The sequence below is a fragment of the Ranitomeya imitator genome, chromosome 2 (genome assembly GCF_032444005.1).
Source record: "Ranitomeya imitator isolate aRanImi1 chromosome 2, aRanImi1.pri, whole genome shotgun sequence".
Lineage (NCBI taxonomy): Eukaryota > Metazoa > Chordata > Amphibia > Anura > Dendrobatidae > Ranitomeya > Ranitomeya imitator.
In genome coordinates this window covers 251,156,172-251,218,187 of record NC_091283.1, presented here as the reverse complement: position 1 = coordinate 251,218,187, position 62,016 = coordinate 251,156,172, and the positions used below count along the sequence as shown (strand labels likewise).

General features: G+C 44.3%; 1 protein-coding gene across 1 annotated transcript; it reads left to right on the top strand.

Moving 5' to 3' along the window:
- Positions 1 to 3,972: 3,972 nt before the first annotated feature.
- Positions 3,973 to 33,737, top strand: LOC138662925 (oocyte zinc finger protein XlCOF8.4-like). Its single transcript, XM_069748933.1, has 7 exons — positions 3,973 to 4,016; positions 14,272 to 14,421; positions 14,551 to 14,730; positions 14,813 to 14,936; positions 15,020 to 15,117; positions 15,316 to 15,406; positions 32,912 to 33,737. Exons 1-7 carry the CDS (start codon positions 3,990 to 3,992, stop codon positions 33,682 to 33,684), a joined length of 1,443 nt encoding a protein of 480 aa, XP_069605034.1. The 5' UTR covers positions 3,973 to 3,989; the 3' UTR covers positions 33,685 to 33,737.
- Positions 33,738 to 62,016: the final 28,279 nt, after the last annotated feature.

Here is a 62,016-nt window from a genome sequence, read left to right as displayed (position 1 = left end):
TGGTACAAAATTGAGGCCTCTTGACAAGACATACAATTCATCACTAGTGAGCGTGTGCGATGACAGGTTTACAATTTGTCCCTTTATTAATTGAATCAGGCCCTGAGATGATACCCCACTCCAAAAAAGAGGATGAGGAGGAAGAGGAGGAAGGCTGTGCCACCACCGATGCCGCACTGGGTGTCAAAATGGAAGTTTGTATCCCCATACCACCTAATTGTCTAAGGGGTACTTCTGTCTGTCTGCAACTTCCATAACAGAAATCCTGCATCGCTGGGCCAGGACCAATCAGCGACAGGTTTAGTCTGGCCGCGAATTGGCCCCTCCCTACTCCCCTCCAGTCAGCGCCAGTGTGTCGCCCCATCCTGGACCAACTTTTTACTATTGATGCTGGCTATGCAGCATCAATAGTAAAAAGATATAATGTTAAAAAATCATTATATACTCACCTTCCATCGCCTCCACAGCTTTCCCGCTCCTCGCAATGCAGCCGTCAGCTTCCGTTCCCATGTCACGATATTGTATGAAATATCATATAAGTTTAGTTTCTCTTGTTAGTCAGGCGGTGGGCTAAAAAAAAACCTTCCCTTTAACTCAGGCATGAGCCTGTCTGTTATGAACAGGTAATTCAGAACCACAATGGACCTTGAAGTTCAGAGCACACAAAGTGACCTGACATTTACCAAAAACATGGAACGAGCTCTGAGACGTGGGAACTCTGCTGACCGCAATCCCTAATCCTATCCACCACACTAGAGGTAGCCGTGGATTGCGCCTAACGCTCCCTATGCAACTCGGCACAGCCTGAGAAACTAACTAGCCCTGAAGAAAGAAAAACAAGCCTACCTTGCCTCAGAGAAATTCCCCAAAGGAAAAGGCAGCCCCCCACATATAATGACTGTGAGTAAAGATGAAAATACAAACACAGAGATTAAATAGATTTAGCAAAGTGAGGCCCGACTTACTGAATAGACCGAGGATAGGAAAGATAGCTTTGCGGTCAACACAAAAACCTACAAACAACCACGCAGAGGGGCAAAAAGACCCTCCGCACCGACTAACGGTACGGAGGTGCTCCCTCTGCGTCTCAGAGCTTCCAGCAAGCAAGAAAAACCAATATAGCAAGCTGGACAGAAAATATAGCAAACAAAAGTAACACAAGCAGAACTTAGCTTATGCAGGATTGACAGGCCACAGGAACGATCCAGGAGGAAGCAAGACCAATACTAGAACATTGACTGGAGGCCAGGATCAAAGCACCAGGTGGAGTTAAATAGAGCAGCACCTAACCTCATCACCTGAGGAAGGAAACCCAGAAGCCGCAGTACCACTCTCATCCACCAAAGGAAGCTCATAGACAGAACCAGCCGCAGTACCACTCACGACCACAGGAGGGAGCTTGGCCACAGAATTCACAACACCTGTCTTGTCAATGCATGTGGGGGAGTTTTAATGCCGAAAGGTATTTACGACTAGGCTCAAATCTTCCTCTAGCAGAGAACTGTTTAGAAGTGTCTAGAAGTTTCCAGAAATCCATGAGAGTCCATTGTTCCAATATGATAAGATATTGGGCCAACTACTGGGCGTAAGAGAATATTAATTAGATATTGCTAAAGTCCATCGGAGCCTCTATCCATCACAGTAAACCTGAGCTTCTAACTCCATCAGGTAAAAAAGTAGGGATTTCTCTGTAATGATGCATCACACATATGACATATTTGATCTCATTAGAATGCCAATGTTAATCCGAGATGAATGCTGGGTTTGTTATGATCATGACATGTTCTGTAGCGGAGTTACAAGCATGAGAGAAATTTAGGAAAGTTAGTTTAAACTGAGGAAGTAGGAAGGACGGAGTAAACCGACCCCTTTCTGTGATGCCACAGGCTGCAGCTATAAGGTTTTGGCCAGATCCCAGCAGTGAGTCTGCTGCTGGAAGCCATGTGAATCTGACCTGAAGAGCTGTTCCTAACCAGTCCTAATGCACTGGGACAGATGGAAACCCCCACTAGCCTGGTTGCCTGAACTGATATGAACTAAGAACATAAGAACATGTGAGTTGTACCTTTTCTTATTTAATCCCTGTTTATTTTACAATTACCTTGTACATATTTTCAATTGTCTCATATTGTAACATCTTTATATAACCGTTTATAAACACTGTCTGAAACTTTTGATGGGGTATATTATTTAATACTAGTTCGTTCTTCCTGTTCTAAAACGTACCCTAAGTCTCCTGAAGGGAATTACGCTACTGTTTTGGGTTAGCTTCGGACCCGTTTAATCGAAGCTGGTGGCAGCATACGTTTTGTACTGGGTAGTTGGGTGTCGTTGTAGCGACTGTGGCGTTGATAATTATGGATCCTGCCTGAGTGGGAGTAGTTATCGCGTCGCTGCAGCGTGCCCAATAGCCAGTACATAGCAGGCAGCCTTTCAGGTGACTAATTACCCCAGGTGCAGTACCTAATCTGACCTGAGAGTAAGGGGGCGCCAGAGAGCTGCAAGTCGTAAGTGGAACTGTAAGCGGGATATACATAAATCCCTGCAGTTCATGGTATATTGAAGAGCAGTAGGATACCTAAAATAAGCCCCTGCTGTAAACTGAGAGGTCAATAGCCTTGTGTGTGTTTTTCATCACATTGTGGAGTGGAGGGATAACTAAGATAAGCCCCCCTGCACATGTGATAGTCATCTGTTGGCCTAAAGTCACCCCGACCCGTGACGTAGGGGTGACGGTCACGGTGTGAATCGTGACAACTCACCTTCCATCGCCTCCACAGCTTTCCCGCTCCTCGCGATGCAGCCGTCAGCTTCCGTTCCCAGAGATGCATTGCGAAATTACCCAGATGACGTAGCGGTCTCGCAAGACCACTAAGTCATCTGGGTAATTTCGCAATGCATCACTGGATATGGAGGCTGGCGGCAGCATTGCGCGCAACGGCACAGCTTTGCTGGATGCCGGAGGGTGAGTATATAACTATTTTTTATTTCAATTTTTTTTAACAGGGATATGGTGCCCACACTGCTATATACTACGTGGGCTGTTATATACTGCGTGGGCTGTGTTACATACTGCGTGGCCTGTGTTATATACTGCATGGCCTGTGTTATATACTGCGTGAGCTGTGCTATATACTACGTGGCTGTATTATATACTGCGTGGGCTGTGACATATTATGTGGGCTGTTTTATATAATACATGGCTGCTATATACTACATGGGCTGTGTTATATACTGCGCGGGCAGTGTTATATACTGCGTAGGCTCTGTTATATACTGTGTGGGCTGTGCTATATATTAGGTGGGCTGTGCTATATATATTACGTGGGCTGTGCTATATACTACATGGCTGCTATATACTATGTGGCTGTGTTACGTGGGTTGTGCTATGTGGTGCGATGTGGTCTTCCATCCGTCACCATGGTGATACGTATAAGGTTATATGCCCCTCTCACGGTAAGTCTGTAAAACCATTTATCTCCAGGTAATTGGCTAAACAGGTCAGGTGTAAGGGGTAAAGGATCGGGAAGGTGAGCTGTGATTTTATTATTCTCTCTGAAGTCCAAGCATGGACGCCGCCCTCCATCCTATTAACAAAACCCCACAGCGACTGGAGAGGGGCATGGCCGTATATGACCCTTAGCCGGACACTGGAAGAGGGTAAATAAGCGAGATTTCGGCATTTTAGCTCCCGGTGTGGAGGCGATAGCACAATCATATGCCGCCATATACTAGACGTCCGGTAACCGGTAATAATCCCCTCATGTGTGGGGTCTATTTGTCTCCAGAGAAATCACACGTTACATTCCACACATAACATTGTGTAGAAAAGGCGGCGCGAGGTAATTGTGCCAGTAGTGAGGGCGAATAATGGCGGAAATGTCACTGAGGAGAAGTCTCCATGTAGCGTCTTCACTGCGGATCACGTGACCCCTGACTCCTCCCCCTGTGACCTCATCACAGGTCCTGTGCACACAGAGCAGCCATATATGTGGAGTGCGGCTCTGCAGGTGAAGGTATGTGGAGATTCCCCATTACTGAGCGCGGGGACATTAACCCCTTCTGCACTGAGACTCTTTATAAGAATCATAACGTTGTTGTTCTGTTTCCTGTAATAGATACATACGAGCCAACTATGGAGGACAGGAAGTGAGGGAGCGGATTGTTCTCCTAGTACAGGGCCCCTTTCTTGGCCCCACACAGTGTAATGCCCCCATTATGCCCTGTAAGCAGGGTTCTGCCCCACACCCAGCTGCCTCGGGCACTTTACCATGAGCTGGTACCTCAGAGTCTTTCACGCACCCCTTTCCTTTGTTGGCGCCAAATCTGTTCTGCCTTTGGGGCTCTGGCCTTTATAATATCAGTAACTGCATCATCAAGGTCTCCTGACCAGGTGCACCCTCTAGACTCTTCCCTCCGGAAACCCTCCCTCTTCCCATTGATGTCACATGGTCCCGTCTGGACGGCAGATAGCAGTCTGTACAAATGCAGCACAGCCCTGAGGAGTCTTTTTTATGACACTATCTCCATCTACCCCCCACCCCCTGAAGATGGCTGGACCATCATTGTAAATACACACCTGTACTTTGTATCTCCCCCACCTCATTGTAGATTGTAAGCTCTCACGAGCAGGGGCGGCTTATTTTGCTTTATTACTGTATTGTTAACATTGTTACCTATGACTGTTGTGTTTGAAACTGTTAAACTGTAAAGCGCTGCGGAATATGTTGGCGCTATATAAATAAAGATTATTATTATTATTATGACTCTCCTTTTTACACCCCTTATGGAATATATGATGGCGCTAACACAGTATAATGTTTCCACATTACTGGCATCTCTTGTAAAAAGGTATTTTCACACTACCGCCATACCCCCACACAGTATAATGTTCCTACAGTACCGCCATACCCCCACACTCAGTATAATGTTCTCATTGTACCGCCATACCCCCACACACAGTATAATGTTCCTACAGTACCGCCATACCCCCACACACAGTATAATGTTCTCATAGTACCGCCATACCCCCACACACAGTATAATGTTCCTACAGTACGGCCATACCCCCACTCAGTATAATGTTCCTACAGTACCACCATACCGCCACACACAGTATAATGTTCTCATAGTACCGCCATACCCCCACACACAGTATAATGTTCCTACAGTACTGCCATACCCCCACTCAGTATAATGTTCCTACAGTACCACCATACCGCCACACACAGTATAATGTTCTCATAGTACCGCCATACCCCCACACACAGTATAATGTTCCTACAGTACTGCCATACCCCCACACAGTATAATGTTCCTACAGTACCGCCATACCCCCACACACAGTATAATGTTCTCATAGTACCGCCATACCCCCACACAGTATAATGTTCCTACAGTACCGCTATACCCCCACACACAGCATAATGTTCTCATAGTACCGCCATACCCCCACACACAGTATAATGTTCCTACAGTACTGCCATACCCCCACTCAGTATAATGTTCCTACAGTACCACCATACCCCCACACACAGTATAATGTTCTCATAGTACCGCCATACCCCCACACACAGTATAATGTTCCTACAGTACTGCCATACCCCCACACAGTATAATGTTCCTACAGTACCGCCATACCCCCACACACAGTATAATGTTCTCATAGTACCGCCGTACCCCCACACACAGTATTTTGTTCTCATAGTACCGCCATACCCCCACACACAGTATAATGTTCCTACAGTACCGCCATACCCCCACACAGTATAATGTTCTCATAGTACCGCCATACCCCCACACAGTATAATGTTCTCATAGTACCGCCATACCCCCACACAGTATAATGTTCTCATAGTACCGCCATACCCCCACACAGTATAATGTTCTCATAGTACCGCCATTGTTATGATCTGGTGGCCTTGGAGCAGCATGAAATGACCTTCGCTGGAGCAGTGGTAACTTTACTGACCGCAATCCCTGATCCTATCACTGCAACTAGAAGTAGCCGTGGGATGTGCCTAACCAGACCTAGACACCTCGACACAGCCTAAGGACTAAATATCCCTAAAGATGGAAATAGGAAAACTCTCTTGCCTCAGAGTAGACCCCCAAAGGATAGGTAGCCCCCCACAAATAATGACTGTGAGTAGGAGAGGAAAAGACACACGCAGACAGAAAACAGATAGGAAAGGATAGTACAGGATACTATGCGGTCAGCATAAAACACTACAAAATATCCACAGCAGAAAAATACAAAAACTCCACCACCTAACTAAAGATGTGGATAGTATATCTGCGACTCCAGCGTGTCCAACTAGACTGAGAAAAACATCAGGCACAGTCTAGCAGGAACAAAATAGAAACAAGATCAGCACAGAAAATAAACACACAGCAGTGTGTCTAAAAAAAGAAGCAAACACTTATCTTTGCTGAAATGGCAGCAAGCAGGAGAGGCCAGGCAGAGGACCAACACTTCCAAAGGAACATTGACTACTGGCAAGGACTAATGAGTCCTGCAAAGCTAAATACCCCAGTCCGAATTGCAATTAGCAGAAACACCTGTCCAAGACTTCTGCTCAGGAATAACTGCATTACCATCAACAGCCACAGGAAGGAGCCCAAGAGCAGAATTCACAACACGCCATACCCCCACACACAGTATAATGTTCTCATAGTACTGCCATACCCCACCCACATTATAATGTTCTCACTGTACCGCCATACCCCCACACACAGTATAATGTTCTCACTGTACCGCCATACCCCCCACACACAGTATAATGTTCTCATAGTACTGCCATACCCCCACACACAGTATACTGTTCCTACAGTACCGCCATACCCCACACACAGTATAATGTTCCTACAGTACTGCCATACCCCCACACACAGTATAATGTTCTCATAGTGCCACTATACCCCCACACGCACAGTATATTGTTCTCACAGTACTGCCATACCCTCCACACACAGTATAATGTTCTCATAGTACCTCCATACCCCACACAGTATAATGTTCTCATAGTACCACCATACCACCACACACAGTATAATATTCTCATAGTACCGCCATACCCCCACACACAGTATAATGTTCTCATAGTACCGCCATACTCCCACACACAGTATAATGTTCTCATAGTACCGCCATACCCTCCCACACAGTATAATGTTCTCATAGTACCGCCATACCCCCACACACAGTATAATGTTCTGATAGTACCGCCATACCCCCACACACAGTATAATGTTCTCATAGTACCACCATACCCCCACACAGTATAATGTTCTCATAGTACCGCCATACCCCCACACACAGTATTAAGTTCCCACAGTGCCATCATCCCACCAGACACAGTATTTTGTTCCCACAATAGTGGCTTCCCACAGACACAGGATAATGTTTCCACAGGACTGGCATCCCCCTCACACACGGTATAATGTCCCCACAGTACTGCCATCCCCCCACCTTCTAATGTTCCCACAGTACTGTCCCCTACATGCACAATATGGTACCATCCACCTCACTGACTACCTCCGACCACCGACAGTTAATAAATACTCACTTAGCCTCATTCTTGTTGCAGATACTAATGAACCCAAGATCTATGAGATATTTCCATACGATAGTTGGATAGGCAGGAGTGTGTCAACCATAAAGGTAGCCCACTCGGTTGCTATGATGCCTATGAATTGACAGGGTTCGGTGGGGTGCGGTATTGGTCGCCCTCTCCTTCCCATCATCACAATTTCAGCGATATCCACATTCCCATCACGGTGATACCGCTGAATAGATTAGTGAATCAGGGAGTGGAAAGCTCCTGATCCACCATTCAGCCTTCACTTCTGTGATAGAAATATATACAATGCCTACAAGTAGTATTCAACCCCCTGCAGATTTAACAGGTTTAATAAGATGCAAATAAGTTAGAGCCTTCAAACTTCAAACAAAAGCAGGATTTATTAACAGATGCATAAATCTTACAAACCAAAAAGTTTTGTTGCTCAGTTAAATTTTTATAAATTTTAAACATAAAAGTGTGGGTCAATTATTATTCAACCCCTAGGTTTAATATTTTGTCGAATAACCTTTGTTTGCAATTACAGCTAATAATCGTCTTTTATAAGACCTGATCAGGCCGGCACAGGTCTCTGGAGTTATCTTGGCCCACTCCTCCATGCAGATCTTCTCCAAGTTATCTAGGTTATTTGGGTGTCTCATGTGGACTTTAATCTTGAGCTCCTTCCACAAGTTTTCAATTGGGTTAAGGTCAGGAGACTGACTAGGCCACTGCAACACCTTGATTTTTTGCCTCTTGAACCAGGCCTTGGTTTTCTTGGCTGTGTGCTTTGGGTCGTTGTCTTGTTGGAAGATGAAATGACGACCCATCTTAAGATCCTTGATGGAGGAGCGGAGGTTCTTGGCCAAAATCTCAAGGTAGGCCGTGCTATCCATCTTCCCATGGATGCGGACCAGATGGCCAGGCCCCTTGGCTGAGAAACAGCCCCACAGCATGATGCTGCCACCACCATGCTTGACTGTAGGGATGGTATTCTTGGGGTCGTATGCAGTGCCATCCAGTCTCCAAACGTCACGTGTGTGGTTGGCACCAAAGATCTCGATCTTGGTCTCATCAGACTAGAGAACCTTGAACCAGTCAGTCTCAGAGTCCTCCAAGTGATCATGAGCAAACTGTAGACGAGCCTTGACATGACGCTTTGAAAGTAAAGGTACCTTATGGGCTCGTCTGGAACGGAGACCATTGCGGTGGAGTACGTTACTTATGGTATTGACTGAAACCAATGTCCCCACTGCCATGAGATCTTCCCGGAGCTCCTTCCTTGTTGTCCTTGGGTTAGCCTTGACTCTTCGGACAAGCCTGGCCTCGGCAGGGGAGGAAACTTTCAAAGGCTGTCCAGGCCATGGAAGGCTAACAGTAGTTCCATAAGCCTTCCACTTCCGGATGATGCTCCCAACAGTGGAGACAGGTAGGCCCAACTCCTTGGAAAGGGTTTTGTACCCCTTGCCAGCCTTGTAACCCTCCACGATCTTGTCTCTGATGGCCTTGGAATGCTCCTTTGTCTTTCCCATGTTGACCATGTATGAGTGCTGTTCACAAGTTTGGTGAGGGTCTTAAATAGTCAGAAAAGGCTGGAAAAAGAGATAATTAACCCAAACATGTGAGGCTCATTGTTCTTTGTGCCTGAACTACTTCTTAATACTTTAGGGGAACCAAACAGAATTCTGGTGGTTTGAGTGGTTGAATAATAAATGACCCTCTGAAAAGACTTTTCACAATTTAAAAAAAAAATAAACAAAGAAATAACATTCTTTTTTGCTGCAGTGCATTTCACACTTCCAGGCTGATCTACAGTCCAAATGTCACAATGCCAAGTTAATTCCAAATGTGTAAACCTGCTAAATCTGCATTGGGTTGAATACTACTTGTAGGCAGTGTATATCATATAGATCTCACTTGCATGTATACTCCTTTAATTATATATACTCACATAAAAGCATATATATCTATATACTCAGCTAGTTTATAATCAATTGCTCTGCTTGACCAGATGAGCTAGGCCAGATGGTTCCTTTGTACTTTCCAAACACCATAAAACAGGAACTTAGGTCAGATGTCCTGAACTAATGTCTAGAATCCCGCTAAATCTTGCTGAATAGCAGGATAAGGGTGACAGCTGCTTCTAAGCGTGCTAAATCAGCTTGTTGCTAGGTAGACTTTAGTCAAAATATGCCATGTACTCAGTTAAATATATTATGTACTCAGTCAGCCAATGAAATAATAGCTAAATTGTATGTTAATTTACTAAACACCCCCTTTTTATACACATCTATAAAACTATGTATCAAAGAATAAACCACAGATCTGAATGGAATGTTATCCTGTCACTTTCGTGTCAGAGTCATTCTTTCTTGAGCGCTCAACATATCTGATCTGATAATTGGGAATGGCTGCAGCACACACACGGATAGATTTATCCAAACCAAATCAAATTTCCATAACACTTCTGAGTCTGAGACTCCGTGCACTGCAGGTACAATGACGTCACTATATCACACCTGTAGTACGGAGCCTCAGTACTCACACCGCACAGACCAGAGCAGCGCTCCTCAGGAACCGGGTTGGCTGAGTAGTGTGTGTGTTTTTTTTTCAAATATCAGGAATTGTGGGGGCATCATATTAAGAGAAGAGCTGTTGGGACTCTCATACTGAATGTGTGACTGGTAGGGGCCATTATACTGGGGTTGTGGTGGACTGTAAATGCCTCCATACTGAGTGGGGTTTTATTTTGTGTAGCAGGCTGTGGTGGCCATAATTAGAGATGAGCGAATATGTTCAGAAAACGATCGCCAAACATAAATTCGGCACAAATATGGTTCATTCGGATTCATGATCGGTAACATGAGCATTTTTCTTAAGATCGGAAAAAGTCGGTAACATTCAGTAAAAGTTATAATAGAAGCCGACAATACATGTGCCACGTTTAGTAAAATCACAGCCACCAATGTGGGAGACTGGGGTTCAAATCCTGGCTCTGCCCTGTTGGACATAATATACCAGTAGTGGTCCATAACACTATGGTGCCTACCTCAATAACCATGAGAGTGTCACAAGCAAAGAGAGTAATGCCGGCTCAGACGTCGCCTGGATTAACAAGATCCGCGTCAGATGTCAAGGAACCAGGACAATCTGATGATAAATGGGCTACTGGACCAAACCATACATAGACAAGGCAAGAGGGAATGGGAGCCAGTGAAGAGATTTGCAGAGGGAAGAAGTGAAGGAGTAGCGAGGAGAGAGATGAATTAGTCGGGCAGCAGAGTTAAGGATGGACTGGAGAGGTGCAGGGGTGATAGCAGGGAGGCCACAGAAAAGGATGTTGTAGTAGTCGAAGCGGGAGATCATCACACATCCTGCATCCCATAGTCAAGTGTCCATCATACACATCCTCCATCCCATAGTCCAGTGCCCATATACCCATCACACATCCTCCATCCCATAGCCCAGTGCCCATATACCCATCATAGATATCCTCCATCCCATAGTCCCGTGCCCATAAACCCATCACACATCCTCCATCCCATAGTCCCGTGCCTGTATACCCATAACACATCCCCCATCCCATAGTCCAGTGCCCATATACCCATCACACATCCTCCATCCCATAGTCCAGTGCCCATATACCCATAACACATCCTCCATCCCATAGTCCAGTGCCCATATACCCATAATACATATCCTCCATCCCATAGTCCAGTGCCCATATACCCATCACAAATCCTCCATCCCATAATCCAGTGCCCATATACCCATAATACACATCCTCCGTCCCATAGTCCAGTGCCCATATACTCATCATACACATCCTCCATCCCATAGTCCAGTGCCCATACACCCATCACACATCCTCCATCCCATAGTCCAGTGCCCATATACCCATCATACATCCTCCATCCCATAGCCCAGTGCCCATATACCCATCATAGATATCCTCCATCCCATAGTCCCGTGCCCATATACCCATCACACATCTTCCATCCCATAGTCCAGTGCCCATATACCCATCACACATCCTCCATCCCATAGCCCAGTGCCCATATACCCATCACACATCCTCCATCCCATAGTCCCGTGCCCATATACCCATCATACATCCTCCATCCCATAGCCCAGTGCCCATATACCCATCATAGATATCCTCCATCCCATAGTCCAGTGCCCATATACCCATCATACACATCCTCCATCCCATAGTCCAGTGCCCATATACCCATCATACATCCTCCATCCCATAGTCCAGTGCCCATATACCCATCACACATCCTCCATCCCATAGTCCAGTGCCCATATACCCATCACACATCCTCCATCCCATAGTCCAGTGCCCATATACCCATCACACATCCTCCGTCCCATAGTCCAGTGCCCATACACCCATTACACATCCTCCATCCCATAGTCCAGTGCCCATATACCCATCACACATCCTCCATCCCATAGCACAGTGCCCATATACCCATCATAGATATCCTCCTTCCCATAGTCCCGTGCCCATATACCCATCACACATCCTCCATCCCATAGCCCAGTGCCCATATACCCATCATAGATATCCTCCATCCCATAGTCCCGTGCCCATATACCCATCACACATCCTCCATCCCATAGTCCAGTGCCCATATATCCATCACACATCCTCCATCCCATAGTCCAGTGCCCATATACACATTATACACATCATCCATCGCATAGCCCAGTGCCCATATACCCATCACACATCCTCCATCCCATAGCCTAGTGCCCATATACCCATCACACATCCTCCATCCCATAGTCCAGTGCCCATATACCCATCATACATCCTCCATCCCATAGTCCAGTGCCAATATACCCATCACACATCCTCCATCCCATAGTCCAGTGCCCATATACCCATCATACATCCTCCATCCCATAGTCCAGTGCCCATATACCCATCACACATCCTCCATCCCATAGCCCAGTGCCCATATACCCATCACACATCCTCCATCCCATAGTCCCGCGCCCATATACCCATCATACACATCCTCCATCCCATAGCCCAGTGCCCATATACCCATCACACATCCTGCATCCCATAGTCCAGTGCCCATATACCCATCATGCATCCTCCATCCCATAGCCCAGTGCCCATATACCCATCACACATCCTCCATCCCATAGCCCAGTGCCCATATACCCATCACACATCCTCCATCCCATAGTCCAGTGCCCATATACCCATAACACATCCTCCATCCCATAGCCAAGTGCCCATATACCCATAACACATCCTCCATCCCATAGTCCAGTGCCCATATACCCATCACACATCCTCCATCCCATAGTCCCGTGCCCATATACCCATCACACGTCCTCCATCCCATAGTCCCGTGCCCATATACCCATCATACATTTCCTCCATCCCATAGTCCAGTGCCCATATACCCATCATACATCCTCCATCCCATAGTCCAGTGCCCATATACCCATCACACATCCTCCATCCCATAGTCCAGTGCCCATATACCCATCACACATCCTCCATCCCATAGTCCAGTGCCCATATACTATTATTATTTATATGGCACCATTGATTCCATGGTGCTGTACATGAGGAGGGGTTACATACAGATAACACAGTAAATTAACATTTACAGACTGATACAGAGGGGCGAGGACCCTGCCCTTGTTGGAGTTACATTCTGCAGGATGGTGGGGAAGGAGACAGTAGGTTGGGGGGTTGCAGCAGCTCCGGTGATGGTGAGAAGGAAGCAGAGTCAGTGCAGGCTTTATGATTTCCTGAAGAGATGGGTATTCAGGTTCCGTCTGAAGGATCCGAATGTGGTAAATGGTCGGAGGGAAGAAGATATTCTACCCAGTCACTCACAGGCAACCTGCTATGAGCACAAGGCACTCCAGCAGATCTAGTACGCTTCTGAGCACATCCTGGAGAACACAAAGCGACCCTCACATATGACATCGGTCACTGCCTCACACATTTTAAAAATTATAAAATGTGTCTTCTGCTTTTTCCATGTTTTTTTCTTTTTACAAGAATTGTTGGAGACAATTTTCTTTAGAAACATTTCAATATCTATTTTTTCTGGTGTTTTTCCTGTAATATAGGAAAGCCTAAGTCCAGAAATAAACCCCATAAATCACTGTACATGGAGACTTTGGGATCAGATCATTTCTGTCCGCGTTGATTGTGGAAACAAAAAATCTTTTCTAAAAGCCTCAAACTTCTGTGTGTGAATCAGAGCTGAGATCTAACGTGATAGAATATTACAGTGCGGGGAAGACGGGAAACCTTCATATAGAGGCCGGTGGTGATGGAGTCAGTGACCGACTCTGGACAAATATGTTTCTAGAGCCGTAGTAGAAGATGAAGATGTCGTCCTCATCATGAAGTAGTTATTTCTCACGTCGCGTGTAATGAATATCTCCTGCAGTATTGCTAATGCCGATTCCAGGGTCGGTAAATGAGACGAGAATTAGCGTTATGGAAGATGAGTCTATGAGAAACGTATTCAGCTGCCGACTCCGAGGAGGAAACTGCTTGTTGTCTGTGGCCTAAACATATAGGATTTATTAGTAGATATAAAGAAGGAAACTAAATACTGTAAAATAATAAATCTCCTCATATGTTTCCCTTATTATCTCCTGTAATTGTATTATTACACAGGATTCTTATGATGTTACATCGGCTCATCTTCTCATTCAGGTCTCTACAATATCGGATCCTCTCAGTGAAGATCTTCTACAAAAGAGAATTTTCCTGATTTACCCATCAAAGATGGATATGGACAGAGACAAGATGGCGGAGAGGATATTACACCTCACCCTAGAGATCCTCTTCCGGCTTACTGGAGAGGTGAGAGATTCTGATGACGTCACATTGCATCATTCTTATCTATGGGAATAACAGATGGACAGAACTGGAGAGGTGAGGACTCTGGAAATGTCTGTAGTGAGATTTATTAATGTGTCTCTCCATTACCAGGATTACACAGTGGTGAAGAAGACCTCTAGTGATCGCTGTCAGGACCCTGTGTCTGAGGAATGGGGAAGACCCCTGAGCCCAATCACGGGGCCTCCACCTCACCCGCTGATCCATGAGGACATAAATGACCAGAAGATCCTAGATCTCACCTACAAGATGATTGAGCTGCTGACTGGAGAGGTGACACTGCTGGGAATGCTGGGACATTATACAGTAACACTATGAATGGATCGGGGGATGACGGTATCATTGTATGTGTCAGGTTCCAATAAGGTGTCAGGATGTCGCTGTCTATTTCTCCATGGAGGAGTGGGAGTATTTAGAAGGACACAGAGATCTGTACAAGAACGTCATAATGGAGGTTCCCCAGCCCCTCACATCTCCAGGTAATAGACAGGACTAAATACACACGGCCTATAATTATCTGTATGTAAAGAATGAATTCACTCCCTGTATGTGTTTCCTCCAGATCTATCCTGTAAGAGGACAACACCAGAGAGATGTCCCCGTCCTCTTCTTCCACAGGACTGTAACCAAGAAGATCCCAATGCTCCTCAGGACCATCAGGTAGATGGAGAGAAGGTGTCAGGAGATCTCCCCTATGATGTGTAGACTCCGGTGAAGGTCTTGTGCTCGGTCTTGTTTTATCCACCAGTATTATAGGTTTTATACTTGTGTAATGAGAACGGTGGAGATGGCAGGATTAGAGCTGTTCATAGATGGGACTTCTCCATCTGTCGGTGACTTTTACAATATTTGTTTCAGGGTGAAGATCTGACCCATATTAATACTACAGAGACATATGTGAGGGGGGATGAGCGGTGTAAAGAGGAGATTCCCACATATGGCTACCCAGGTGAGGAGTAACCACTGAATGCAGAGAAGTCACAGATTCTTCTCAGTCACCGGCTGTGGCTGCTTTATCGGTGGTGTAGTCCGGCCATATTTCCATGATCACCATTTTGCCTCTAGACCACAACATTCTCCTCCACCCAAAACTGTTCTAATGACTTTGGGCATTGAAAGCCCTTTTCTATAGAACTTCCAACCTGGTGGATCCACCTACCCCCTGGTATTAGTGTGAGGGTGATCCCTTAAAGCGAGATCTAAATGATTGCTTGCACCTGACCCAATAGAGGCCGTGTGCTCACTTAATGAGTCACACCGAGCACAGAGTTTAGGTATCGTTACACTTAACGACTTACCAACGATCACGACCAGTGATACGACCTGGCCGTGATCGTTGGTAAGTCGTTGTGTGGTCGCTGGGGAGCAGTCACACAGACAGCTCTCTCCAGCGATCAAAGATCAGGGGAACGACTTCGGCATCATTGAAACTGTCTTCAACAATGCCGAAGTCCCCGTGTAAACAGGGTAAACATCGGGTTACCAAGTGCAGGGCCGCGCTTAGTAACCCGATATTTACCCTGGTTACCATTGTAAAAGTAAAAAAAACACTACATACTCACATTCTGATGTCTGTCACGTCCCCCGCCGTCAGCTTCCCGCACTGACTGTGTCAGCGCTGGCCGTAAAGCAGAGCACAGCGGTGACGTCACCGCTGTGCTCTGCTTTACGGCCGGCGCTGACAGTCAGTGCAGGGAAGCTGATGGCGGGGGACGTGACAGACATTGGAATGTGAGTATGTACTGTTTTTTTTTTTTTTAACTTTTACAATGGTAACCAGGGTAAATATCGGGTTACTAAGCGCGGCCCTGCGCTTAGTAACCCGATATTTACCCTGGTTACAAGTGAACACATCACTGGATCGGCGTCACACACGCCGATCCAGCGATGACAGCGGGTGATCAGCGACCAAAAACAGGTCCTGATCATTCCCCAACGACCAACGATCTCCCAGCAGGGGCCTGATCATTGGTCGCTGTCACACATAATGAGATCGTTAGCGGGATCGTTGCTACATCACAAAAAGTGTGACGTTGCAACGATATCGTTAGCGAAATCGTTATGTGTGAAGGTACCTTTAGATGTATACTCCTTTCTCAGCAAAGACTTGCACACAACTGAAGTTTATTCTCAAGACAGAGAGACAGGAAATGGGCGGCATACAATTATCTGAGTGGCCAGTGTCAGTCTATGATGGGTTCATTTCAACTTCACTTCCATATATGGTATCCAGTATCTTAGCTTCTGCATTCCAAGGATTCCTTCCAGGGTGTTGTCTGAAGACACAGACGCCATCTTGGTACACCATATCTGAACTGACTTTTATAAGGTTTAACAATTGATTTCTTCAGCCATTCTCTCCTTCACATTAGAAGGTGCTGACCGTTACCTGCCCAGATCTGTAAACTATAAAGCCAAATGCCAGCGTACGTAGAATGTGCTGACAAGATAGAAAATCACTTGATGAAAAATATTCTGATGGGCCTGTAAGAGAAAGCGGAGGGTAATGGTGCTGTTGGCTTCCTAGAACCCTGAGATCTTATCGGAGGAATCTCCTTTCTCTCCCTTCTGTGCTGCTGAATGTGATCATATGATCCCTACAAGACCAGGTCCAGTCTTTCTGGACAAACTTCACTTTTATGATCGACAACATTAAATGTGCAGTGAGGCCAAGTGTGAATTTCTGGACAATAACAGAGTTTCCCTTTATCAGGACTTTTCAATTTGTAGTAAAACCGACTAACTTCCAGGAGGATTGTGCTAATCTACATAAACCCATCACACCGGTGCCATGATATATCTCTGAGCTGTGCGTGGCTGATGGCTGTAATATACATTTATTCCCGCCTGCAGGAGATGTGTTGGCTCCAGCCCTGGTTTCATGGATTCACTCCACCTCATAAATTACATTGTTTTTGATCCTAAGAAATTCAGATTACTGCACAATCTCTCCTGAAATGGGGAACAATATTATTTCCTCTAATCTTCTGGTCAGGATTCATAGTAGCTCCAATGGTCCACCATAAATGAGTGCAACTCTGGTTTACTGCTGTGTCATCTGTATTTGTAGTTTTCGGTTAATCAGAATCTTGTGGGGCGGGGCTTTATGTGATGCTCTGGGGTGGGGCTGTGGGCGGGGCTTTATGTGGTGCTCTGGGGTTGGACTGTGGGCGGGGCTTTATGTGGTGCTCTGGGGCGGGGCTGTGGGCGGGGCTTTATGTGGTGCGCTGATTACATATTCATCTGTATTGGCTTATGACAGGTTGCTGATCCCTCACTGACCTGCCCCCATTTTCACATAATTCATATAATAGTGTTCATATTATTGTTGATAATGCCTATAATATTGTGGCTATTGGGAGGCTTAAAAACATGGGTATTACATACCTGGTAATGTGTTTTTTCATGAGACATGACGGCACCACGAGAAAGGGGATCCGCCCATCAAGGACAGGAATCCTTCAAGATAAATGGGTGGCTCCTCTCTCCACATCAGTTGTTTTACAGAGTACAAAAGGAACTCCGCCGGTTAGTGTACACATAAATAATACATCCTATATGGTTCTATTCACCGATATCCCAGGGAGTGTATAATACAAATAATGCTAATAATGCACCCAACTAATGACGTGATCAAAAGAGTGGGAATATAAGGGTGCCATCATGTCTCATGAAAAAACACATTACCAGGTATGTAATACCCTTTTTTTTTCCATCATACATGACGGCACCACCAGAGAGTTACAGAGATTTGAATTCTCTTCAGGGAGGGATCACTGATCGTAACACTCTTCTCCCAAATGTGAGATCAGAGGTAGAAGATAGGTCTAGCCTATAATGTGTAAAAAATGTAGACGGAGAGGACCAAGTGGCCGCCTTACAGATTTGGTCGATGGTAGCATCTGCTCTCTCCGCCCACGACGTCGCCATGGCCCTCGTGGAGTGGGCTTTCAGACCCTGTGGAACAACCCTGCCTGCACTACTATACGCTAGAACAATGGCCTCTCTCACCCATCTAGCGATAGTTTGTTTTGAGGCTTTAAGGCCCTTCCTTGACCCTGGAATGAAACAAATAAAGCCCTCTGTCTCCTCCAGGATTTTGTACTTTCTAGATACTGTAGGATATATCTCCTGACGTCTAGGCAATGGAGTCTGTCCTCTTTCTTGTTGCCAGGATTGGGACAGACAGAGGGTAGGGTTACATCCTGAGCCCTATGGAATCTTGACACCACCTTGGGGAGATATGCCGGATCTAATTTTAATACCACTCTATCGTCCATAATTTTTGTGTAGGGGGGTCAGCTGACAACGCGTGTAAATCCCCCACCCTACGGGCCGATGTAAGTGCCACTAACAAAGCTGCCTTTAATGTCAGTACTTTATCTGATGTTGTATTTAATGGCTCAAAGGGGCTTTCTGTCAATACTAAATTTAGATCCCATGGTGGAGGAGTAGGGGATGGAACAGGGTCAGCTCTACTACAGGCTCGGATAAACCTCATCATCACCCATCTATTGCTTGCCAGGTCACAGTTGAATAAGGCTAAGCTGAAATGTGTACTTTGAGGGTACTAACAGCTAATCCCAGATCTAAGCCCTTCTGCAGGAACTTCAGTATTGCCGGGACTTCCCCTTCCCGTATTGGCCCTGAGCTGGACAGGAATTTCTTCCATGTTCTCCCATAGATCTTGGTCATTACTGGTTTTCTGCTTCTAAGTAAGTTGGATATTAAACCAGCTGAGAACCCTTCTTTTTCTAACAACGACCTTTCAAATGCCAGGCTGTCAAATGCAGCCCGGAATTCTGCAGGTGGCTGTTGGGACCTTGTGTTGGAAGGTCCTGGTCTTCTGGGAGTACCCACGGGTCCGTCACTAACATTACTCTCAGCCAGTAAAACCATGGTGTTTTCGGCCAGAAGGGAGCTATTACAATTAGGCCGGCCTCACACTAGCGTGTTTTACGGACGTATGAGAGGTGCTGAAAATACGGATTGCATATGGTACAATGCTTCTCTATGCCCCAGCTCCTATCTGCTGTATTTTACTGATCCGTATTATACGGTCTTCTGCGGCCGTAGAAAATCGCAGCATGCTGCGTTTGTCACCGTATTGCACAAAAAATATGCCAATGAAAGTCTATGGGGGCCAGAAAAATATGTATTACACACGGACCAACAGTGTGACTTGTGAGAAATATGCAGCGGTGTTCTAGCGAAAAGCCGGCAATTCAGTGCGGTGTACAGTAAAATCACACTGACCGGTTAAAATAGAATAGCTAAAATAAATGTCTACACATAGTATAGGGGTATATATATATATATATATATATATATATATATATATGTCAGTAGACACATATATGTATATATATTTATATTTCATACAGCGCTAGATAGCAGAATAGCCGGTAATTCAATTGTCGGCTTTTGCTATCTCCTTCTCAAACCCGACATGATATGAGACATGATTACATACAGTAAACCATCTCATATCCCTTTTTTTTTTGCATATTCCACACTACTAATGTTAGTAGTGTGTATGTGCAAAATTTGGGCACCCTAGCTATTAAATTAAAGGGTTAAATCGCTGAAAAAATTGGTGTGGACTCCCGTGCAATGTTCTCCGCCAGAATGGTAAAGCCAGTGACTGAGGGCAGATATTAATAGACTGGAGAGGGTCCATGGTTATTGCCCCTTCCTGGCTAAAAACATCTGCCCCCAGCCACCCCAGAAAAGGCACATCTGGAAGATGCGCCTATTCTGGCACTTGGCCACTCTCTTCCCATTCCCGTGTAGCGGTGGGATATGGGGTAATGAAGGGTTAATGTCACCTTGCTATTGTAAGGTGACATTAAGCCAGATTAATAATGGAGAGGCATCAATTATGACACCTATCCATTATTAATCCAATAGTAGGAAATGGTTAATAAAACACACACACATTATTACAAAGTCTTTTAATGAAATAAATACACAGGTTGTTGTAATATTTTATTATACTGGTAATCCACCTGAAGACCCTCGTTCTGTAAAAAAGGTAAAATAAAAAAACAACAATATCTCATACCTTCCGATGATCAGTCACGTCCCACGCTGTAAATCCATTTGAAAGGGTTAAATAATTTTACAAACAGAAGCTCTGCTAATGCAGCTGTGCTCCTGCCTGTAATCCCCCGGGGAATGAATGGAATGTAGGTCAATGACCTGTAGTCACCTTCAGTTGCGGTGATGCGCCCTTTGCTGGATGTCCTCATATGAACTCGAGCCTGGGAACTTTTCAGAATATTTTCCCACCTAATGGATAGGTGTCATAATTGATGCCTCTCCATTATTAATCTGGTTTAATGTCACCTTACAATAGCAAGGTGACATTAACCCTTCATTACCCTATATCCCACTGCTACATGGGAGTGGGAAGAGAGTGGCCAAGTGCCAGAATAGGCGCATCTTCCAGATGTGCCTTTTCTGGGGTGGCTGGGGGCAGATATTTTTAGCCAGGGGGGCCAATAACAATGAACTCTCTCCAGGCTATTAATATTTGCCCTCAGTCACTGGCTTTCCCATTCTGGCGGGGAAAATTGAGCGGGAGCCCACGCCAATTTTTTCCACGATTTAACCCTTTAATAGCTAGAGCACCCAAATTTTGCACATACACACTACTAACATTAGTAGTGTGGAATATGCAAAAAAAAGGGATATGAGATGGTTTAATGTATGCAAACCATGTCTCATATCATGTCGGGTTTGTGAAGGAGATAAGAAAAGCCGGCAATTGAATTACCGGCTTTTAAGCTATCTAGCGCTGTATGAAATATTAATATATATATATATATATATATATATATACAGTGCCTACAAGTAGTATTCAACCCCCTGCAGATTTAGCAGGTTTAATAAGATGCAAATAAGTTAGAGCCTTCAAACTTCAAACAAGAGCAGGATTTATTAACAGATGCATATCTTACAAACCAAAAAGTTTTGTTGCTCAGTTAAATTTTTATAAATTTTAAACATAAAAGTGTGGGTCAATTATTATTCAACCCCTAGGTTTAATATTTTGTGGAATAACCTTTGTTTGCAATTACAGCTAATAATCGTCTTTTATAAGACCTGATCAGGCCGGCACAGGTCTCTGGAGTTATCTTGGCCCACTCCTCCATGCAGATCTTCTCCAAGTTATCTAGGTTCTTTGGGTGTCTCATGTGGACTTTAATCTTGAGCTCCTTCCACAAGTTTTCAATTGGGTTAAGGTCAGGAGACTGACTAGGCCACTGCAACACCTTGATTTTTTGCCTCTTGAACCAGGCCTTGGTTTTCTTGGCTGTGTGCTTTGGGTCGTTGTCTTGTTGGAAGATGAAATGATGACCCATCTTAAGATCCTTGATGGAGGAGCGGAGGTTCTTGGCCAAAATCTCAAGGTAGGCCGTGCTATCCATCTTCCCATGGATGCGGACCAGATGGCCAGGCCCCTTGGCTGAGAAACAGCCTCACAGCATGATGCTGCCACCACCATGCTTGACTGTAGGGATGGTATTCTTGGGGTCGTATGCAGTGCCATCCAGTCTCCAAACGTTGGCACCAAAGATCTCGATCTTGGTCTCATCAGAGCAGAGAACCTTGAACCAGTCAGTCTCAGAGTCCTCCAAGTGATCATGAGCAAACTGTAGACGAGCCTTGACATGACGCTTTGAAAGTAAAGGTACCTTATGGGCTCGTCTGGAACGGAGACCATTGCGGTGGAGTACGTTACTTATGGTATTGACTGAAACCAATGTCCCCACTGCCATGAGATCTTCCCGGAGCTCCTTCCTTGTTGTCCTTGGGTTAGCCTTGACTCTTCGGACAAGCCTGGCCTCGGCAGGGGAGGAAACTTTCAAAGGCTGTCCAGGCTGTGCAAGGCTAACAGTAGTTCCATAAGCCTTCCACTTCCGGTTGATGCTCCCAACAGTGAAGACAGGTAGGCCCAACTCCTTGGAAAGGGTTTTGTACCCCTTGCCAGTCTTGTGACCCTCCACGATCTTGTCTCTGATGGCCTTGGAATGCTCCTTTGTCTTTCCCATGTTGACCATCTATGAGTGGTACTTTAGGGGAACCAAACAGAATTCTGGTGGGTTGAGGGGTTGAATAATAAATGACCCTCTGAAAAGACTTTTCACAATTTTAAAAAAAAATAAACAAAGAAATAACATTCTTTTTTGCTGCAGTGCATTTCACACTTCCAGGCTGATCCACAGTCCAAATGTCACAATGCCAAGTTAATTCCAAATGTGTAAACCTGCTAAATCTGCATTGGGTTGAATACTACTTGTAGGCACTGTATATGTGTGTGTCTCACTGACATATATATATATATATATATATATATATATATATATACTGTATATATTGCCATTTATTCAATGGCGCTTTACATGTAAATAGGGGGCAAATATAGACTAGTACATTAAACATGAGCAAAAAACAAGGCACACAGGTACATAAGGAGGGAGGACCCTGCCCGCGAGGGCTGACAGTCTGCAGGTGGCGTATTCCTTAGTTTCAATAATATCCAACCCTTACTTGGGGTTCAGACATCTAAGGATTTGGAATAGGCGTGATCTCCTGGATGAGTAATGTATGTACATCCCAATGCTCTACCATTATCCATGTACTGTTATTGGTTTGATCTACCTTCAGTCCAGGGTCTCTGTCCTGCAGGTTCCTGCTGATCTCTAACCAAGGTTTAACCTGAGCCCAGAAGGACCGATGAAGGAACAGTCCTGTGTTATTAGCACATGCAGCTGATTATTGGTCGGTACAGTCCTCATTGTGTTGTGGCTGTACCTATCACCATACTTTTGCTGGGCAATAAGTTCTTTTATAAACCTATTCTGGGGCTGTGGAGTCCATAAGTATCTATCAAAATAACTGGAATTCACTGCTGTTCATTGTTGGTATTGGGGCTCAGTGTGTGTGTTTCACCCTCTGTTTCTGCTCCATACCTTGTTTACCACATTCAAACTGAAATTATTATTATTTATTATTATAGCGCCATTTATTCCATGGCGCTTTACATGTGAGGAGGGTTACACATAATAAAAACAGGTACAATAATCTTGAACAATACAAGTCACAACTGGTACAGGAGGAGAGAGGACCTTGCCTGTTGTGAATTCTGTGGCAGAGCTCCCTCCTGTGGTCACAAGTGGTACTTCGGCTGATTCTGTCTATGAGCTTCCGTTGGTGGAGGTGAGTGGTACTGCGGCTTCTGAGTTTCCTTCCTCAGGTGATGTGGTGAAGTCGTTAGGTGCTGCTCTATTTAACTCCACCTAGTGCTTTGCTCCTGGCCTCCAGTCAATGTTCTAGTATTGGTCTTGCTTCCTCCTGGATCGTTCCTGTGGCCTGTCTGCTCTGCATAAGCTAAGTTTTGCTTGTGTTATTTTTGTTTGCTATTTTTTCTGTCCAGCTTGCTTAATTGGTTTTTCTGGCTTGCTGGAAGCTCTGGGACGCAGAGGGAGCACCTCCGTACCGTTAGTTGGTGCGGAGGGTCTTTTTGCCCCCTCTGCGTGGTTGTTTGTAGGGTTTTGTGTTGACCGCTAAGTTATCTTTCCTATCTTCGGTATGTTCAGTAAGTTGGGCCTCACTTTGCTAAATCTATTTCATCTCTGCGTTTGTATTTTCATCTCTACTCACAGTCATTATATGTGGGGGGCTGCCTTTTCCTTTGGGGTATTTCTCTGAGGCAAGGTAGGCTTATTTTTCTATCTTAGGCCTAGCTAGTTTCTCAGGCTGTGCCGAGTTGCATAGGGAGCGTTAGGCACAATCCACGGCTGCCTCTAGTGTGGTTGGATAGGATTAGGGATTGCGGTCAGCAGAGTTCCCACGTCTCAGAGCTCGTCCTAAGTCTTTTGGTTATTGTCAGGTCACTTTGTGTGCTCTGAACTTCAAGGTCCATTGTGGTTCTGAATTACCTAATCATAACAGTACTGGAGGCCCAAAGTACTAATGCTTCTCAATAGAGGGAAAAAAGAGGTTCTGAGACCATTTTTTTTTTCTTTGCACTGTGTTTTGCCTTTTTTTTCCCCTAGACATTTGGGTGGTTCAGGACACAGGTGTAGTGATGGACATTAAAGGTCTGTCTTCATGTGTGGATCATCTCACTGCAAGAGTACAAAATATTCAAGACTTTGTGGTTCAGAATTCTATGTTAGAACCAAGAATTCCTATTCCTGATTTGTTTTCTGGAGATAGAGCTAAATTTCTGAGATTCAAAAATAATTGTAAACTGTTTCTGGCTTTGAAACCTCGCTCCTCTGGTGACCCAGTTCAACAAGTTAAGATCATTATTTCTTTTTACATGGCGACCCTCAAGACTGGGCATTTTCCCTTGCGCCAGGAGATCCTGCATTATGTAATATTGATGCGTTTTTCCTGGCGCTCGAATTGCTGTACGATGAACCTAATTCGGTGGATCAGGCAGAGAAAAATTTGCTGGCTCTGTGTCAGGGTCAGGATGAGATAGAGATTTATTGTCAGAAGTTTAGAAAGTGGTCCGTGCTCACTCAATGGAATGAAGGTGCGCTGGCAGCTATTTTCAGAAAGGGTCTCTCTGAAGCCCTTAAGGATGTCATGGTGGGATTTCCCATGCCTGCTGGTCTGAATGAGTCTATGTCTTTGGCCATTCAGATCGGTCGACGCTTGCGTGAGCGTAAATCTGTGCACCATTTGGCGGTATTATCCGAGCATAAACCTGAGCCTATGCAGTACGATAGGACTTTGACCAGAGCTGAAAGGCAAGAACACAGACGTCAGAATGGGCTGTGTTTCTACTGTGGTGATTCCACTCATGCTATCTCCGATTGTCCTAAGCGCACTAAGCGGTTCGCTAGGTCTGCCACCATTGGTACGGTACAGTCAAAATTTCTTTTGTCCGTTACTTTGATCTGCTCTTTGTCATCTTATTCTGTCATGGCATTTGTGGATTCAGGCGCTGCCCTGAATTTGATGGACTTGGAGTATGCTAGGCGTTGTGGGTTTTTCTTGGAGCCCTTGCAGTGTCCTATTCCATTGAGAGGAATTGATGCTACGCCTTTGGCCAAGAATAAGCCTCAGTACTGGACCCAGCTGACCATGTGCATGGCTCCTGCACATCAGGAGGATATTCGCTTTCTGGTGTTGCATAATCTGCATGATGTGGTCGTGTTGGGGTTGCCATGGCTACAAGTCCATAACCCAGTATTAGATTGGAAATCAATGTCTGTGTCCAGCTGGGGTTGTCAGGGGGTACATGGTGATGTTCCATTTCTGTCTATTTCGTCATCCACCCCTTCTGAGGTCCCAGAGTTCTTGTCTGATTACCGGGATGTATTTGATGAGCCCAAGTCCAATGCCCTACCTCCGCATAGGGATTGTGATTGTGCTATCGATTTGATTCCTGGTAGTAAGTTTCCTAAAGGTCGACTGTTTAATTTATCTGTGCCTGAGCACGCCGCTATGCGGAGTTACGTGAAGGAGTCCTTGGAGAAAGGTCATATTCGCCCGTCATCATCGCCATTGGGAGCGGGGTTCTTTTTTGTGGCCAAGAAGGATGGTTCGCTGAGACCTTGTATAGATTACCGCCTTCTAAATAAAATCACGGTCAGATTTCAGTACCCCTTGCCGCTGCTATCTGATTTGTTTGCTCGGATCAAGGGGGCTAGTTGGTTCACCAAGATAGATCTTCGTGGTGCGTATAATCTTGTGCGTATTAAGCGGGGCGATGAATGGAAAACTGCATTTAATACGCCCGAGGGCCATTTTGAGTACCTAGTTATGCCTTTCGGACTTGCCAATGCTCCATCGGTGTTTCAGTCCTTTATGCATGACATCTTCCGAGAGTACCTGGATAAATTCCTGATTGTATACTTGGATGATATTTTGGTCTTCTCGGATGATTGGGAGTCTCATGTGAAGCAGGTCAGAATGGTGTTCCAGGTCCTGCGTGCTAATTCTTTGTTTGTGAAGGGATCAAAGTGTCTCTTTGGTGTTCAGAAGGTTTCATTTTTGGGGTTCATTTTTTCCCCTTCTACTATCGAGATGGACCCTGTTAAGGTCCAGGCCATCTATGATTGGACTCAGCCGACATCTCTGAAGAGTCTGCAAAACTTCCTGGGCTTTGCTAATTTTTATCGTCGCTTCATCTGTAATTTTTTTAGTATTGCTAAGCCATTGACCGATTTGACCAAGAAGGGTGCTGATGTGGTCAATTGGTCTTCTGCTGCTGTGGAAGCTTTTCAAGAGTTAAAGCGTCGTTTTTCTTCTGCCCCTGTGTTGTGTCAACCAGATGTTTTGCTTCCGTTCCAGGTCGAGTTTGATGCTTCTGAAATTGGAGCGGGGGCTGTTTTGTCACAGAGAAGTTCTGATTGCTCGGTGATGAAACCATGCGCCTTCTTTTCCAGGAAGTTTTCGCCTGCTGAGCGAAATTATGATGTTGGCAATCGAGAGTTGCTGGCCATGAAGTGGGCATTCGAGGAGTGGCGTCATTGGCTTGAAGGAGCTAAGCATCGCGTGGTGGTCTTGACTGATCACAAGAACTTGACTTATCTCGAGTCTGCCAAACGGTTGAATCCTAGACAGGCTCGTTGGTCGCTGTTTTTCTCCCGTTTTGACTTTGTGGTTTCGTACCTTCCGGGCTCTAAAAATGTGAAGGCGGATGCCCTGTCTAGGAGTTTTGTGCCCGACTCTCCAGGTTTGTCTGAGCCGGCGGGTATTCTCAAAGAGGGAGTAATTGTGTCTGCCATCTCCCCTGATTTGCGGCGGGTGCTGCAAAAATTTCAGGCTAATAAACCTGATCGTTGCCCAGTGGAGAAACTGTTTGTCCCTGATAGGTGGACGAATAAAGTTATCTCTGAGGTTCATTGTTCGGTGTTGGCTGGTCATCCTGGAATCTTTGGTACCAGAGATTTAGTGGCTAGATCCTTTTGGTGGCCGTCTCTGTCGCGGGATGTGCGTTCTTTTGTGCAGTCCTGTGGGATTTGTGCTCGGGCTAAGCCCTGCTGTTCTCGTGCCAGTGGGTTGCTTTTGCCCTTGCCGGTCCCGAAGAGGCCTTGGACACATATCTCTATGGATTTTATTTCTGATCTCCCCGTCTCTCAAAAAATGTTGGTCATTTGGGTGGTTTGTGATCGCTTCTCTAAGATGATCCATTGGTACCCTTGTCTAAATTACCTTCCTCCTCTGATTTGGTGCCATTGTTCTTCCAGCATGTGGTTCGTTTACATGGCATTCCAGAGAACATCGTTTCTGACAGAGGTTCCCAGTTTGTTTCGAGGTTTTGGCGAGCTTTTTGTGCTAGGATGGGCATTGATTTGTCTTGTTCCTCGGCTTTCCATCCTCAGACTAATGGCCAGACCGAACGAACCAATCAGACCTTGGAAACATATCTGAGATGCTTTGTTTCTGCTGATCAGGATGATTGGGTGTCCTTCTTGCCTTTGGCTGAGTTCGCCCTTAATAATCGGGCCAGCTCGGCTACCTTGGTTTCGCCGTTTTTCTGCAACTCTGGGTTCCATCCTCGTTTCTCTTCAGGGCAGGTTGAGTCTTCGGACTGTCCTGGTGTGGATACGGTGGTGGACAGGTTACAGCAGATTTGGACTCATGTAGTGGACAATTTGACCTTGTCCCAGGAGAAGGCTCAACGTTTCGCTAATCGCAGACGCTGTGTGGGTCCCCGACTTTGTGTTGGGGATTTGGTTTGGTTGTCATCTCGTCATATTCCTATGAAGGTTTCCTCTCCTAAGTATAAGCCTCGTTTCATTGGTCCGTATAGGATTTCTGAGGTTCTTAATCCTGTGTCTTTTCGTTTGACCCTTCCAGATTCTTTTTCCATCCATAACGTATTCCATAGGTCATTGTTGCGGAGATACGTGGCACCTATGGTTCCATCTGTTGATCCTCCTGCCCCGGTTTTGGTGGAGGGGGAGTTGGAGTATATTGTGGAGAAGATTTTGGATTCTCGTGTTTCGAGACGGAAACTCCAGTATCTGGTTAAGTGGAAGGGTTATGGTCAGGAAGATAATTCCTGGGTCTTTGCCTCTGATGTCCATGCTGCCGATCTTGTTCGTGCCTTTCATATGGCTCATCCTGGTCGGCCTGGGGGCTCTGGTGAGGGTTCGGTGACCCCTCCTCAAGGGGGGGGTACTGTTGTGAATTCTGTGGCAGAGCTCCCTCCTGTGGTCACAAGTGGTACTTCAGCTGATTCTGTCTATGAGCTTCCGTTGGTGGAGGTGAGTGGTACTGCGGCTTCTGAGTTTCCTTCCTCAGGTGATGTGGCGAAGTCGTTAGGTGCTGCTCTATTTAACTCCACCTAGTGCTTTGCTCCTGGCCTCCAGTCAATGTTCTAGTATTGGTCTTGCTTCCTCCTGGATCGTTCCTGTGGCCTGTCTGCTCTGCATAAGCTAAGTTTTGCTTGTGTTATTTTTGTTTGCTATTTTTTCTGTCCAGCTTGCTTAATTGGTTTTTCTGGCTTGCTGGAAGCTCTGGGACGCAGAGGGAGCACCTCCGTATCGTTAGTCGGTGCGGAGGGTCTTTTTGCCCCCTCTGCGTGGTTGTTTGTAGGGTTTTGTGTTGACCGCAAAGTTATCTTACCTATCTTCGGTCTGTTCAGTAAGTTGGGCCTCACTTTGCTAAATCTATTTCATCTCTGCGTTTGTATTTTCATCTCTACTCACAGTCATTATATGTGGGGGCTGCCTTTTTCTTTGGGGTATTTCTCTGAGGCAAGGTAGGCTTATTTTTCTACCTTAGGCCTAGCTAGTTTCTCAGGCTGTGCCGAGTTGCATAGGGAGCGTTAGGCGTAATCCACGGCTGCCTCTAGTGTGGTTGGATAGGATTAGGGATTGCGGTCAGCAGAGTTCCCACATCTCAGAGCTCGTCCTATGTCTTTTGGTTATTGTCAGGTCACTTTGTGTGCTCTGAACTTCAAGGTCCATTGTGGTTCTGAATTACCTAATCATAACACTTGCCCGCGAAGGCTCACAATCTACAAGGAATGAGTGAGAATACAGTAGGTGAGGATAGAGCTGGTTCAGCAGTGGTTTGGTCGATCGGTGGTTACTGCAGGTTGTAGGCTTGTCGGAAGAGGTGGGTCTTCAGGTTCTTTTTGAAGATTTCGATGGTAGGTAAGAGTCTGATATGTTGTGGTAGAGAGTTCCAGAGTAGGGGTGATGCGCGAGAGAAATTTTGTATGCGATTGTGGGAAGAGGAGATAAGAGGGGAGTAGAGAAGGAGATCTTGTGAGGATCGGAGGTTGCGTGCAGGTAAGTACCGGGAGACATGGTCACAGATGTATGGAGGAGACAGGTTGTGGATGGCTTTGTATGTCATGGTTAGGGTTTTGTACTGGAGTCTCTGGGCAATGGGGAGCCAGTGAAGGGATTGACAGAGGGGAGAGGCCGGGGAATAGCGAGGGGGGGACAGGTGGATTAATCGGGCAGCAGAGTTTAGAATAGATTGGAGGGGTGCGAGAGTGTTCGAGGGGAGGCCACAGAGCAGGAGGTTAGAGTAGTCGAGGCGGGAGATGATGAGGGCATGGACTAGTGTTTTTGCAGATTCTTGGTTTAGGAATGTACGGATCCGTGAAATATTTTTGAGTTGAATGCAGGAGGAAGTGGAAAGGGCTTGGATTTGCGGTTTGAAGGAGAGATCAGTCTCAAGGATTACCCCGAGACAGCGAGCTTGTGGGACTGGGGAGAGTAGGCAGCCATTTACTGTAATGGATAGATTCATTGGGGGGGTCGCGTGAGATGGGGGAAAGACAATGAATTCTGTTTTGTCCATGTTAAGTTTTAGGAATATAGCGGAGAAGGATGAAATAGCGGATAGACATTGAGGGATTCTGGTTAGTAGGGAGGTAATATCTGTTCCAGAGATGTAGATCTGTGTGTCATCAGCATAGAGATGATACTGAAAACCGTGAGATTCTATGAGCTGTCCCAGGCCAAAAGTGTAAATTGGGAAGAGCATGGGCCCTAGAACTGAACCTTGCGGGACTCTGACAGATAGGGGGCGAGGTGAGGAGGTGGTGTGTGAATGGGAGACGCTGAATGTTTGGTCTGTTAGGTATGACGAGATCCAGGATAGAGCCAAGTCTGTGATGCCAAGGGATGAGAGGGTCTGTAGTAATAGGGAATGGTCCATTGTGTAAAAGGCAGAGGACAGGTCCAGGAGGAGGAGGATAGAGTAGTGTTGCTTGCTATTGGCGGTTAATAGGTCATTGGTGACCTTAGTTAGGGCAGTTTCAGTGGAGTGGTGTGACCGGAAGCCTGATTGTAAGCGGTCGAAGAGGGAGCAGGAAGATAGATGGGAGGACAGTTTAAGATGGACATGTTGTTCCAGTAGTTTTGAGGCACAGGGGAGAAGTGATATAGGGTGATAGCTAGATACAGAGGATGGGTCAAGAGAGGGCTTTTTGAGGATAGGTGTGATTGAGCACGCAGCAGTGGCACAGTGGTTAGCACTGCAGCCTTGCAGCGCTGGGGTCCTGGGTTCTAATCCCACCCAGGACAACATCTGCAAAGAGTTTGTATGTTCTCTCCGTGTTTGCGTGGGTTTCCTCCGGGCACTCCGGTTTCCTCCCACATTCCAAAGACATACTGATAGGGATTCTAGATTGTGAGCCCCTTTGGGGACAGTGATAATAATGTGTGCAAAATTGTAAAGCGCTGCGGAATATGTTAGCGCTATATAAAAATAAAGATTATTTATTTATTTATTTATTATTGAGCCATTATAAATTGGCCATTATAGACATTTATCAGACACTCACTATGGTGATTATCTTTGCGAATTTCTTTAGATAGCTATATTTCTTCTGATCATTCGGATCATTTCTATATTTAGCCTGATTTTTGCCTGGGACTTTGGTCCTTGGGCTTCTGTACCCACCCTGGGACCTTTACTTTGGTATTCTCCATGGTGCTTTCCGGAGGGACGTAATGGAAAAAGGGAATTAGACCTACAGGAAATTCTGTTTCCAGGTCGTCCCTCAGGACAGCACCCTTATTTCCTTCCCTAATGTTTGTCTTTAGGCTTGCACAGGATCAATCTTCCGGCAGATCGTTCTTCCGTTTGGTCGCCATGGCTCGAGATTAAGATTAAGTCGTTAAATGGTTTATTATATACTCATTTGTAAGGCCGCGTTTAGACCATTTCCTTCCATCCTTCTGTGGTACTTTGAAAAACCAATGGAGGGTGGAGGTAGGAGGGGTTTGTAACCTCTCTGTGATCCTGTCCCGCTACAGGTCAAGGAAGGACGTCCTCCAGGGTACTGTCCTGAGGGACTACCTGGAAACAGAATTACCGGTAGGTTTATTTCCCTTTTTATGAGGCAGATCGCCCGGGAAAGTTCGTTGCTACAACAAACTTTCCTAGTGATTTGTCTCATTGGCTGGTGTAATGCTAAAGTCATCAGGACCTGAATCAATCAGGTCTCCCTGAAGTCGAGGGTCACAGGATGCATTGAGCGCTGGAATCCCCTCGTTATAAGGTACGTGGGGGTCCCGATGAGCACAAAACCACCATCCGTAGACAAACATCGGCGCTGCACAAAGCCCTGCTACCGCCGACGTTTATCTACCATTGGCAGTCACAAAGCGCTTAAATTAAGGATACCATCATTTCTGTCCAGGCCTATTTCATGAGTTTCATTTTTTAAATTCTGTGGAAGCATGGTTGAAAAGCAATGTCTGACTTTCATTTGTTTATTTTCATAGATGTTTGATTTATTTTTTCTTTTGTCAGATTCAAGTTATTTCTGTGATCATTGTGGGTTTTTCTGTCATTAAACGAGGGGTACCAACAATTTAAATCACGTGTGTAGGAGGAATGAATATTTTGACTCCACAGCCACTTTCTGGAAATTAACACACAGTGGATGTTGGAGAGTGAACATTACACATTTGCCATTTTATTACCCAGCACATAGTGCCCAGATTGTGCTCCAGGAGACACACCGCAAATTAAGTGGATTCTTCTCACTATAATATTGGTAAATACAGGAATCCTAAATGTTGTTTGAGCACACTGCAAGACTCAGAAGTGAGAGCGGATTTTGCTGGATTGGTTTATAGAAACTCTGTTAATGTTCAACAGCCTTTGAGCCACTAATAGTGTGGGAACCTCTGTTTTTCCATTGACAGATGATGGACCTGAGTGGGGACTTGTTTTTTGTGAGATGAGAATTGGTATTATTTTCACCTACATAACATTGATTGGTTTCTTTTTATTTGATATTTGGGAGGCAGAATGAACAACCAGTTGAACACCACACACTACTGGTTCATCCAACAAGGTTTTCTACTAGACTGTGAACTGTCATTGTCTTGGTAAATAATTAACTTTTTTTTACATAGCTTGCCATTTTTATGGAAAGTTTAAGTAGAAATGTTTAAAAATATAAAACTCAAGAATATTTTATTTAAAAAAATTGTTTTTATCTTAGCAGGTTACTGTACCAGGAGATCAGAGGGACAGCTGACATCTTCAATTTTTAAATCTGATGATCTTGAGATCCTTCTTGATACAACTAAAGTTATTGTTGTTACTTCAGATATACCATCATCAATTCACAGCAAAGATTTATCATCTGATCCTATGAAACAGGTCCCATCTTCTGATTCATTACTGACTGCTAAGGAAAATCAAAGTCACAAAAGAGGCATTCAAAGACAAACTGCTCCTAAAGTAAAGAACTCATTTTCATGTTCAGAATGTGAGAAATGTTTTAACCAGAAATCAGATTTGGTTACACACCAAAGAACTCACACAGGAGTGAAACCTTTTTCCTGTTCAGAATGTGGAAAATGTTTTAGCCAGAAATGGTATCTTGTTAGTCACCAACTAACTCACGCAGGAGAGAAGCCTTTTTCATGTTCAGAATGTGGGAAATGCTTTAGCCAGAAATGGTATCTTGTTAGTCACCAGAGAACTCACACAGGGGAGAAGCCTTTTTCCTGTTCAGAATGTGGGAAATGTTTTATCCAAAAATCAGATTTGGTTAGGCACTATAGAACTCACACAGGAGAGAAGCCTTTTTCCTGTTCAGAATGTGGGAAATGTTTTAACCAGAAATCATATTTGGTTGGTCACCAGAGAACTCACACAGGAGAGAAGCCTTTTTCCTGTTCCGAATGTGGGAAATGTTTTAAATGGAAACCGCTTCTTGTTAGACATCAGTGCAGTCACACAGAGGAGAAGCCTTTTTCATTTTCTTAATGTGGGAGATATTTTACTTGGAAATCAACTGTTAATAAACATCAGAGACGTCACATAGGGAGAAGCCTTTTTATGTTCATAATGTTGGAATAGCTTTAACCAAATTTGAATTTTCTTAAATTGGTTATCTCTTGTCATTCCTCATGTTGTTGAGAAAAGGATAAAACTAAACTTTATTAATTCCAAATGTAAAACTATACCCACAATTCACTCCCTGAAGGTTAGTCAGTAGGTGATTAATAAAAAAATTATGTACCCCACATCTCAGTATATAGGGTGAGGTTTTTTTGTCTTGTCTCGCTTGAATATAGGTCAATATTAAATAGTCTCCTGATGAGTCGCCTTTGGTAAGGACGATGAAACCCGTAGACATGAGAGGCTTGGAGAGCGAGTGTGTATACGTCACCGACCTCACCCTATATACTGAACTGTGGGGTACATGTTTTTTCTATTAGTCACCTACTGACTAACCTTCAGGGAGTGAATTGTGGGTATAGTTTTACATTTGGAATTAATAAAGTTTAGTTCTATCCTTTTGTCAGTGAATTTTATAATCCATGGATCATTTTATATATAATTATATTTTATTAGTATTTTTTCTCAGTGAACTGATTCCTCATGTTTGGCCTCATTAAAATAAAAACACTCATACTCCGCTGGCAGCCGGCTCCACTTCAGCGGTGTCGAGACTCACTGTCCCGGGGCTTATGTGAGGTTGTTACATCACACGAGCCCTGCACCCGATCAGCGGCAGCTTCACTGCTCCTTCCTTCGGACGTATTGACTATGAACATGAAGCCAGGGCCGCGGCTGCTCTCTGACTGCCTCATGGTGCTTGATTTGTCCGAAGGTGAAGACAGTGACGTCAGCGCTGATTGGGGACAGGGCTCACATGATGTAACAACCTCAGAAGAGCCCCAAGAACACAAGCGCCAACACCAGTGAAACGGCGCCACCATGGGAGGTTTGTATGAGGAATTTTTTTATTTTAGCAGGACCAAACATGAGGAATGAGAAGGGCTTGTCCAACTAGTTGTCAACCTTTATAAACAGCAAAAATCTCACAAAGGGAAAAAATCATTATTATACCTAGAGGGTGAGAAATGAATTACAGGAAAATCGTATTTTGTTCACCTTCAAAAATAATTCAGAAGGGGAGAACCTATATATATTATTGACAAATTGTACAAAAACATGATGCGTGCGGCGTGCGATCAAGATGAGAATATTATATGGGAGTTTTATAGGATAAACCAAACACCAACAAAAAATAAATGACCCAAAACAAACATTTATCAGTAAAAATAACTCCTCTTTATTAGGTAAGGTATAAAAGAACATGCAATTAAAAAAACAGAGTTTAACCCCTTAACCACCAGAGGTATTTTTGGTTTTGCATTTTCATTTTTTGATCACCTTCTTCCCAGAGGCATAACTTTTTATTTTTTATTTTTCTGTCAATATGGCCGTGTGAGGGCTTGTTTTTTGCAACACGAGTTGTACTTTTGAACAACACCATTGGTTTTAGCATAACTTGTACTGGAAAACAAGAAAAAATGCGGTGAAATTGCAAAAAAGTGCAATCCCACAGTTGTTTTTTTTTTTTTTTTTTACCATGTTCACTAAATGCTACAACTGACCTGCCGTTATGATTCTCCAGGTCACTATGAGTTCATAGACACCAAACATGTCTAGCAAAAATAATCTCCAAGTCATCATATTATATCTAGTCATAGTGCAAATAAGTGCACCTCATATGTAGAATACATAATTTAAATAGTAACTCAAGGATATGACATAATATAAGAGGAGAACCTGAGTCAAAGCTATGCTTTAAAATTATATGTAATTTTTTATTTGCAAATATTAAACACACATTATACAAAAGTAATAAAGAGGGGAAGGGGGTAGACAAGGTATTTGGGCAAAAACGTATGAGAGTAAATACAAAAACGAGTTAATAACCTGTAAACCCAAAGCTATATGTGTTGCCCCTGAGGTCCGGTCGCTACAGAGGTACTGCACCTCCGCCAGAGGTGTGGTATTCCATTCTCAGGTAAGAAGGGGGCACTGCCCAGGACCCACACACTTGCATTCAACACACATTACTTTAGCCTAGCAAGTTGGGCAGAGACTAAAATTAGGAGCGGGATCTCACTCAGGCAGAAAGGGTAGTGACAGTTGGAGGGAAGTGAGTAGTCAGTCTGTGGGGAGGAGGAGAGCAGAGCAGACATGTGGGACAGGGAGAGGAAGTAGATGGAATAAGACGTGCAGAAAGGAGCTCCGAGAGAGACGGAGCTAGAGAAAGGTAAAGCTACAGAAAGAAGGGGTCCTAGGGGCACCGGTAATGAGGAATCCACCCGTGGGGCCCGTATCCAAGCTGACTATCGTTGGGTTGAGGGACCAGGTCGCAGTGGGGGAACTGGCCCCCCAAGACTAGTGGAGAACTACAAGGCTCAGCTAGCAAGCCGGAGCCTGTGGTATCTGTATGAGCCACATCCACACACATTCGCTGAAAAGGCAGCCACATAGGATCAAGTGGACCAGAAAGACGTTGCCGGACAAGATCCGAGGCTGCAGGCTAGGGACAATGTGTGAAGGCGCAGGGTAGGAGAGGTGGGAGCCAGCGCAGCAAGACGGCCAGGAAAGGAACATAAGAAAGGGGGGTCCTGAAAAAGTGCACCCAAATTGCCTGACAGCTGGCCAGACCACAACCCTAGAGGACACAGCACCCTGGCTGGGGCAACTAAGAACTGTGAGTAAAGCTGTGGAAACTGCACCCTGCTGTGTCCTCAGAGTTATTTACTGCACCATCCACTCTGCACTACAATCATCACTACCATCTTTCACATCATAAGTGCCCTGGTACTTAGCTCTACCTTTGGAGAGCTGTACCAACTGCTGCATCACTATCAGCCCCAGCGGTCTCTTTAGGCAGCGTCAGCTGTTCCTTGCCGAAAACCACAGGTGTAGTCACAAACTATCCCCTATAAACTTTATTTCCCCTTCATTTCATTTTTATTGGACACCCAGGGCCACAGACCGGATCACTGCTGCCGTGACAACCCCCTGAAGAACTGTCCGATCCGGCCCGAGTACCCCACGGCCCTGGTGGGCACTCCATATACATTATACAAAAGTTAAAAGGGGAGGGGGAAAGGGGATTGACAAGGTATTTGAGCAAAAAATGTGTAGGAGTAAATACCAATGTGAATAAGTGACATATAAACCCAAAGCTAATAATCATGAGTACCAAGCACATCACATACAGCAAGCAGGGCGTATTAATTGTCAGTATCCTACAGTGCCAGAAATAATTGGCTACCACAATAAGGGGCCTAATGCTTAAATGTGAAAAACTCCCCTTAATCCTGGTACAAGATAAGGAAAATGGAGTCAGTATCTGGATTTCTCCCACAGCGTAAATCTAATAAATGTACAACTGGGGACATCTGAAATCCAAACTATGTATCCTTACCATGACCACATATAGCAAGACTCCAAATTCTAAGAGCCATGTCAGCCCAGGTAAAAGGGGGAGAAGGCAGCAACAAAAGGATAGTAAGTTAATTATCCTGCATCCTGCTGAGTGCGCCCCAGGAAACTCAGTCCCCAACGTACGTTTCTGTGATTTTCCTTCCTCAGGGGCGTGGTTAATAAGATGAAATGTCCCCAGATATATATCCGGTTAACCCGGTCACATGGTCGACATAAACCAATTGAAATGAACAAAAGGGTGCATGTGCGATGCAGCTATGACCCCTCACAGAGGCGCATCCCCCGCCGGACAAGTCAGGTCGCGTGGAATGGTCGGCTCCTAGCCGTTACCACGCAACCCGACAAGCCGGAAGGCAGGACGCTTCACTGAGGAGACGGCCCGAATGAGATATCACGCATGTGACCCCGTCCTGATTAAAGGGAACCTGTCACCCCCAAAATCGATGGTGAGGTAAGCTCACCGTCATCAGGGGCTTATCTAGAGCATTCTGTAGTGCATTCTGTAATGCTGTAGATAAGCCCCCAATGTTACCTGAAAGAGGAGAAAAAGAGGTTAGATTATACACACCCAGGGGTGGTCCTGCTCCGATGGGTGTCTCAGGTCCGGAACAGCACCTCCCATCTTCATTCTATGACGTCCTCTTCTGGTCTTCACGCCGCGGCTCCGGTGCAGGCGTACTTTGTCTGCCCTGTTGAGGGCAGAGCAAAGTACTGCAGTGCGCAGGCGCCGGAAAGGTCAGAGAGGCCCGGCACCTGCGCACTGCAGTACTTTGCTCTGCCCTCAACAGGGCAGGTAAATTACGCCTGCGCCGGAGCCACGGCATGAAGACCAGAAGAGGATGTCATGGAATGAAGATTGGAGGCACCGGGGCGGACCTGAGACACCCATGTGAACGGACCGCAGCGGGACCTGTTGTAAATTCTGTGGCTGAATTCACTCCTGTGGTCACAAGTGGTACTGCAGCTTCTGAGCTTCCTCCCTCAGGTGTTCTGGTGAGCTCGTTAACTGCTTCATTACTTAACTCCGCCTGATGCTGCTATCCTTGCTCCTTGTCAATGTTTCAGTGTTGGATCTGAGCTTCTCCTGATTGTTCCTGTGACCTGCTGCTCTGTATAGCTAAGTGCTTTTTGCTTTTTTGTTGCTTTTTTTCTGTCCAGCTTGTCTTTTGTTTTGCTGGAAGCTCTGAGACGCAAAGGGTGTACCGCCGTGCCGTTAGTTCGGCACGGTGGGTTTTTTTTTGCCCCCTTTGTGTGGTTTTGCTTTAGGGTTTTTTGTAGACTGCAAAGTTTGCTTTACTCTCCTCGCTCTGTCCTAGAATATCGGGCCCCACTTTGCTGAATCTATTTCATCCCTACGTTTTGTCTTTTCATCTTACTCACAGTCATTATATGTGGGGGGCTGCCTTTTCCTTTGGGGAATTTCTCTGGGGCAAGTCAGGCCTATTTTTCTATCTTCAGGCTAGCTAGTTTCTTAGGCTGTGCCGAGTTGCCTAGGTAGTTGTTAGGCGCAATCCACAGCCGCTTTTAGTTGTGTTTAGGATAGGATCAGGTGTGCAGTCTACAGAGTTTCCACGTCTCAGAGCTCGTTCTTGTATTTTTGGGTATTTGTCAGATCACTGTGTGCGCTCTGATCGCTAAGCACACTGTGTTTCTGGATTGCCTTCATAACACCTGTCATTAGCAAACATAACAGTACAAGGAGCCAAACTAATGATTCTCAATAGAGGGAAAGAAAAAGTTCTGACATCATTTTTTTTTTTTTTCTGCTCTGTGTTCACTTTTTTTTTTTTCCCTAGACATTTGGGTGATTCTGGACACAGGTGTGGACATGGATATTCAGGGTCTGTGCTCTTCAATGGATAATCTCGTTATAAATGTACAAAAAATTCAAGATACTATTGATCAGAAATCTATGTTAGAACCAAGAATTCCTATTCCTGATTTGTTTTTTGGAGATAGAACTAAGTTTCTAAGTTTCAAAAATAATTGTAAGCTATTTCTGGCCTTGAAACCTCATTCTTCTGGTAATCCTATTCAACAGGTTTTGATTATTATTTCTTTTTTGCGCGGCGACCCTCAAGACTGGGCATTTTCTCTTGCGCCAGGAGACCCTGCATTGAGTAGTGTCGATGCGTTTTTCCTGGCGCTCGGATTGCTGTACGATGAGCCTAATTCAGTGGATCAGGCTGAGAAAAATTTGCTGGCTTTGTGCCAGGGTCAGGATGATATAGAAGTATATTGTCAGAAATTTAGGAAATGGTCAGTACTCACTCAGTGGAATGAATCTGCGCTGGCAGCTTTGTTCAGAAAGGGTCTCTCTGAGGCTCTTAAGGATGTCATGGTGGGATTTCCTATGCCTGCTGGTTTGAATGAGTCTTTGTCTTTGGCCATTCAGATCGGTCGACGCTTGCGCGAGCGTAAATCTGTGCACCATTTGGCGGTACTGCCTGAGGTTAAACCTGAGCCTATGCAGTGCGATAGGACTATGACTAGAGTTGAACGGCAGGAATACAGACATCTGAATGGTCTGTGTTTCTACTGTGGTGATTCCACTCATGCTATTTCTGATTGTCCTAAGCGCACTAAGCGGTCCGCTAGGTCTGCCGTCATTGGTACTGTACAGTCCAAATTCCTTCTGTCCATTACCTTGATATGCTCTTTGTCGTCGTTTTCTGTCATGGCGTTTGTGGATTCGGGCCCTGCCCTGAATCTGATGGATTTGGATTATGCTAAACGTTGTGGGTTTTTCTTGGAGCCTTTGCGGTGTCCTATTCCATTGAGAGGAATTGATGCTACACCTTTGGCCAAGAATAAACCTCAATACTGGGCCCAGCTGACCATGTGCATGGCTCCTGCACATCAGGAAGTTATTCGCTTTCTGGTGTTGCATAATCTGCATGATGTGGTCGTGTTGGGGTTGCCATGGCTACAAACCCATAATCCAGTATTGGATTGGAATTCCATGTCGGTATCCAGCTGGGGTTGTCAGGGGGTACATGGTGATGTTCCATTTTTGTCGATTTCGTCATCCACCCCTTCTGAGGTCCCAGAGTTCTTGTCTGATTATCAGGATGTATTTGAAGAGCCCAAGTCCGATGCTCTACCTCCGCATAGGGATTGTGATTGTGCTATCAATTTGATTCCTGGTAGTAAATTCCCTAAAGGTCGATTATTTAATTTATCCGTGCCCGAACACGCCGCTATGCGCAGTTATGTGAAGGAATCCCTGGAGAAGGGACATATTCGCCCATCGTCATCACCACTGGGAGCAGGGTTCTTCTTTGTTGCCAAGAAGGATGGTTCGCTGAGACCGTGTATTGATTACCGCCTTCTTAATAAGATCACTGTTAAATTTCAGTATCCCTTGCCATTGTTATCTGACTTGTTTGCTCGGATTAAGGGGGCTAGTTGGTTCACTAAGATAGATCTTCGTGGTGCGTATAATCTGGTGAGAATCAGGCAAGGAGATGAATGGAAAACTGCATTCAATACGCCCGAGGGTCATTTTGAGTATCTAGTGATGCCGTTCGGACTTGCCAATGCTCCATCTGTGTTTCAGTCTTTTATGCATGACATCTTCCGTGAGTATCTGGATAAATTCCTGATTGTTTACTTGGATGACATTTTGATCTTCTCAGATAATAATAATAATAATAATTTTATTTATATAGCGCCAACATATTCCGCAGCGCTTTACAAATTATAGAGGGGACTTGTACAGACAATAAACATTACAGCATAACAGAAATACAGTTCAAAACAGATACCAGATCAGATGATTGGGAGTCTCATGTGAAGCAGGTCAGAATGGTTTTTCAGGTCCTGCGTGCTAACTCTTTGTTTGTGAAGGGATCAAAGTGTCTCTTCGGTGTGCAGAAAGTTTCATTTTTGGGGTTCATCTTTACCCCTTCTACTATCGAGATGGATCCAGTTAAGGTCCAAGCCATCCAGGATTGGATTCAGCCGACATCTCTGAAAAGTCTGCAAAAGTTCCTGGGCTTTGCTAATTTTTATCGTCGCTTCATCTGTAATTTTTCTAGCATTGCCAAACCATTGACCGATTTGACCAAGAAGGGTGCTGATTTGGTTAATTGGTCTTCTGCTGCTGTGGAAGCTTTTCAGGAGTTGAAGCGTCGTTTTTGTTCTGCCCCTGTGTTGTGTCAGCCAGATGTTTCTCTTCCGTTCCAGGTCGAGGTTGATGCTTCTGAGATTGGAGCAGGGGCGGTTTTGTCACAGAGAGGTTCTGATTGCTCAGTGATGAAACCATGTGCTTTCTTTTCCAGGAAGTTTTCGCCCGCTGAGCGTAATTATGATGTGGGCAATCGAGAGTTGCTGGCCATGAAGTGGGCATTCGAGGAGTGGCGTCATTGGCTTGAAGGAGCTAAGCATCGCGTGGTGGTATTGACTGATCATAAGAACTTGACTTATCTCGAGTCTGCCAAGCGCTTGAATCCTAGACAGGCCCGTTGGTCGTTATTTTTTGCCCGCTTCGACTTTGTGATTTCGTACCTTCCGGGCTCTAAAAATGTGAAGGCGGATGCTCTGTCTAGGAGTTTTGTGCCCGACTCTCCGGGTTTATCTGAGCCAGCGGGTATCCTCAAGGAAGGAGTCATTGTGTCTGCCATCTCCCCTGATTTGCGGCGGGTGCTGCAAAAATTTCAGGCGAATAAACCTGATCGTTGTCCAGCAGAGAAACTGTTCGTCCCTGATAGGTGGACTAATAAACTTATCTCTGAACTTCATTGTTCGGTGTTGGCTGGTCATCCTGGAATCTTTGGTACCAGAGAGTTAGTGGCTAGATCCTTCTGGTGGCCATCTCTGTCACGGGATGTACGTACTTTTGTGCAGTCCTGTGGGATTTGTGCTAGGGCTAAGCCCTGCTGTTCTCGTGCCAGTGGGTTGCTTTTGCCCTTGCCGGTCCCAAAGAGGCCTTGGACACATATTTCGATGGATTTCATTTCTGACCTTCCCGTTTCTCAAAAGATGTCAGTTATTTGGGTGGTCTGTGATCGCTTTTCTAAAATGGTCCATCTGGTGCCCTTGGCTAAATTGCCTTCCTCCTCTGATTTGGTACCTTTGTTCTTTCAGCATGTGGTTCGGTTGCATGGCATTCCTGAGAATATTGTTTCTGACAGAGGTTCCCAGTTTGTTTCAAGGTTTTGGCGAGCCTTTTGTGGTAGGATGGGCATTGACCTATCCTTTTCCTCGGCTTTCCATCCTCAGACTAATGGCCAGACCGAACGAACCAATCAGACCTTGGAAACATATCTGAGATGTTTTGTTTCTGCAGACCAGGATGATTGGGTGTCCTTTTTGCCGTTGGCTGAGTTCGCCCTTAATAATCGGGCCAGCTCGGCTACCTTGGTTTCTCCATTTTTTTGCAATTCTGGGTTCCATCCTCGTTTCTCTTCAGGACAGGTTGAGTCTTCGGACTGTCCTGGTGTGGATTCTGTGGTGGATAGGTTGCAGCAGATCTGGACTCAGGTAGTGGACAATTTGATCTTGTCCCAGGAGAAAGCTCAACTTTTCGCTAATCGCAGACGCCGTGTGGGTCCCCGACTTCGTGTTGGGGATCTGGTTTGGTTATCTTCTCGTCATATTCCTATGAAGGTTTCCTCTCCTAAATTTAAACCTCGTTTCATTGGTCCGTATAGGATTTCTGAGGTTCTCAATCCTGTGTCTTTTCGTTTGACCCTCCCAGACTCCTTTTCCATACATAATGTATTCCATAGGTCGTTGTTGCGGAGATACGTGGCACCTATGGTTCCATCTGTTGAGCCTCCTGCCCCGGTTTTGGTGGAGGGGGAATTGGAGTATATTGTGGAGAAGATTTTGGATTCTCGTGTTTCTAGACGGAAACTCCAGTATCTGGTTAAATGGAAGGGTTATGCTCAGGAAGATAATTCCTGGGTTTTTGCCTCTGATGTTCATGCTTCCGATCTTGTTCGTGCCTTTCATGCGGCTCATCCTGGTCGGCCTGGGGGCTCTGGTGAGGGTTCGGTGACCCCTCCTCAAGGGGGGGGGTACTGTTGTGAATTCTGTGGCTGAATTCACTCCTGTGGTCACAAGTGGTACTGCAGCTTCTGAGCTTCCTCCCTCAGGTGTTCTGGTGAGCTCGTTAACTGCTTCATTACTTAACTCCGCCTGATGCTGCTATCCTTGCTCCTTGTCAATGTTTCAGTGTTGGATCTGAGCTTCTCCTGATTGTTCCTGTGACCTGCTGCTCTGTATAGCTAAGTGCTTTTTGCTTTTTTGTTGCTTTTTTTCTGTCCAGCTTGTCTTTTGTTTTGCTGGAAGCTCTGAGACGCAAAGGGTGTACCGCCGTGCCGTTAGTTCGGCACGGTGGGTTTTTTTTTGCCCCCTTTGCGTGGTTTTGCTTTAGGGTTTTTTGTAGACTGCAAAGTTCGCTTTACTCTCCTCGCTCTGTCCTAGAATATCGGGCCCCACTTTGCTGAATCTATTTCATCCCTACGTTTTGTCTTTTCATCTTACTCACAGTCATTATATGTGGGGGGCTGCCTTTTCCTTTGGGGAATTTCTCTGGGGCAAGTCAGGCCTATTTTTCTATCTTCAGGCTAGCTAGTTTCTTAGGCTGTGCCGAGTTGCCTAGGTAGTTGTTAGGCGCAATCCACAGCCGCTTTTAGTTGTGTTTAGGATAGGATCAGGTGTGCAGTCTACAGAGTTTCCACGTCGAAGACACAAAAGAGAATAGTAAAACCAAAAACACTCAGTTTGAAAAAATGTTGCAGTAATCCGCAAGTGCTAGTAAAAGATGTAAAAAACAGGGTATTTGGTTGATACGTTTTTTGCAAAAAATGTATACTAAGCTGCTCTACCAATCTTCACGGTATACCCCTATCAGAGCAGTCCTAACTAATGTATGCAATCCCTATCTGATGTATTTAAAAACCTGATCATCTGTATATAACCTGTGTGAACAGGGTTCAGAGAGGAAAAATCCATGTGTGCATACAGGGTAGAACAGCTTTTGTGCAGATAGCCCAAGAGGAGTGGTGGAACTCCCCAGTCTTGTAGACACAAGAGAACAATTATGGAAACAGGAACACATGGGCTACTTGCACAGTGAACAAGTCTGTATGATCATGTTCACACACCACCAAGAAAGGGGTAGAGCAGCTTAGTATACATTTTTTGCAAAAAACTTATCAACCAAATACCCTGTTTTTTACATCTTTTACTAGCACTTGCGGATTACTGCAACATTTTTTCAAACTGAGTGTTTTTGGTTTTACTATTCTCTTTTGTGTCTTCAGGTTTCTTGGTGGTGTGTGAACATGATCATACAGACTTGTTCACTGTGCAAGTAGCCCATGTGTTCCTGTTTCCATAATTGTTCTCTTGTGTCTACAAGACTGGGGAGTTCCACCACTCCTCTTGGGCTATCTGCACAAAAGCTGTTCTACCCTGTATGCACACATGGATTTTTCCTCTCTGAACCCTGTTCACACAGGTTATATACAGATGATCAGGTTTTTAAATACATCAGATAGGGATTGCATACATTAGTTAGGACTGCTCTGATAGGGGTATACCGTGAAGATTGGTAGAGCAGCTTAGTATACATTTTTTGCAAAAAACGTATCAACCAAATACCCTGTTTTTTACATCTTTTACTAGCACTTGCGGATTACTGCAACATTTTTTCAAACTGAGTGTTTTTGGTTTTACTATTCTCTTTTGTGTCTTCAGGTTTCTTGGTGGTGTGTGAACATGATCATACAGACTTGTTCACTGTGCAAGTAGCCCATGTGTTCCTGTTTCCATAATTGTTCTCTTGTGTCTACAAGACTGGGGAGTTCCACCACTCCTCTTGGGTTATCTGCACAAAAGCTGTTCTACCCTGTATGCACACATGGATTTTTCCTCTCTGAACCCTGTTCACACAGGTTATATACAGATGATCAGGTTTTTAAATACATCAGATAGGGATTGCATACATTAGTTAGGACTGCTCTGATAGGGGTATACCGTGAAGATTGGTAGAGCAGCTTAGTATACATTTTTTGCAAAAAACGTATCAACCAAATACCCTGTTTTTTACATCTTTTACTAGCACTTGCGGATTACTGCAACATTTTTTCAAACTGAGTGTTTTTGGTTTTACTATTCTCTTTTGTGTCTTCAGGTTTCTTGGTGGTGTGTGAACATGATCATACAGACTTGTTCACTGTGCAAGTAGCCCATGTGTTCCTGTTTCCATAATTGTTCTCTTGTGTCTACAAGACTGGGGAGTTCCACCACTCCTCTTGGGCTATCTGCACAAAAGCTGTTCTACCCTGTATGCACACATGGATTTTTCCTCTCTGAACCCTGTTCACACAGGTTATATACAGATGATCAGGTTTTTAAATACATCAGATAGGGATTGCATACATTAGTTAGGACTGCTCTGATAGGGGTATACCGTGAAGATTGGTAGAGCAGCTTAGTATACATTTTTTGCAAAAAACGTATCAACCAAATACCCTGTTTTTTACATCTTTTACTAGCACTTGCGGATTACTGCAACATTTTTTCAAACTGAGTGTTTTTGGTTTAACTATTCTCTTCTGTGTCTTTAGGTTTCTTGGTGGTGTGTGAACATGATCATACAGACTTGTTCACTGTGCAAGTAGCCCATGTGTTCCTGTTTCCATAATTGTTCTCTTGTGTCTACAAGACTGGGGAGTTCCACCACTCCTCTTGGGCTATCTGCACAAAAGCTGTTCTACCCTGTATGCACACATGGATTTTTCCTCTCTGAACCCTGTTCACACAGGTTATATACAGATGATCAGGTTTTTAAATACATCAGATAGGGATTGCATACATTAGTTAGGACTGCTCTGATAGGGGTATACCGTGAAGATTGGTAGAGCAGCTTAGTATACATTTTTTGCAAAAAACGTATCAACCAAATACCCTGTTTTTTACATCTTTTACTAGCACTTGCGGATTACTGCAACATTTTTTCAAACTGAGTGTTTTTGGTTTTACTATTCTCTTTTGTGTCTTCAGGTTTCTTGGTGGTGTGTGAACATGATCATACAGACTTGTTCACTGTGCAAGTAGCCCATGTGTTCCTGTTTCCATAATTGTTCTCTTGTGTCTACAAGACTGGGGAGTTCCACCACTCCTCTTGGGTTATCTGCACAAAAGCTGTTCTACCCTGTATGCACACATGGATTTTTCCTCTCTGAACCCTGTTCACACAGGTTATATACAGATGATCAGGTTTTTAAATACATCAGATAGGGATTGCATACATTAGTTAGGACTGCTCTGATAGGGGTATACCGTGAAGATTGGTAGAGCAGCTTAGTATACATTTTTTGCAAAAAACGTATCAACCAAATACCCTGTTTTTTACATCTTTTACTAGCACTTGCGGATTACTGCAACATTTTTTCAAACTGAGTGTTTTTGGTTTTACTATTCTCTTTTGTGTCTTCAGGTTTCTTGGTGGTGTGTGAACATGATCATACAGACTTGTTCACTGTGCAAGTAGCCCATGTGTTCCTGTTTCCATAATTGTTCTCTTGTGTCTACAAGACTGGGGAGTTCCACCACTCCTCTTGGGCTATCTGCACAAAAGCTGTTCTACCCTGTATGCACACATGGATTTTTCCTCTCTGAACCCTGTTCACACAGGTTATATACAGATGATCAGGTTTTTAAATACATCAGATAGGGATTGCATACATTAGTTAGGACTGCTCTGATAGGGGTATACCGTGAAGATTGGTAGAGCAGCTTAGTATACATTTTTTGCAAAAAACGTATCAACCAAATACCCTGTTTTTTACATCTTTTACTAGCACTTGCGGATTACTGCAACATTTTTTCAAACTGAGTGTTTTTGGTTTAACTATTCTCTTCTGTGTCTTTAGGTTTCTTGGTGGTGTGTGAACATGATCATACAGACTTGTTCACTGTGCAAGTAGCCCATGTGTTCCTGTTTCCATAATTGTTCTCTTGTGTCTACAAGACTGGGGAGTTCCACCACTCCTCTTGGGCTATCTGCACAAAAGCTGTTCTACCCTGTATGCACACATGGATTTTTCCTCTCTGAACCCTGTTCACACAGGTTATATACAGATGATCAGGTTTTTAAATACATCAGATAGGGATTGCATACATTAGTTAGGACTGCTCTGATAGGGGTATACCGTGAAGATTGGTAGAGCAGCTTAGTATACATTTTTTGCAAAAAACGAATCAACCAAATACCCTGTTTTTTACATCTTTTACTAGCACTTGCGGATTACTGCAACATTTTTTCAAACTGAGTGTTTTTGGTTTTACTATTCTCTTTTGTGTCTTTAGGTTTCTTGGTGGTGTGTGAACATGATCATACAGACTTGTTCACTGTGCAAGTAGCCCATGTGTTCCTGTTTCCATAATTGTTCTCTTGTGTCTACAAGACTGGGGAGTTCCACCACTCCTCTTGGGCTATCTGCACAAAAGCTGTTCTACCCTGTATGCACACATGGATTTTTCCTCTCTGAACCCTGTTCACACAGGTTATATACAGATGATCAGGTTTTTAAATACATCAGATAGGGATTGCATACATTAGTTAGGACTGCTCTGATAGGGGTATACCGTGAAGATTGGTAGAGCAGCTTAGTATACATTTTTTGCAAAAAACGTATCAACCAAATACCCTGTTTTTTACATCTTTTACTAGCACTTGCGGATTACTGCAACATTTTTTCAAACTGAGTGTTTTTGGTTTTACTATTCTCTTTTGTGTCTTCAGGTTTCTTGGTGGTGTGTGAACATGATCATACAGACTTGTTCACTGTGCAAGTAGCCCATGTGTTCCTGTTTCCATAATTGTTCTCTTGTGTCTACAAGACTGGGGAGTTCCACCACTCCTCTTGGGCTATCTGCACAAAAGCTGTTCTACCCTGTATGCACACATGGATTTTTCCTCTCTGAACCCTGTTCACACAGGTTATATACAGATGATCAGGTTTTTAAATACATCAGATAGGGATTGCATACATTAGTTAGGACTGCTCTGATAGGGGTATACCGTGAAGATTGGTAGAGCAGCTTAGTATACATTTTTTGCAAAAAACGTATCAACCAAATACCCTGTTTTTTACATCTTTTACTAGCACTTGCGGATTACTGCAACATTTTTTCAAACTGAGTGTTTTTGGTTTTACTATTCTCTTTTGTGTCTTCAGGTTTCTTGGTGGTGTGTGAACATGATCATACAGACTTGTTCACTGTGCAAGTAGCCCATGTGTTCCTGTTTCCATAATTGTTCTCTTGTGTCTACAAGACTGGGGAGTTCCACCACTCCTCTTGGGCTATCTGCACAAAAGCTGTTCTACCCTGTATGCACACATGGATTTTTCCTCTCTGAACCCTGTTCACACAGGTTATATACAGATGATCAGGTTTTTAAATACATCAGATAGGGATTGCATACATTAGTTAGGACTGCTCTGATAGGGGTATACCGTGAAGATTGGTAGAGCAGCTTAGTATACATTTTTTGCAAAAAACGTATCAACCAAATACCCTGTTTTTTACATCTTTTACTAGCACTTGCGGATTACTGCAACATTTTTTCAAACTGAGTGTTTTTGGTTTAACTATTCTCTTCTGTGTCTTTAGGTTTCTTGGTGGTGTGTGAACATGATCATACAGACTTGTTCACTGTGCAAGTAGCCCATGTGTTCCTGTTTCCATAATTGTTCTCTTGTGTCTACAAGACTGGGGAGTTCCACCACTCCTCTTGGGCTATCTGCACAAAAGCTGTTCTACCCTGTATGCACACATGGATTTTTCCTCTCTGAACCCTGTTCACACAGGTTATATACAGATGATCAGGTTTTTAAATACATCAGATAGGGATTGCATACATTAGTTAGGACTGCTCTGATAGGGGTATACCGTGAAGATTGGTAGAGCAGCTTAGTATACATTTTTTGCAAAAAACGTATCAACCAAATACCCTGTTTTTTACATCTTTTACTAGCACTTGCGGATTACTGCAACATTTTTTCAAACTGAGTGTTTTTGGTTTTACTATTCTCTTTTGTGTCTTCAGGTTTCTTGGTGGTGTGTGAACATGATCATACAGACTTGTTCACTGTGCAAGTAGCCCATGTGTTCCTGTTTCCATAATTGTTCTCTTGTGTCTACAAGACTGGGGAGTTCCACCACTCCTCTTGGGCTATCTGCACAAAAGCTGTTCTACCCTGTATGCACACATGGATTTTTCCTCTCTGAACCCTGTTCACACAGGTTATATACAGATGATCAGGTTTTTAAATACATCAGATAGGGATTGCATACATTAGTTAGGACTGCTCTGATAGGGGTATACCGTGAAGATTGGTAGAGCAGCTTAGTATACATTTTTTGCAAAAAACGTATCAACCAAATACCCTGTTTTTTACATCTTTTACTAGCACTTGCGGATTACTGCAACATTTTTTCAAACTGAGTGTTTTTGGTTTTACTATTCTCTTTTGTGTCTTCAGGTTTCTTGGTGGTGTGTGAACATGATCATACAGACTTGTTCACTGTGCAAGTAGCCCATGTGTTCCTGTTTCCATAATTGTTCTCTTGTGTCTACAAGACTGGGGAGTTCCACCACTCCTCTTGGGCTATCTGCACAAAAGCTGTTCTACCCTGTATGCACACATGGATTTTTCCTCTCTGAACCCTGTTCACACAGGTTATATACAGATGATCAGGTTTTTAAATACATCAGATAGGGATTGCATACATTAGTTAGGACTGCTCTGATAGGGGTATACCGTGAAGATTGGTAGAGCAGCTTAGTATACATTTTTTGCAAAAAACGTATCAACCAAATACCCTGTTTTTTACATCTTTTACTAGCACTTGCGGATTACTGCAACATTTTTTCAAACTGAGTGTTTTTGGTTTAACTATTCTCTTCTGTGTCTTTAGGTTTCTTGGTGGTGTGTGAACATGATCATACAGACTTGTTCACTGTGCAAGTAGCCCATGTGTTCCTGTTTCCATAATTGTTCTCTTGTGTCTACAAGACTGGGGAGTTCCACCACTCCTCTTGGGCTATCTGCACAAAAGCTGTTCTACCCTGTATGCACACATGGATTTTTCCTCTCTGAACCCTGTTCACACAGGTTATATACAGATGATCAGGTTTTTAAATACATCAGATAGGGATTGCATACATTAGTTAGGACTGCTCTGATAGGGGTATACCGTGAAGATTGGTAGAGCAGCTTAGTATACATTTTTTGCAAAAAACGTATCAACCAAATACCCTGTTTTTTACATCTTTTACTAGCACTTGCGGATTACTGCAACATTTTTTCAAACTGAGTGTTTTTGGTTTTACTATTCTCTTTTGTGTCTTTAGGTTTCTTGGTGGTGTGTGAACATGATCATACAGACTTGTTCACTGTGCAAGTAGCCCATGTGTTCCTGTTTCCATAATTGTTCTCTTGTGTCTACAAGACTGGGGAGTTCCACCACTCCTCTTGGGCTATCTGCACAAAAGCTGTTCTACCCTGTATGCACACATGGATTTTTCCTCTCTGAACCCTGTTCACACAGGTTATATACAGATGATCAGGTTTTTAAATACATCAGATAGGGATTGCATACATTAGTTAGGACTGCTCTGATAGGGGTATACCGTGAAGATTGGTAGAGCAGCTTAGTATACATTTTTTGCAAAAAACGTATCAACCAAATACCCTGTTTTTTACATCTTTTACTAGCACTTGCGGATTACTGCAACATTTTTTCAAACTGAGTGTTTTTGGTTTTACTATTCTCTTTTGTGTCTTCAGGTTTCTTGGTGGTGTGTGAACATGATCATACAGACTTGTTCACTGTGCAAGTAGCCCATGTGTTCCTGTTTCCATAATTGTTCTCTTGTGTCTACAAGACTGGGGAGTTCCACCACTCCTCTTGGGCTATCTGCACAAAAGCTGTTCTACCCTGTATGCACACATGGATTTTTCCTCTTTGAACCCTGTTCACACAGGTTATATACAGATGATCAGGTTTTTAAATACATCAGATAGGGATTGCATACATTAGTTAGGACTGCTCTGATAGGGGTATACCGTGAAGATTGGTAGAGCAGCTTAGTATACATTTTTTGCAAAAAACGTATCAACCAAATACCCTGTTTTTTACATCTTTTACTAGCACTTGCGGATTACTGCAACATTTTTTCAAACTGAGTGTTTTTGGTTTTACTATTCTCTTTTGTGTCTTCAGGTTTCTTGGTGGTGTGTGAACATGATCATACAGACTTGTTCACTGTGCAAGTAGCCCATGTGTTCCTGTTTCCATAATTGTTCTCTTGTGTCTACAAGACTGGGGAGTTCCACCACTCCTCTTGGGCTATCTGCACAAAAGCTGTTCTACCCTGTATGCACACATGGATTTTTCCTCTCTGAACCCTGTTCACACAGGTTATATACAGATGATCAGGTTTTTAAATACATCAGATAGGGATTGCATACATTAGTTAGGACTGCTCTGATAGGGGTATACCGTGAAGATTGGTAGAGCAGCTTAGTATACATTTTTTGCAAAAAACGTATCAACCAAATACCCTGTTTTTTACATCTTTTACTAGCACTTGCGGATTACTGCAACATTTTTTCAAACTGAGTGTTTTTGGTTTAACTATTCTCTTCTGTGTCTTTAGGTTTCTTGGTGGTGTGTGAACATGATCATACAGACTTGTTCACTGTGCAAGTAGCCCATGTGTTCCTGTTTCCATAATTGTTCTCTTGTGTCTACAAGACTGGGGAGTTCCACCACTCCTCTTGGGCTATCTGCACAAAAGCTGTTCTACCCTGTATGCACACATGGATTTTTCCTCTCTGAACCCTGTTCACACAGGTTATATACAGATGATCAGGTTTTTAAATACATCAGATAGGGATTGCATACATTAGTTAGGACTGCTCTGATAGGGGTATACCGTGAAGATTGGTAGAGCAGCTTAGTATACATTTTTTGCAAAAAACGTATCAACCAAATACCCTGTTTTTTACATCTTTTACTAGCACTTGCGGATTACTGCAACATTTTTTCAAACTGAGTGTTTTTGGTTTTACTATTCTCTTTTGTGTCTTTAGGTTTCTTGGTGGTGTGTGAACATGATCATACAGACTTGTTCACTGTGCAAGTAGCCCATGTGTTCCTGTTTCCATAATTGTTCTCTTGTGTCTACAAGACTGGGGAGTTCCACCATTCCTCTTGGGCTATCTGCACAAAAGCTGTTCTACCCTGTATGCACACATGGATTTTTCCTCTCTGAACCCTGTTCACACAGGTTATATACAGATGATCAGGTTTTTAAATACATCAGATAGGGATTGCATACATTAGTTAGGACTGCTCTGATAGGGGTATACCGTGAAGATTGGTAGAGCAGCTTAGTATACATTTTTTGCAAAAAACGTATCAACCAAATACCCTGTTTTTTACATCTTTTACTAGCACTTGCGGATTACTGCAACATTTTTTCAAACTGAGTGTTTTTGGTTTTACTATTCTCTTTTGTGTCTTCAGGTTTCTTGGTGGTGTGTGAACATGATCATACAGACTTGTTCACTGTGCAAGTAGCCCATGTGTTCCTGTTTCCATAATTGTTCTCTTGTGTCTACAAGACTGGGGAGTTCCACCACTCCTCTTGGGCTATCTGCACAAAAGCTGTTCTACCCTGTATGCACACATGGATTTTTCCTCTCTGAACCCTGTTCACACAGGTTATATACAGATGATCAGGTTTTTAAATACATCAGATAGGGATTGCATACATTAGTTAGGACTGCTCTGATAGGGGTATACCGTGAAGATTGGTAGAGCAGCTTAGTATACATTTTTTGCAAAAAACGTATCAACCAAATACCCTGTTTTTTACATCTTTTACTAGCACTTGCGGATTACTGCAACATTTTTTCAAACTGAGTGTTTTTGGTTTTACTATTCTCTTTTGTGTCTTCAGGTTTCTTGGTGGTGTGTGAACATGATCATACAGACTTGTTCACTGTGCAAGTAGCCCATGTGTTCCTGTTTCCATAATTGTTCTCTTGTGTCTACAAGACTGGGGAGTTCCACCACTCCTCTTGGGCTATCTGCACAAAAGCTGTTCTACCCTGTATGCACACATGGATTTTTCCTCTCTGAACCCTGTTCACACAGGTTATATACAGATGATCAGGTTTTTAAATACATCAGATAGGGATTGCATACATTAGTTAGGACTGCTCTGATAGGGGTATACCGTGAAGATTGGTAGAGCAGCTTAGTATACATTTTTTGCAAAAAACGTATCAACCAAATACCCTGTTTTTTACATCTTTTACTAGCACTTGCGGATTACTGCAACATTTTTTCAAACTGAGTGTTTTTGGTTTTACTATTCTCTTTTGTGTCTTCAGGTTTCTTGGTGGTGTGTGAACATGATCATACAGACTTGTTCACTGTGCAAGTAGCCCATGTGTTCCTGTTTCCATAATTGTTCTCTTGTGTCTACAAGACTGGGGAGTTCCACCACTCCTCTTGGGCTATCTGCACAAAAGCTGTTCTACCCTGTATGCACACATGGATTTTTCCTCTCTGAACCCTGTTCACACAGGTTATATACAGATGATCAGGTTTTTAAATACATCAGATAGGGATTGCATACATTAGTTAGGACTGCTCTGATAGGGGTATACCGTGAAGATTGGTAGAGCAGCTTAGTATACATTTTTTGCAAAAAACGTATCAACCAAATACCCTGTTTTTTACATCTTTTACTAGCACTTGCGGATTACTGCAACATTTTTTCAAACTGAGTGTTTTTGGTTTAACTATTCTCTTCTGTGTCTTTAGGTTTCTTGGTGGTGTGTGAACATGATCATACAGACTTGTTCACTGTGCAAGTAGCCCATGTGTTAGAGTTTCCACGTCTCAGAGCTCGTTCTTGTATTTTTGGGTATTTGTCAGATCACTGTGTGCGCTCTGATCGCTAAGCACACTGTGTTTCTGGATTGCCTTCATAACACCTGTCATTAGCAAACATAACAGGGACCGCCCCTGGGTGAGTATAATCTAACGTCTTTTTCTCTGTCGCCCATGACGGCACCACGGAGAGAGGGGATCCGCCCACCAAGGACAGGAAACCTACGGATAAAAAGGCGGTACCACTCTCCCGCATCAGTTGGTTTCCTGTCCTTGATGTGAGACCTACCGACTTACCAAGATCGACGTGGGATTCCGGAGCCAGCCAGTCCGACTCTGGCAGCTGGGGTCCCTCTGCCTCGGCTGGGGTGGTTACCCAAAGCGCCACCACTGGGGGCTAGTGGGCCTCTAGGGTGTGCGGGGGAGGTGAAAAGGAGTTCGTGGTCACCTCCCCAGGTAAGATGCAGCAGCGGCAACATCCAGGGGGGTCCCTCTATGGTTGCAGGAGGAGCGGCGTGGCCCTCCCAAGCAATGCGTCAGTCTGTACACTGCACCGCCACCCGGCTTGCAGAGCCGCGTGTTAGGGGGCTGCATAGGACCGGGAGTCCCGGTGAGCAGCACCATATCTGCATTCCCGGGCACCATCTTGGAAGTACGGCGCATGCCCGGGACTTGCTGGTCTCGCGATGCGTGGGGTGCATCTACGCAGGCGCCGCCGAGGAGCTCGTCTGCGAAGGCGCCGGCGTACGGAGCTCCTTGCCGGCGCTAGGAAGCTACTGCGCTGGCATCAGTTTTAAAAGGCGGCGGGGAATCCTTTAAATGGGGGTGGCAAACTCCCAGTGGCTCTGCAGTATTATCGCAGCAGGAGCCTCAGGCCACAGCACTAGTCACCGCAGCGCCATCGCAGTGCGCATTATCAGGGCAGCAAACGTCGGCAGACCAGCAGCAGTATGAGCGACCCGGCATCACCCTTGCCAGAATCACCACCCCCTATAGCATCGCAGCAGCAGCAGCAGATCCAGGTTTATAAGAGCAGCGGGGAGATCAAGACCTCTTCCAGTAAAAGTTGTTCCTCAATGGGATTTAAACTTGGTCCTTAAAGCCCTGTCTAAACCTCCCTTTGAACCATTACATGAAACTTCAATAAAAAAACCTGTCTCTCAAAACCGCTTTGTTGGTCGCCCTTACTTCTGCCCGTAGGGTTAGTGACATACAGGCCCTTTCGGCTAACCCCCCTTATACACAGTTCTTAGAGGATAGGGTCATTTTAAAGATAGACCCAGCATATCTCCCGAAAGTGGCTTCCAAGTTTCACAGATCTCAAGAGATATCACTCCCCTCCTTCTGTCCCAACCCTAAAAATAAGGAGGAACAAATATTACATAGCCTAGATGTCAGAAGATGCCTCTTACAATACTTAGAAGTCACTAGAGAGAGTAGGGAGGATCCCGCGCTGTTTGTGTGTTTCCAGGGTCCCCGGAAGGGGAAAAAAGCATCCAAGGCCACTATAGCAAGATGGATTACGGACGCCATCAGCCTGTCATACTCGGCAAGTGGGATATCCGTTCCAGGGGAGGTCAAGGCTCGCTCGATAAGGGCAGTGGCAACTTCTTGGGCGGAGAAGGCTGGAGCTTCTATTGACCAGATATGTAGAGCTGCTACCTGATCCTCACCATCCACATTCTATAGGCAGTATAGATTGGACCTAATCTCCTCTTCAGACCTTACCTTTGGTAAAAGGGTTCTGGAAGCGGTGGTCCCTCCCTGAATGTACTGTCTATGCAAATCTCTCCATGGTGCCGTCATGGGCGACAGAGAAAAATATAGTTCTTACCGATAACGGTATTTCTCTGATTTCATGATGGCACCCGTACATTCCCTCCCTTCACTTGTGGGTGCACACATCAACATAGTGCCATAGTCTATTCATAGTATTTTTTTTTTCACGCGGTATCTTGTTTATGCTAAATAGTTAAAACTAACAAATGTTTTTAGTAGTTTCCCATCATTTTCTATGTAAAACAACTGATGCGGGAGAGTGGTACTGCCTTTTTATCTGTAGGTTTCCTGTCCTTGGTGGGCGGATCCCCTCTCTCCGTGGTGCCGTCATGGGCTCACAGAAATACCGTTATCGGTAAGAACTATATTTTTCTCCTCTTTCAGGTTACATCGGGGGCTTATCTACAGCATTCCAGAATGCTGTAGATAAGCCCCTGATGATGGTGAGCTTACCTCACCATCGATTTTGGGGGTGACAGGCTCCCTTTAAGGTGCTTGTGCTTTTGAAAATATGCATGTGCTATTAAGAATATACATATACAGGAGCAAATGAAAGTTGAGCTAAACTACTCTTAAGATCAAATATATAAACATACATTAGTTGCCCTATGACATAATTATGTGATTTGGGATGAAAACCTGCTATATCTAAATTATGACTTCGCTTATGAGTGACAGACAATAATAGAGATATAGTACAGTAGTTCAAAACACATTCTAAGTACAACAGACATGCATGCAAAAGACATATTACTACATACAGTGGGGCAAAAAAGTATTTAGTCAGTCAGCAATAGTGCAAGTTCCACCACTTAAAAAGATGAGAGGCGTCTGTAATTTACATCATAGGTAGACCTCAACTATGGGAGACAAACTGAGAAAAAAAAATCCAGAAAATCACATTGTCTGTTTTTTTAACATTTTATTTGCATATTATGGTGGAAAATAAGTATTTGGTCAGAAACAAAATTTTATCTCAATACTTTGTAATATATCCTTTGTTGGCAATGACAGAGGTCAAACGTTTTCTGTAAGTCTTCACAAGGTTGCCACACACTGTTGTTGGTATGTTGGCCCATTCCTCCATGCAGATTTCCTCTAGAGCAGTGATGTTTTTGGCTTTTCGCTTGGCAACACGGACTTTCAACTCCCTCCAAAGGTTTTCTATAGGGTTGAGATCTGGAGACTGACTAGGCCACTCCAGGACCTTGAAATGCTTCTTACGAAGCCACTCCTTCGTTGCCCTGGCGGTGTGCTTTGGATCATTGTCATGTTGAAAGACCCAGCCACGTTTCATCTTCAATGCCCTTGCTGATGGAAGGAGGTTTGCACTCAAAATCTCACGATACATGGCCCCATTCATTCTTTCATGTACCCGGATCAGTCGTCCTGGCCCCTTTGCAGAGAAACAGCCCCAAAGCATGATGTTTCCACCACCATGCTTTACAGTAGGTATGGTGTTTGATGGATGCAACTCAGTATTCTTTTTCCTCCAAACACGACAAGTTGTGTTTCTACCAAACAGTTCCAGTTAGGTTTCATCAGACCATAGGACATTCTCCCAAAACTCCTCTGGATCATCCAAATGCTCTCTAGCAAACTTCAGACGGGCCCGGACATGTACTGGCTTAAGCAGTGGGACACATCTGGCACTGCAGGATCTGAGTCCATGGTGGCGTAGTGTGTTACTTATGGTAGGCCTTGTTACATTGGTCCCAGCTCTCTGCAGTTCATTTACTAGGTCCCCCCGCGTGGTTCTGGGATTTTTGCTCACCGTTCTTGTGGTCATTCTGACCCCACGGGGTGGGATTTTGCGTGGAGCCCCAGATCGAGGGAGATTATCAGTGGTCTTGTATGTCTTCCATTTTCTAATTATTGCTCCCACTGTTGATTTCTTCACTCCAAGCTGGTTGGCTATTGCAGATTCAGTCTTCCCAGCCTGGTGCAGGGCTACAATTTTGTTTCTGGTGTCCTTTGACAGCTCTTTGGTCTTCACCATAGTGGAGTTTGGAGTCAGACTGTTTGAGGGTGTGCACAGGTGTCTTTTTATACTGATAACAAGTTTAAACAGGTGCCATTACTACAGGTAATGAGTGGAGGAAAGAGGAGACTCTTAAAGAAGAAGTTACAGGTCTGTGAGAGCCAGAAATCTTGATTGTTTGTTTCTGACCAAATACTTATTTTCCACCATAATATGCAAAAAAAATGTTAAAAAAACAGACAATGTGATTTTCTGGATTTTTTTTTCTCAGTTTGTCTCCCATAGTTGAGGTCTACCTATGATGTAAATTACAGACGCCTCTCAGCTTTTTAAGTGGTGGAACTTGCACTATTGCTGACTGACTAAATACTTTTTTGCCCCACTGTATATAAGCACTACAATAATAGACAGACAAGCAGATGCTCCATGTATTAGTCAATTCCTGAAAGTACTGGAACATGGGATCTTCTCAAATGAGCTGTGATTCTCATACGGGGTAAAATATTCATTTAGATGTCGTGACGAGATTAGTCACCTCAGATGGTAGAAGACGTGAATACCATGGACAGACGTAAGTAGTGTGCTACCAGGATGGCAGAGGGTGCAGTCGCCCTGGCCCACCCGGAGCTACACTACCCGTTATTATATCAGTGTACACCCACCAATATATTTAATTTCAGTGGTAGAGCAGGGAGACGCGATCTTGCACTACCTCTGGCTGTGGCGGGAGAGAGGCAGTCGAGCATATGCCCCCTGTGCCGGCACTGTACCTGCATCCAGTATACAGCAGACATGTCCACATTGCACGCTCACCGTGTCTGCTCCAGAGAAGACAGGACTACGGAGCTGCTTCTTCCGTTCAGAGAGGATCAGGATAGTAACAGGACACAGTGCTGTAACTAACAGCTCACACTTCTGCCTCTACGGGCCGGAGGTGTCTGCACTGTGCAGGGAGGAGGAGGCAGGATGCTGCTCCTCTCCTGATAAGCCCCGGCTGGATTCTTGTGCTGTATCTGCAGTCTCTGCAGCACAGTAGATTTATGGCTGCAGCTTGAACTTTTAAACAGATTGGATCACTGTCAGTGCAAATCGCCCGAGCATCAACCGATCTGTAAAAAAAACTTCAGAGCATCTGATATAAATCTACTGGTTCCTTAGATAGAGAGACAATACTGGTCAGAAATGTGCACTGATAGACGTGACCCCAGGTGCAGGACCTCACAGATGAGGCTATATGTCTCTTTATATATATACATATATATTGTCATGAACCGGGGATGTTTGGTTGCCCCAGTTCTTTCTTAGGAGATTTATTTATATCCCACTTCCCAGTTCCGGTTTGGAACCTGCAGCTCTCTGGCGCCCCCCTTTACCCTCAGGTCAGTCAAGGAACTGCACTTAGGATAATTAGTCACCAGAAAGGCTGCCTTTCTATGTACTGGCTATTGGTCACACTGCAGTGAGGGCGATATAACTACTCCCACTCAGGTGGGAAATTATAATTATCAAATGCCGTCCATTGCTGCCAGTTTTGCCCAACCAGCTTAGAACACTTGCTGCCACCAGCTCCTATTACTATGACTAATAGTGGGTCAGGTGCCAACCCAATCAGTAGCGTGATTTACTTCAGAGGACGTTGGGGGTACGTTTTAGAGCGAGGAAAACGAAGCTAGTAAATATTATAGCTTTTACGCCAAAAGATTTGGCAGTGTTTACAAAAGTATATAAAAAGATATTACAACAGGAGACAATTGCAGTATGTACAGACAATTACAAATAAAAAGGAACTAAAATTGAAATAACACAGTTGCTTCATTTCATGGCAGACCATGTTGCGTGAGGGAGAGGTGACATCAAAATGCATCACAGAGCCTCTCTTAGATCACTCCCTTGGCAAAGACTAGTGCAAAATGAGGTCCCACTATCTTATACCCCCTGGTCGTGACATCACTGAGTGGGCTAAGTTATCGAAGCACTCCCCTTTTCTCAGAGAGACTCAGACTCCCTGACAACTCATAACCGTAGTATCTTTTGGATAGAACCCCGTATAGCGACGAAGGAACTACCATTGATCTTGTTTTGAGATTAGTGTTCTATTAAGTCTAAACACAACTTGGCTATGTAACTCGGGTAAGCAGTAATGTGTTTCTCCGTTTCTGCAAGGCGCTGAGCTTAGAAAAACACTGCACGTGTCGCTCTACCCTGGCACATCCTAAATATGTAACTTTCACACCTATCTCAATACCTGAGGTTGAGTTATTTCATCTTGAATATCTCTAGGATAGAACCATGAGAGCACATGGCTAGTAGAACTGCTTTCAGCCAGTTGCACTGCTGCCCAGAGGGAGGGGGATAAGTGGTTTAGAATTACACATAGTGTAGTGAGGAGCTGGGAGGGGGGTCAAAAAGCCCACAGCGTGTGTCTTACACAGACCTAACGGATGTAGCAGAGCTCAGTGTGCATAATAATATAGAATCAATTACAGCATATCTCCTGACACCTCCCCTTTTGGACTACGCTACGGAGGCAGGACCTCTCAGTACTCCTCCATGTGCACCTCAGCAGGTTTGCCCCAGCAGGACAACTCATCTGTGTTGCCATGCTCGCTGCCCTTTTTGTGTTTTACGGTAAAGTCGTACTGTTGGAGGACAAGGCTCCTGCGTAGCTACCTTCCGTTGGTACCAGACACGGTGTGCAGCCAGCTCAGGGGGTTGTGGTCAGTAACCACGGTGAAGGAGTCCGTACAGGTAGGGCTGCAAAGGTTGCGGGCCCAAACCATGGCCAGGCACTCCTCGATGGTGGAATAGGCCACTTCCCTCGGCAGAAGCTTCCGGCTCAGGTACAATATAAAAATAAACTTAGCATGCAGTCTGCCTAATTAAGGCGAGGTGCTGGTGTAAAGGACCAAATGGCCCCAGAAACAAATACATTTAAAATTAACCGCACACTCTTGTGGATATCATGCAAAAATTTAATTTATTACAACATAATCTGGGAGCGTAACAGAATCTTATACGATAAGCGACATACAAGAAAACGTTTCGGCTTTTGTCACATAATCGCTGTAAATAAAGAAAGAAGAAACCAATATAATAATAAATAATAATAATAATAAAAATAAACAAAAGACAAGAACGAAAATGTATGAATCATAAAGAACATCTGTGACTAGTCCGTAATGTGAGATCCTCCTGGTGCAAATAAATGTATAGAATAGAAAAATAGGTCCACCTTTGTCTGTAGAATAAGGGTCCTAAATAAACATATATATATGTGTATATATATATATATATATATATATATATATATACAGTTAGGGCCATATATATTTGGACAGAGACAACATTTTTCTAATTTTGGTTATAGACATTACCACAATGAATTCTAAACAAAACAATTCAGATGCAGTTGAAGTTCTGACTTTCAGCTTTCATTTGAGGGTATCCACATTAAAATTGGATGAAGGGTTTAGGAGTTTCAGCTCCTTAACATGTGCCACCCTGTTTTTAAAGGAACCAAAAGTAATTGGACAATTGACCCCAAGGCTATTTCATGGACTGGTGTGGGCAATCCCTTCATTATGTCATTCTCAGTTAAGCAGATAAAAAGTCTTGTGTTGATTTGGGGTGTGGTGCTTGCATTTGGAAGGTTTTGCTGTGAAGTAAACATGCGGTCAAATGAGCTCTCCATGCAGGTGAAACAAGCCATCCTTAAGCTGCGAAAACAGAAAAAACCCATCTGGGAAATTGCTACAATATTAGGAGTGGCAAAATCTACAGTTTGGTATATCCTGAGAAAGAAAGAAAGCACTGGTGAACTCATCAATGCAAAAAGACCTGAGCGCCCATGGAAGACAACAGTGATGGATGATCGCAGAACAATCTCCATGGTGAAGAGAAACCCCTTCACAACAGCCAACCAAGTGACCAACACTCTCCAGGAGGTCGGAGTATCAATATCCAAATCTACCATAAAGATAAGACTGCATGAAAGTAAATACAGAGGGTTCACTGCACGGTGCAAGCCACTCATAAGCATCAAGAATAAAAAGGCTAGACTGGACTTTGCTAAGAAAACATCTAAAAAAGCCAGCACAGTTCTGGAAGAACATTCTTTGGACAGATGAAACCAAGATCAA

Coding starts and splice junctions, on each gene's coding strand:
- LOC138662925 (XM_069748933.1), top strand. CDS start 3,990: ATGTGGAGTGCGGCTCTGCAGGTGAAG. Junction 14,422..14,550: donor TCTTCCGGCTTACTGGAGAG/GTGAGAGATTCT, acceptor CTCCATTACCAG/GATTACACAGTGGTGAAGAA. Junction 14,937..15,019: donor CCAGCCCCTCACATCTCCAG/GTAATAGACAGG, acceptor TGTTTCCTCCAG/ATCTATCCTGTAAGAGGACA.